The following is a 72,089-nucleotide window of genomic DNA, read 5'->3' as shown; positions in this document are numbered from 1 at the left end:
TCAGTGCTTTAAAATACTGACCGATTTCTATATGTTTAAGCAGCAATGCTACGAAAACAGTCTTATATTGGAGAGGCAATCGGAAAACAAATACGAAGAGAGAAATATTAGTCGTTCAAAGGTGAGTTGTGTTGAACGTATGATTTTATTGTATAATAATCTGAGCAATGTTCGTTATAACAAAATATGCATTGGGGAAAGTAAGTTATATTGATAATGGTGTTTTTCACCATTATATCATAGAATTCATTATGTATGCTTTTTAAAATATTATTAGTTCTAGATACATCTTTTTCCGATGTATTAGTTTTTAATAGATTTACTTGTAAACAGAAATATTTCATTTATGTAAACATTGACTCAATGGTTTTTCATTTAACCTAGAAAACAATATGCCAAGTAAATGACTAGCATATTTTCTTCTAAGGTTAGAGTTGTAGGGTCATATGTTCAAAACATGTAATTTTGAATGATTCTTGATTAAAGAAGAATTTGCATTTAGCCATTGTTGAATGTCTTAGATTTATATTTTCACTTTATGTACGTCTAATGATAACGTAATATAATCAATTTTTATTACTGAATATCTTTAAATAATTCTCCTTCATAAATATTAAAATTGGATAGCAGGTGATGTATTTTTTGGATTTAACAATTATGTATCTTATTAATTGGTTTTGCTGTGATACTACCTTGATCAAAAAGTTCCCGGAATAACCACCGTGTGGCGCTCCCATCGTTCCGATTTGAGTTCTGTTTTTTTTTGTTAAATTGGTACATCTGTTGTTGATATTCCCTTTAAATCTTAGTGTCATAACTTGACATTTGCAAAAGTTACGTAGCCAAGAGTACATCTATCTCTGTGTGTGTTGGCGATTTTTTACAATTGCAGAAATGGATTTATATTTGCAACAACGAACTTGTATTAAATTTTGCGTAAAAAACGGATTTAGTGGCGCACGGACGTTGGAAATGTTGGAACAGTGTTTCGGCAACGATTCTCTAAAAAAACAGTCGTTTACCAGTGGCACGAGCGGTTCAGAAGTGGTCGTGAGTAAATCGAAGATGATGAACGCAGTGGCAGACCATCGACATCGAAAGTCGGTGAAAAAATTGATAAAGTAAAAGAAATGTTGGTCAATAACCGCAAATTAACCATCAGAGAAATAGCGGAGTACTTGAACATTGCCTATGGATCCGCCCAAGACATTGTGGTTAATGATTTTGGTTTCCGTCGTGTAGCAGCAAAGTAAGACCTCAATTTCATGCAAAAAAGAGACCGTGTTGACGTCGCAAAAGACATGATTTGCGAGGCTGAATCCGATCCCACATTCATCAAAAGGATCATTACTGGAGACGAGACGTGGGTTTATGAGTACGACACGCAATCCAGACATCAGGCAAGTGAATGGCGTTCACCAAATGAGCCGAGACCAAAAAAACCATGTCGTTTTCAGTCAAAAAAGAAGGCAATGCTGACGGTTTTCATGGATTACAACGTTGTAGTGCATCATGAATTTTGCCAGAAGGCCAGACAATAAACAAAGAGTATTATTTGGGCGTTATGAGAAGTTTGCGTGAAGCAATTCGCCGAAAGAGACCAGAAATGTGGGCAGAAAACTCGTGGATTTTCCACCATGATAACACACTGTCGCACAGTGCTATCATTATTCGTAATTTTTTGACGAAAAATGCAACAAATACCATCCAACAGCCACCAAATTCACCTGATTTGGCTCCCTGTGACTTCTTTCTGTTCAATCGAGTTAAAAAACCATTACGGGGAATGCGTTTTAGCAGCCGAGAGGAAGTAATGGAAAAATCGCAGGAAGCACTGATGGACATACCGAAAACCGAATATAAAAAATGTTTCGAGGATTGGATCAAGCGCTGGCATAAGTGTGTTGCAGTCGATGGGGATCACTTTGAAGGGAACAATATAGATTTAGATGAATAAACTTGTATTTTTAATTTTCTGAATAAATTCCGAGAACTTTTTGATCAAGGTAGTATCTACTTCTGTTAGCTTTATGTATGTATGTGTCTGTGCACATGTTTAAATCTGTTATGCCATAATTATCATGTATTAGCATGAAAACCCTGCTAATAAAAATTGTTTATCGTGCACTCAATTTTAATTTTGATATTGCTAGTCTATTTTTTTAATATTTTTCAACCTTTTAAACGTTAATTTACAGATCACAGTGAAAAGGAAGAAGTTGGATGTTGAAGAGCCGGAGATTATTGAAATTCCAGCTAGCAAGGAGGAAGTGGACCACAATATTCAAATTAAGGAAGGGACTTCTCTTGAGGTAGGGGAAAAATTGAAGCAATTGTGCCATATTGACTAAGGCTTATTTTTTCAAGTCATGACTACCAGGAGAAGAACAGATGTTTATTGATTATGCCATAAATGTAACGGTGTTTATCCAAGTTAATGGTATAGGTCTCTAGGAGCAAGACATATTTTTAGCCTTATAGCATTTTTGCGATGGTCCATATATTTAATTCCTTTCCAATGAAAAAGGCAAAAACATGGAAGTACTGCTCATGATATGAGTCATTTATTCAAATAAGTGAATAAAGTGATTCATTTCTAAGGATGAGATAAGGTGTGCCCAGGATTATGAAGCAAAGTAAACTTTTAGGATAGGTAATGGCTATTGTGTAGCATGGAAAGTACAAGGTTTGTGAAAAAATTTTTTGGATTAATTAAGTAAAATTAAATTTTTGTATTGCATGAGAAAATGGCTTGAAATAGATTTAATTCTATTTGGGGTGGAAAAAACTTCTAAGCAGATGTTCTACTATTCGAAGGTGCCCTGGTTTTTGGATTTGGGGAGGTCATTGGGAATTTGAATAAATAATTCTTTGATAAAACTTAAAGACCCCTATAAAGGTGTACCTTTAAGCAGGATTCAATTTTAAGAACAGGAAATACATAGCTTTTGCAAAGTAAGGTCTTAAATGATCATGGAGATAGGCTCATATTCAAATAGGGAAGAGTGTATTCAAAAAGGTTAATGTAGTGATTTGTCAGTTTTTAAATAGCAAATACATGGTTTGTGCCATGTTAAGACTCTAGGGATGAATCAGAATTGTAGAGATGCTGTTTAGGTTTTCTGTTATTCTGCAGCTGATAGGCCTGGATGCAATGTTCGGATACAATTTCAAATTCTTAAGTGTTTGCTGGAATGACTTAATTTATCCTTCTCCTTATTTTTTTGGCACCTCTATGTAGAAATCATATTATTTGTTCCTTCTCTTACACACAAATTTTTTATTTGTAGTCTGCTATTTGCATATTATATTTGCTATATCTATTCAGTTGGCTTGGTCATGCTTGAATGACTTTCATAACAAGAGCACTTACATATGTGCCATTTCTCAGTTCTTACCTGTCTTGTACTTCCAGGTTTTGAGAGGTTTCCAATCACCTTTAGAGATAAGTTGTCATTAAAAGATTGGTTTTGCGATTCTAGGTGATTAACCATAAGATAGATAAGGTTGATAAGAGTTTTAATAGAATAGTATTGGTTATGATGAAAGGGGAAAGGGTGGTGTTTCATTGACTTATGTACGAGGGTCATCCGGAAAGTAGTACCCGTTCGTGCCGCATGAAGTGCTGACAACGCGAGTAGCCGCTGGACGAGGTCAGATAGCTTCAGTGGCTTGTCTGCCTTCTCTGAGCCAAGTTGCGTGACACTAGCATTGCCTGTGTTGTTTCTGTGATTGTTTACAATGTTTAAAAAAATTGAGAACGCCGCCAGTTGTGAAGTGAGGGCAGTGATTAAATTCCTCAATGCAAGAAACGTTCGCCCATGTGATATTCATCGCCAATTAAAGGAAGTGTATGGAGACAATGTAATGGACGAGTCGTCTGTTTGGCGGTGGTGTCGCAACTTCAACATGGGGAGGGGGAACACACACGACGATGAGCGTTCGGGGAAACCGTCTGTCATTACAGACCAACTGGTGAGCTCAGTTGACGAATTCGTGAGGAACGATCGGCGCGTCACAATTGATGACATCTGTGAACATTTTCCCAATGTTTCTCGAACAATTGTACAGGAAAAAGATTTGACAGCGATGAAGAACTTAAAGAAGGACTGACCCTGTATCTCAATGAGCTGGCGGCGAAGGACTATGCAGCAGGAATACAGAAACTTGTCACACGTTATGACAAATGCCTTAATTTGCTTAGAGATTATGTTGAGAAGTAGTTTAAAGTATCCTCTTTCAAATAAAATTTTTTATGTTTGTTAATATTTACTTTTGTGTCTTTATTTCACGATCGGGTACTACTTTCCGGATGACCCTCGTACTAGGCTAGACGGAAGTTACAGTAACAGTACAGAGTCAAATTTAATGTATTTTGCAGTGCAGGTGGTGTTGGTTTGCAATTTGGAAGTAAGCAAGTTAAAGAGTCAAAAATATTCAGCATGTGCAGTTGCATACTCTGGCAGTGCCTTAAAAGCAACGGGACTGACGGGCATTTAAAATAGAGACAATGTAGCAATGAAAGTTTTGTGCACTGAAACTTATAAGTAATTGAGAAAAGTTCACAGATTATTTCATTTAATTGCTTTTTGATGTGAGATCAGATTAGAATTTTTCAGGTGGTTTGGTTAAGGGACAGGAATTTTTTGGGTTTAAGGTGTGAGAATTTTATTATTCATCAGTTTTTCAGGGTACCCACTTTTTCTGAGACAATCAAGTAGCTGGTGCCATTATTTTTACTGGAGGGTAGTGTTCTCGTAGGAACAGAAGCCGAAGACTGAATGAGAAAGAGATGAAAGATTTTGTTTGTAATAGATCACCCCAGTTGAAATAAATTTATTGTTAATTGTTTATGGTTGTGGCTACATCTCCATGTTAACATAACATGGAGATGTAGCCACACTATTCATTAAGGCCTTTTCTATCTCATAAAGAATAATTTCCTGGTTATTGTAGGCAAACTGGTCAAAAAAGGCCACCGATGTCTCTACACCTCTCAGCTTACACTTTCGATAAAGGTCAATACCCCCTTTGTCCACTTTTCCTGCCTCCATAGAATTACTCCCAACAAACCCCTCTCTTCGCCCACCATACCAAGTACTTCCTTGTTTGTTTTCTTCTCTGTCTATTTCACCTTGTCCATTCTTGTCCACACCCACATTTCAAAAGCCTCCAGTCTACGTTTATCCTCCTGCTTCAATGACCAAGTTTGTGTGCCGTATATAGCTATGCTCCATATCAAAGTTTTTTGGAGTCTTAACAACCTTACTCAATGCCCTCTTCATCAACTCCCATCTCCTTGTAAAAGCCTCTTTTCCTAGCACAGTTTTTCTCATTACGTCCCTACCACTTTGACCCTGTTGGTCAAATACACTACCAAGATTTGTAAACTGTTCTACCTGCTCTAGTTTTTGCTCTCCTATTTTAATGTTAAGCTTAGCCTCTTTCTTTCTAGAAATTTACATAACCTTTATTTTATTAATATTGATTCTCATCCCATCCCTGACGCACTGAATTTCCAATTCACTCAGCAATACTTGCAACCCCTTGGCTGACAGACAAACCAAAGCTTGGTCATCAGCAAACCGAACTGATTTCACGAATTACCCCCCCACCTTCATTATTACCTCGTTCTTCCCATGCCTTTTTAATCATTTGCTCTGCATACAGATTGAACAGCAATGGTGATAATGGGCAAACCTGCCTTACACCTCTTCCTAACACCGCCCAACTGGATTCCCTGTTCCTTACTTGCACCTGAGCAGTCTGAGACATGTATACATTGTGGATTAGCCTCCTTTCCCTACAATCTATTCTTATTTTCTGCAATATACTCATTAGTTTTTCCCAATTCACTCTATCAAATGCTTTTTGAAATCTAAAAAACAGGCAAATATCTTCTGGTTGTGTTCTATAATCATCTTGATTAATAATCTCATTACTGCAATAATATCATGCGTACCTCTCCCCTTCCTAACCCTAAACTGATAATCCCCTTAGTATTAATGGTTCCTACTCTCTATCCTTTTGTTTATGATGCTAAGAATAACTCTAGCTGTGTGGGATATCAAACTTATTGCCCTGTAGTCCTCACATGATGTAGCCTAAAACTAAAACTGTATGTTACTGATGTAACTAAAACTGATCTCAAAAGTCTTCCAGCCAGATTCCTTCCTCTTAAATACTACAGCTCATATAGCCTCTTCCTCTCACATTTTCCTAAGCATTTTAAAAGTTCCACAGGAATGTTATCCATCCACGTGGCTTTATTTAGTTTAATCTCCCCTAATGCCCTTTCTATCTCCTTGTCTAGTGAGCTTGAACCTAGGCTATCTTCCTCTACATCGTGTTCCTTTCCTATGTCTAACTTTGTTGGTTTAAGCTCTTTACTATACAGTTCTTCTATATATATTCCTTCCATCTCTCTTGGATCCTTCCTGCATCGACTATTACCTTGCCTGCCTCATATCTAACTGCTGTCGTTTATCTCCCTTTCTATCTGCCGGATAAAGATTTAACTTTGCTGTACAGCCCACTGATTTCACCCTTCTTCTGCAGACTTTCAATATCCGTGCACATCTTCCATCATGCTTCCTTTGCTTTGTTTGTTGCCTGCCTCAAAATATTGTTTATTTCTTTGTGCTTCATTTTGCCCAATACTGTATTTACATTCTTTCATATTTTCCGCTCATGCATCTCTGCAATCATCTCATCCGTGATCCATGATATCCTAGTCCTTTTGGCATTAACCATTCCAATAGTGTCTTTTGTGGCTTTCGACAGCCCTTTCTTGAAACTCTCCCACTTTTCTTCGATAGAACTTAGCTCCTTATCATCCTCCATGATTTCCCCCACTGCATGATTGTATTCATTCCTTTTCAAACCATTTAATGCTTCTACATTCCATTTTATAACTCGCCATCCCTGTCTTATCTTTTTGAAATGTATGCTACATTTCATAACAACTAAATTGTGTTCTGAGTCCACGTCCACTCCTGGGAAGCTGTGGGAATTTATCACACTCTTCCTAAACCTGCGTTTAACCAGGATATATAATCTAGCTGATACCTTTCTGAGTCACCTGGCATTTTACATGTATACCTATGTCTTTTGTGGTGTCTAAACCAAGTGTTGGTGATGACTATCCCCTGTCTCCTGCAGAACTCAACTGCTTTCTCTCCGCGCTCATTCCTCATGCCTAAACCGTAGTCCCCGACTTTGTCATCATGTCTTCTTTTGCCTAACATCACATTTCAATCTCCCATCACTATCAAATGTTTTCCTGCAAGAACACATGCGATTATGTCCTCTTACTGGTCATATATATCCTCTTCTTCTTTATGGCTACTTGGTGGCATGTATACCAGAATAATAACTAAGTTTATTATTTCTGCTTTTATATCTACTAGTAGTATTCTATCCATTAAAAAGTTAATACATAGAAAAGTAAGTTGACTGTGAAAAAGATAGCTTAGGTCCAGGCAAACTTGATGATGACATAGACAGGGCTGTAAAGCAGATAAAGTCTATAAGGTGGTAAGGCTAGACTAAATGTTTTCAGAATTACCAAAAGGTTTTGTGAAATTTTGGTAGAAAAGTATATGGACTGATTTGTAGGAGCGTAGGGAAAAGAATCTGGCCAGAAAACTTTATATGATAAGTTTTAATTCCTTTCCAAATAAGGTAAAGGTTATATCAGGACTACGGAACTATAAATTTGAAATACTACTCATCTAAAGTGGTTCTTTGGATTTGTCCATAAAAGGATAGTGAAGCAAAAAATATATAGAGGATTTTTTGTCTTGTTTAGAAGCAATAATTGAGAACATTAATTGAAAGGAATTTAGATTACAATCAGTATGTACTTATCTGTTTTGTTGATTTCAAAAAAGGATCAAGATGGTGTGGGGGCTAACATACTGGCCTCCCACCCAGAGGGCCTGGTTTCAAATCCTGGTAATTGTGAATATTTTTCAGATGTATCTCAATCCATACTTGAGGTGCTTTGTGTAGGGTACTTTGAGTGGGTACGCTATCCGTCAGATGGGATAGTAAGCTGCATACCCCTTGGAGCCTTTTGTAAAGAGTATGCTCATGCTGACGCCAGGTTTTTTCTCCACCCTTCAACCTTTCCTATCCATCCTCATTGGTGCAAATGACCTCAGCTGTCGTTCCTCTCCCCTGAGTACTACTACTTGATTTCAAAAGTGCATTTGATAAAGTGAATTGCAATGAACTAATGAGTTAAATGCAGGAAATAAGAATAGATAGGATAAACTGAAGGCCAAACATTTATCTGTACATATCTTAGACTGTGAAGGTGGGATTGAAGAACAGATGGTCTTGTTGGGCAGTGCTAAGAAGGGATATAAGTCAGGGTTGTCCATTATTTAATAGATATTGAAACAAAGATTGTAGAATTTTGAAGAAAATGCTAGATTAAAAAGCATTGCAAAAGGAAGGCAAAAACTATGTGGCTTACGTATCTAGGAAGGGTTCTGTCACAATGCTGTCAATGCAGCATTGAGATAAGGAGATAACCTGCACTAGGAAATATGGCATTAAAATTGAGGAAATTGATGACAGGGACATGGAGTGTAGATGTAAAGAAAAGATTTGTTCAAATTTGATATGGGACATTTACAGAAGAATATTGTAGGCTTTTGAAATGTTTGCATCTGTAAGGATGAAGAAAAGGCAATTGACCTAAAAGAAAACAAATCAGGAATTGCTTGGCATTATGGGCTTGTCCAAGAAATCCTATGATGGCAGGAAAAATTGGAAGAAAGCTATATTGACTAGCAGTGAGAGGCTAAAAACTAATAGAAGGAAGAATATTAGTCAAACAAGGAAAGGGCAGGAACAAGATAACAATTTTGGATTAGGTGAAGGGAAGAAGTACTCAGAGATGAAGGAGTACTTAATGTGAAGCTTGTCCCTGGATTTTGTGTTGTAAGCAGTCCCAAAATGTTTTATTTGGTACTTATGTCCATCCATAATTTACCTTAACTGGTAATTACCTAAATCAAATTATAATGCATATGAAGTTAACACTAGTTGGCAAAGTGTACAGCCTTAGTTCATGGGTTCAAAATATCTGTTCAATAAGGCTAAGGCCAAATCTCAAGAGGCGTTTCTGTTCATCACTTCATATTTTTTTAACCCTCTTGGTGCAGTGAGGATTTCAGGGGTACTAGTGAGAAGTGTGAAGGGTAATTTAAGAAAATGTGTCACCTTAGGAAAAAAAACATTATGAAGTTATTTGTTTAGAAATCCATATGCAGTTTTTTTATTTTAAAATATAATATTGTAGTTAATAATGATGTAATACATTTACGTCATCAGAAAAATAAATGTAATTATTACTGTATCATAAATTTGAAGAATATTATTTGAGCAATAATATTTCGATTTTTAGACACAAAACAAATATTTTTTTAAAAACATTTTTCAATTAAACTATGATATTTAAGTATAATAAAGAATCAAGAAGACTTGTAGATAATATTATGAATAAATAAAGAAAAACCAGTGAATTGCAAATGTTTTTGTCAGCCTCTGCATAGTTCGATTCTGTTGAAAAGGCTGATCTCACTGAGTCAAATTGGGACTTTTCCCCTTTCCTCCAGACTGTGGCAATGAGCTTACAATCTAAAGGCAGGAAAAAAGGAAGTTCTAACTCACAGAGAACTGCTGACAATGTAATCTATTACACAGGGCGCAATTGATTAGATAGGATGGATGGCAAGAGAAACCAAAATGATTACAAAGCAGTGCTCTCATTTCCATCGTCTCAACAAAGTCTGAATAAGCAGCTATATATCAACACCACCACACCACAACACATTCAAGAGATTACAGATGAAAACAGATTAGTAGCCTTTCAGTGGCTTTTCATAGTGGAAAGACCACTCAGAAAAAAAACGAGCAAACAATTAGGCAGAGCTTCCAGACATGTACAAAACTGAACGAAAAATTAAAGTAAGAATTATACTTTTTGAAAAGCATTTAAAATTGCTAATAAAAAATTAAAAAAATATTAACATAATTCTATTAAATTCAACTTATCGATAGCACAAAAACCATTAATTATTAAAGAAAAAACCATAAGTTACAATGATTTAAACAATGGCCTACGCAAGAGCCAATATATTGGCCCGCCGCACTTTTTGCCAGGGATACGAAAGCCGATATATATCGGCCCGCCATACTAAGACGGTTAAAGGAAAGGTTTAAAGTGTTTTTCACTGTGTAGAGTCATATGCAGTTACTTCTCTTGTATTTCTCAACAAAACAGGCTGACATTTTCAAATAATATGTTTTTAAAACATATTTCGCATGGATATCCTGAAAATCTGTAATGTTTTTTCTTTGATCTTGCAGGATCATTTGGAAGATGCAGAAATAAATATGCCCTCTGAGGAGGAAGTAAACATTAAGGAAGAATGTGATACTGAAATTCCTCAGATAGAAGTAAGACTGGAAGGGGAGGTTTTGCAGGAACAAGGTAAGGAGAGCTAAGGACTGTGCTGTCACTTCACTTTTGCTACTTTCTGGTGCAATACAACTATTGTTGATTAACCCTTGCAGTACTTTTAATGTATTTTGGAAAAACTGGGTTAACTTCATAGAATTTTTAAAAAAATAACTGAGAGGCCATTTTAAATATTATGATAAATTGCAAAAAGATGATAATTTCATCATCTTATTTGCAATTATTTATTTACCTGCTCAGAATAGATCTTCTATTCATCTTGCTATGTTTTCAAGTCTCTTCTTTTGTTTTACTTGGTTATGCTAAATTTGGACTTTATCAGTCAAGAAAAATAAATGAAATAATCCAAAACAACCCTTTTCCCTTTCAATATCCTATGTTTGACCCTAAGTAGGATCTAAACATTATGTTTAAGGTGTCAATGACATTCATTTTTTCTTTTTACATGTCCTCGATTTACAGTTAGACTATATTCTTTGATTTTTCATGTCTATTATTTCTTAGTAATGTGTGTGCTGCTTTTGTTTGAAGCAACAAGATAGGATTTATTAGTTTTTTTCTAATTGTCTCATAATTTCATTCCTAATAGTAGTTTCCTGCTGTACTAATTCATTCAGTTTCCATGGAAATAAACCTCCAATTTCTTACCAAAGCATTTTTTAAAAGTATATAGCTTTTTGAAAAATTAGCCTGCCAAATATTATGCTCTAATTGTGATGTCTGCACAATGGATTTCATGATCCATTAAGATCAAAGTTAGGCTATCCATTCTCAGGTTGTCCTCATATAGATTGTTTTTCTGACAACAGTTTTGCCTATGTGTCAACAAGCATCTTCAGGTCAAAGTTACCTGATCTGGTTCAAACTGAAGTTGCTCGTTGAAACATGGGCAAAACTGGTGACAGAAAAATAACATACATGGTGAATTCCTGAAAATGGGGAGTCTTTCATCTGAATGCCACACAAACCTACAAATCCAAGATGAGAGTTAGTTCAGTGCTTTCTAATTTTACATTTACCCTAAGGGCCCCATGAGATATTGATATGCAAGATAGACTATTGGCTTGGTCAACTTTCTTAAATTTTTGCAAAAATTGATATTTTTTATTTTCAGTTGATTGAGATGTAAAAAAGTCATTTAATAAAACCGAATCAAAAGTAAGAAAAATTCTGAAAAATGCTTATAGAGTTACTTATATTACATTAAAAGAAGTTGCAAAATTAATTTGCTACAAAATAATTCAGTAATTCTTATAATTTAGCCAATCAAGATATACAATTTATGGTACCAACACAAATATTAGATTAATAAAATCATCTGGAAACCCTAAAAAATATACCATAATTAAAATTAATTAATTGCACAACTTAATGTTAACTGCTATATACTCTGATTTTCCTAGTCCCAATCTTACTTTTTTCTTATTTATGTCATATCCATTGTTATTGATTTATTTTCTGCATTATGTTAAAAGCAGCAGTAGGAAATTTCCCCGATGTTTAAAAATCTTTTCATTGGAAAAAATATATTAATCCTTAAAAATATATTTCCTTTTCTTAATGCTAATTTTATTGTAAATGCTAAAGAAATGTTCTTTTTGTTCCTTCTAGAAGTCATTGTATAAAGAATAATTGTTCTTTCTGGGTAACATTAAGTAAACCCATGTGCAGGAGTAACGTGAGAGAATTATACATCCTTTTGTTAGATAATTTCTTTTTTTCTTTGTAAGAAAAAACAGTTCATTTTACTTCAAGTCTATATTATATTCTTTTTCTTTGCTCAACAATAGCAGTTTTAATCTAAATAATAAAATACTTCCAAGCAAAATAATAAAAATTGGCTCATGTCACTGGTTTAAGCCCCCTGTAACTGCTTTAGGTTTCCCAATCTCAAGAGAGACTTGAAAGGAAAGGATTTTGACACTGATGAAGGTAAAACAAAAAGTGCTAGAAGGCTTAATTCAGAACAGCATTAGGTGATGACAGATGCTTTGTTCTTGGGATTTCAGCATAGCTGATGTTGCATACATACATGCATAGACAGATGAGTTTGTATAGGCAAGACTAGCCATGATTCTATACATTTATGTACACATATGATTGAATGAACACACATGAGTGAACATATATACCTATAAGTATTAATTTACATTAATTAGTTTATCCAAACTAGTGAAAACAATTTTTTAATCACAGGTATTAACTTATTAATGAATATCTACTTTACTTTATACTTCAAATTTTTCAGATAAACATAAAAAACAAGGTGATGCTGGGGAAGAAACTTCAGCCACTCAACTGCATCTGTGTGAAATTTGCTACAAGGTATTTGAACAAAGGGACCTTCTCAAAGAGCATGTAATGAATGTGCACCTTAACAAGGTGATTCAATTCAAATGTGATGTTTGTTGGGAGGTTTTTAAGAGAAAAAATGACCTTGCAAGTCATATTAAATTGGTGCATGCTCTTAAGAAGCACCAATGTGAATTCTGCTCCAAAAACTTTCTACATTTAAATGAACTAAAAATTCACATGCTGACATACTTTGGAGAAAAAGGATTATGTTCCAAAGGATTTTCTCGAAAGATGAATTTAAAGAGGCACATCTTGACACACTCTGGGGAAAGGAGACAGAAGTGTGATATATGTTTTAAAGTATTTGCTGATCGTGATTATATCAAGACCCATATGTTGACACACACTGGGGAAAAGTCATACAAGTGCATGATATGTCCAAAAGCATTCATTAAGAGTACTATGCTGAAGATGCACATGCGGACACACACTGATGAAAAGACCCACAAGTGCCACATCTGTTCAAAAGCATTCGCCCAAAGTGCTTATCTTAGGGAACACATAAAGACACACACTGGTGAAAAGCCGTACAAGTGCATGATATGTCCTAAATCATTCATTAAGAGTACTTTGCTAAAGAGGCACATGAAGACACACACTGGCGAAAGGCCACACAAGTGCAACATCTGTTCAAAAGCTTTCAGTCAGAGCAGTAAACTAAAGGTACACATAATGACACACACTGTTAAAAAACCATATGAGTGCATGATATGTCAGAAAACTTTTAACTACAAGGATGTTCTAAAGAGGCACATGAAGACACACACTGGCGAAAGGCCACACAAGTGCATCATCTGTTCAAAAGCTTTCAGTCAGAGCAATAAACTAAAGGTACACATAATGACACACACTGGTAAAAAGCCATATGAGTGCATGATATGTCAGAAAACTTTTAACTACAAGGATGTTCTAAAGAGGCACATGAAGACACACACTGGTGAAAAGCCACACAAGTGCTATGTCTGTTCAAAGGCATTCATTCAGCGTACTCACCTTATCAAACACATGAGGACCCACCCTGTAAAATAATCTTAAAAATGTAAGATATATCATTTATTACCTGGAGCATCATGAACAGAAGAGGGCCAAGGCAACATAAAATTAAAGTGCATTACACTACTGAGGATTAAATGTTATTCTTAAACCCTTCTCAAATATTTGCTTACACTCTGAGAAAAACCTTTGTAAAACATTAATTACAACTTTGTATCAAAATGTCATTATTTTCCCATTTTCTGTAATTTGTTTGAATAAAAATAATAGAGAAAGTTGAAAATCTCTGCATCGTTATGTATATTATGATAAAACTAGTCTAAACAGAAACAATTTAATCCTGTAAGAATTAAAATTACATAATTTTTTTACATGATAATCTTATAATTCATCATTAATTCAAACAATGATACTTTTCAATTTTGGGATCTCCTATACATGAATCAATTATACGGCTTCCATGGCAATGTGTAAATTATATCACCCATTTGTCCATCAATCGTGCTAGGATTGTTATTAATAAGTTCATCTCAATATTATCTACTATGTTTACTGTGTACAAGGAAAAACACTTGTGTCTCATGCCTTTTTGCCTGGAAATTTACCTCCTTTCAATTTCCTTGAGGAATAAGATGAAGAGATCCATTAAATGCAAAGTTTGTTATACAAGAGAAAAACTTTTGTTCACAGGAGATTTGAATATATATGTTTTCCCTTGTCAGTACCTGTGGAAAGCCTAAGTTGGGCAGGGTTTATATGTCAAGAATATTACTGAAGAAAATATATGCAAAAGTTTGGCAGTTCCTTGATGAATGTTAATTGATGGAGAATGAATTAATGCATGATGCCTCGGAAAGCAAGATGAAAAAGTCTTTAAGAACACAGCATTTGGTTTGGAAGAAGTAAAGTATGTTTACATAGGTGCCCATATGTGAATACTGGAATGCTGTGAAAGTGTTCCCTAGTTCTTGGTGAATAATTTTAGGGATTGCATTGCTGACATAATCTTTGGGAAAGTGGACCTGGATGTAAAAAGTTTAGAGTATGTCATTATGCACAAAAATAGCATTGAGAACGCTGTTACATTCTGCTGAACTCTTATTCAGAATAATCAGGCATTGAGATATTTTAGTCTGGAACATCCTCTGGTTATGGATCAGCTGAAAATAGGGGGGTCTATGATAAAATATCAACTTTTCTAGATGTTTTGAGCTTAATTACCTCATATTTCTCCTGCAACATCTGCTGCTTAGTGAAGAAGAGTAATTGAGTGGAGAATATAATGGAAGTTGTTCATAATAAGCATTTTAATAAGTGAGTTTGGATATGAAGTCCCTTTGGAAAACAAGAAACATTTGACTTCGGTTTTTTTGATGCTGAACCACAGGCTTCTAAAACCTGCTTTATCTGTTCTTTTGATGCATTTTGTGATGGACCAATATCTCATTCATGGTGTTAAATTTAAGGTCCCTTCATCTTGGGAATGGGTTGAAATATTATTGTAAAAATGTTTTTCATTTAGCTGGCATCCATCTTTAATCATAACTTGGTCTTCTCCAAGTTAAGGAATGCCATTTATAATGGCTCATATGCATGGCTCAATTAATATGCAGCATAAATTTTATCTTAATATATCATTGATGCCTTTGGAATAATCATTAAGATACCATAACACCACAGATTTATAACAGATGATGTTGAATGGTTTCACTCATAAGAAGAGAATTATTGGAAAATAGAAAATCAATTTAAATTGAGCAGTAAATGCAAGATATATATATATATATATATATATATATTTTTAATATTTTAAATGCATGATACAGAATTGTAAGATTTTGATATTCAGAATGGTCAAATGTTGAGGTACTTTTATAGCTATTTTCCATATTTATATACCTAAAAGGTGCTGTTTATCTTTGATCTAAGACAATCATTTGGAAAATGGAGAATTGCAGTTGTTATGATGATGAAGTTGATAATTAGGAAGAGTATGACTTTGACATTCCACAAAAAGATGATGCCTTTGGAGAGGAAGCATTTTAGGTACAAGGTAGAAATGGCAAAGCACAAAAAATTTGGAACTTGTATGAGCTTGGTTTGTGCATCTATCTTGTTTGTGGTTCATTTTGAGGTATATTTCATGTGTGTGTATATAAGATATAATTCTTTGGTCATATTTTTTGTTAATCCTGCTGTAAGTCCTCAAGTGATTGTAATATTTGATGGCCAATAATTTGCATCCCTAAAGATTGAAATGCACCCAAGAAAAAACATTTTTCCAGTCTTTACTTAAGTATGACTTAAACAACTGATGTGGAATTAATTTCAAAATATATTGTACAAAAATGCTAAATACATGGCAATATAATTCACATAATTTTCATTCTCAGTAATTTAGTGAGGTACTGTTTGTTTAAATGGAATTCTGTAATTATATATTTGAAAACTGTTGTAACATTTACCATTGCAATTAAAAAGCAATTAACTAGGATATTTAATGTTAATCAATGTTCATAAGATAAAAAAATTAGTTGTATTGAAAGAAAATATCAATTTCCAAGCATTTACTAATCTATTTACATCTTAATTTAAAAACAAGATTTGCAAAATAAAACTAGTCTGAAAGCAAGCTTTTCTAATTGTATTATATTTTTTACAGATCTGCTCCTTCTACAGTTACTTCATCTCATAAAATACATTAAAAAAGAAAAAAAAATAATTTCTTTACCTCAATTATTCTATTAAGTAGTACTTGTTATTTTTACTGCATATATACATAAAGTATATCACATTATATACACATGCATAAATATATGGCAGGACAGATAGTTTGTTTGAATCCAGAATATTTGTCACCTATTCCACAATTAAATGAATAAAGTGAATTTATTACCTCTTCAGGCACATTAACAAGTTCACTCTCCGAAGTTAACTCTTCCTCTTTTTCTAACACTGGCATTGAATACTGTATAGTATCCGCCATCACTTTGTGAAAACGATTCTTTATGAATAAGAAATACTTAGTTTTTCCACACAAACTTTATTTTTACGACCTGGTTTCGACGAGGATCGTCATCATCATCATCAGGTTGATGATGACGATCCTCATCGAAACCCGGTCGTAAAAATAAAGTTTGTGTGGAAAAACTAAGTATTTCTTATTCATTACTGGCATTGAAATATTGCCCAACAGTTTTTCAAACCTATTTGTTACACAAGTGACACCCTGCCAACCTTCCAGGATCCCCTGGCTTATTTCTTCACAAGACATTCTTTTAATTCTTCTCGATTCTGTGTAGTCTTTCATGTAATACATCATTCACTTTTCCCAACTAGATTGTAACTTTCTTTTAATATATTTTTTATTTATCATCCTGAGAATAACTTAAGGTGCGTGGGATATAAAACTTATTGTCTTGTAGTCCTCACATGATGTAGCCTTTACCTTTGTTGGAATAGGAACTAAAACTGATCTCACAAAGTTTTTTGGCCAGATTCTTTCCTCATAAATACTACGGATCAGCCAATATAGCCTCTTCCTCCCACATTTTCCTAAGCCTTTTAGAAGTTCCAACAGAATGTTATCCACCCCCATGGCCTTATTTAGTTTTATTGCCCTTAATGCCCTGTCTATCTCATTGTCAAGTATGCCTGGACATACCTTTCCTACCTTATCTCTAAATGATAGCATAGATCTCCCTTAGGTACTTCCATGATGGGGGGGTTGCAAGCCAGCGTGCCCACAGACTCTGCTCATCATACTCTGCGTCCACAGACTGAGTCGCTTGATGCCGAAGAGGCATCTGCTGCAGCTAGTGCCCATCTGGCCAAGCTGAAGGCCTGGAGTGGTACCAGGGTGCCGGTTCCCCCAAGGTACCTGCCCAGGAGGGAGGGCCCCAGCCAAGGAAGGTGGCTGACAGGGGTCAAGTGGGAGAGGTCAGGATGGGGATGGAGGCTGCTCTTGTCTCTCTGGGGAAAATCCACCTTCCCCGTGGTCCAAGCCTTTGAAGAACAGGAGCCATTCTCCCTTCTGTGAGTTTAGTGAGAACTTCTTCGACCAATCCCCCTTCCAGAGCCAGTTCGAGGTGAATCAAATGAACCTCAACCTGATGGAGGACAGCAGCTCTAGCATGAAGATGTTGCTAGAGATACTAAAGAAGACCCCAGGGTCACTACCCCCAACCAGCCAGGGCCTGTGCACTTGTGGGCCAGGGGATGGAATGGCCGCACCACTACCAGCGGAGGCACATGCATTCCTTGCCATGTGCCCAGACGCACCTCTCAATCAAGGAGTCAGCTTGAGAGGCAATCATCTCCAAAGAGATCTCTGACGACCTGCACAGCAAGTCGGAGAAGAAGTATGAAACGGAAATTGGGAAGTTGCTGGAGGACAGCGAGGACAGCATGGAGGTGGTGAGAATCATCTCGACAATTCCATACCAGATGCCGGCAGGATCCCCAGCAGTCAAACAGCATCATCTGCTGAGGTGGCGGTCAGCTCAGAGGTCATTTGTGTTGACGAGCCAAGGTGCAAGGGAATAATGAGATGGCACCCCTGGACGAACCGACCACCAGCACCAACTCGCTCAAGTTGGGACAGGAGCAGTTCCTGTCTTTGTCTACATCAGACTCCAGCCACACGGACTCCCCCATGAGGGAGTTCAGCTGGTCTGAGGAGCTTGAACTCATAACATCAGAGGTGCGATGGAGACAGGGTGAACTGTTCCCTGCCCTTTGCTGGTGGAATGGATTCTTTAAATGATAAGGCTGAAATCAAAGAAAAGAAGAAATGAAATATGATCCATTCAAAGAAGTTGTATTTCAAAACAGTTTGTGGGGGAGAAGGGGGGGAGAGAGATCGAGGGGGTGATTTTCCTCCTTAAATTATATCCCAGCATCTTCCCACACCTCTGCCTATACCTTCTTCAAATCCAGGCTTTCCAGTAAATAATCCTATTTTCTAGGTCAATATTTGCTACTTTTTCTTCCCTTGAATCAAATGCTTAAGGTGAATAAATATTCCATATAAATGACATGTCATTTTACTTCTAATCATTCATTTCAAAACCTGTGTGGCTGTCTTAGATGAACCCTGGCATTACAAATTAATGTGCCCTGAAATTCTGATATTGATGATATTATATTTAAGGATAGACAAAATAGTGAATTAAATGTCCATTAAAGAATAGTTATCATAGATCTATCAACTGAAAGATTCTTATGGGTAGAAAGCTCATGGGATCAATACCCTTGATCATCATTCTGGTCTACATATGAAGGAAATACAAGCAGAAAGAAATTGATAGGATTTGCCACCTTTAGAGGACATAATATATCATGAGGTCTTGCAGGAAGAAAGGGCAGCAGTTAACGGTAACATACAATAGTGATTTAAGGTAAGAAAAAGATGAAAGGCAAGAAAAGATGGAGATTAGGTCAGAGAGGACAGTTAATGCACAAGAAATCACTGCATGAAGAAAGGAATTGTGTTCTGCAGGTTAAAGATATAGATCAGCCAATACATTCTCCTTGTGTTGACACCAAAAGACATATGTATGCAAGCAAAATGCCAGGTGACTCAGATAGACATTAGTTAGATAATTATTACTGAGATTTAAGTAGAGCTAAGCATTAAGAATTAAATAATAAATTAACAAAAATGAAACTAGTATAAATTGAATTGTAGAAAAGCTGTCAGAGGGTATTGTAAGTCTACAGAGTAAGGGTGAAATTGGTATACCATTGGGTAATGCAGATTAATTGTCATTTTTATATTGTCATTGGCCTTCTGCTCCTATTATATTTCAGGGAGAGAGTACTCGGAAGGGAGAGGGGGTGAAGAATTGAATCAATTTCTACAAGTGCATTAAACAATAAATTTATTTTCCACAAAAATTTGCATTATTTTATGCTGGAATATGTATGATTAGTCACCATATTACCTGCCTCTTCATTGTCTGACCAATGACTGTTACCTTCCTGTGTTGATGCAACAATTGATGAATGAATATCACCTGCTGGAGAAATAGTGGATCTAAACGGCCTCCTCTTTGAAAATGATGATGTCATCTGGGATGCCACAGCCCTCTTGTCAATAGCGTCACTGTCAATTCGATACAACTGACCTCTTCTCGATTGGTTATTACGTATTTCCTTGAAGGATAGCTTCCCTTCTATATTATTATAGAAAACAAACAAATCACTTGGCACATTGACGTTATAGCAGCCGGAATTCCGTTAGCTTCTCCACCCAAGGAGAACACACCAACCAGGGATAATTGGCATCCTCCACAACCTAATAGAATATGCCATAACCATGTATTAACAAAAGAATGCGCGTAACTCCTCTCGCCTAACCTTCAATTCACATTTAGACAACAGTGTTCGGAGTATATTAACCTAATACCAATTAATTTAGATATCTCCTGAAAATCTGTGATGTTTTTTCTTTGATCTTGCAGGATCCTTTGGAAAATGCAGAAATAAATATACCTCCTGAAGAAGAAGTTGATATTAAGGATGATTGTGATGCTGACATTCCTCAGATGGAAGTAAGACTGGGAGGGGAGGTGTTGCAGGAACAAGGTAAGGAGAGCTAAGGACTGTGCTGACACTTCACTTTTTCTACTGTCTGGTGTAATATAACCATTGGAGATTAACTCTTGCAGTACTACTAAGGTTTTTTGGAAAACCTGGGTTAATTTTTTAAAATTGTTTTTAAAATAACAGAAAGGCCATTTAAAATAGTTTGATAATTTGCAAAAAAGATATTCATTGCTTTTAGAATGATTTATAAATGTATATTATATTATTTATTAAGCAACTCAGACAAGATCTTTTATTAATCTTGCTCTGTTTTTAAGCTTTTTTCTTTTGTTTTGATAAAAGATTATTATTTTAGATTTTATCAGTAAAGAATGATATCTTAAGAAACCCAAAACAACCATTTCCCCATTTCAATATCTGGTTTTCACCTTTCACCAAAGCATTTGTGAGAAATATTAAGCTTATTAAAAAATTGACATGCAAAATTTTTTGATGTATTTGTAATGTCTGCACAATTCTTTTAATGAAAAATTAAGATGGGATTAAGACTCCATCTTGGGATTTCCTCCTATAGGTTTTTTTTGACAACAGTTTTGCCTGTGTTTCAATGAGCATTTTCATGGCAAAGTTACCTGATCTGGTTTACTTAAACCTGAAGTTGCTCATTGAAACACAGGCTATACTGTTGTCGGAGAAATAACCTGCATGGTGATATCCTGAGAATGGGAAGTCTTTCATCTGAATGCCACAAAAATCTATCATCCTAAGATGTGAGTTAGTTTAGTACCTTCTAGTTCTACCCTAAGGTCCTCATGGGATATTTTGGTATGGCAAAATAGACAATTTGCTTGGGTAACTTGATTAAATTTTGCCGAAAGTTGATATTTTTTATTTTAGCCATTAAAAGTATATACAATTCATTCAATGAAATCAAATCAAAAGTAAGGAAAATCAATTTTTTGAATTAATTAAATTTAAGAAGGTCAGTACACAGCACTGCCTCGCCATTGATCTTGTCAATAAGTTATCAAGATAGGCTAAGACATATACAGGATACCTTTAGTGCTGCAAAAATTTAGTGTGAAAATTTGATTAATTAGTTTTTTCATGAATCTAAAAATAATTTTAATGAAATATCTTCTGAAAAATGCATATAGAGTTAATTATAATTCATCATAATAAGTTGCAAAAATAATTTGCCACTAAGTAATTCATTATATTTTAGCCAAGAAAGATACAATTTATGTTCCCAACGCAATCATTAAATAGTTCAAATCATCTGGAAACCCTAAGATATGTACGATAATTAAAACTAATTAATTGCACTATTTAATGTTACCTGCTGCATACTCACATTTTCCTAGTCCTAATCTTAATTTTTTCATAATTATTTCATATCCATTGTTATTGATTTATTTTCTTCATTATATTAAATGCAACAATATGAAATTTCCCTGATTTTAAAAATTCTTTTCACAGAGAAAAATATATCATACTTTAAATGATATATTTCCTTTCCTGTATGCTATTAAATACTTCGGAAATATTCTTCTTGATCTTTTTTGAAGGTCTCATATAAAAAATAATGGTTTTGGTATCAGGGTAACACTAAGTAAACCCATGTGGAACAGTGATGTGAGACAATTATGACCCCTTTTATTAGCTATTTTCCTTTACTGGTTGTTTATTTGCAATAAAAAACCTGCGTACATTTTACTTCAAGGCCATGCTATATTCCTTTTTTTGCTCAGCAATATCAGTTTAAATCTAATCAATAAAATATTACCAAGCAAAATAACCTAGTTTGTATCTCTCATTTATTGGGAAGATATTGAAGATATTGTAAGTGACTTTTAGTACATACTTTATATACTTACAAAGGATAAGGTGCTTATTGATTAAGCATGATGGATGAAATAAGCAATTGACATAACAACAGAAAAGGTAAAATTTTGCAGATACACAAACGAGGACCCTAAGGTATCAGAAAATTGGATGCAGTAGTCAATAAGAGCTGTTTCAGTGGAACAATTTTTTTTTCATTTTGCAAGAAAACAAGGTGGACTATTCAGAGTAAAATACTGCAGTATAATTTTATTTCCTGTTGGATGAATTACCAGTGCAACCATTAGTAATGCTCAAGACTTGTTATGCCAATCTCTTCTAAGGAAACCCAGAGTCTATGAGTGATTTATACTTTTGAGAACCAATTCAATTCAAAAGACCAATCACAGTCAGGCTACCCTTCAACATCAGCAACTGATCAAAATATTGACAAAATCAATGCACTCATTGGTGAAGATCATCACAGAACCATTAATCAACTCTGTAAGATTCTGGAATTTCCTTGCATTTCTTTTTGGTTGATTTTTTCTGAAGATTTGCATTTGAAAAGAAAGATTTTCATACCTTATTGCAGCCAAATTGGGCTCATACCCTTCTCTTTGTGATGCAATTTTTGAAAAAAAATAGCATGACATCATTTCTCCACTCCCCCTACCCTGAGAAAAACATATTGACTCTGACGAAGGTAAAAAAAATGTGCTAGAAAGCATAATTCAGAATGATCTGAGGCTTTCCTGGCAAATACTGTGGATGAAGGCTTCTCCGGTTTTGCACCAGGTCATGTAGAGTAGCACCAACGTTTCGACAGCTAACTTTGCCATCGTCTTCAGTGTGAATTGGCATTGCCAGGAATGTGCCCGGGATTTATGTTTGCTCTTGAGTCTGCCGACTCGTGATTACTAATCTGGAATCCATTGTCTCAATTTACCTGGTTCTTGTTCAATCTTATGTGGACTCCTTCATTGACAATCCGGTCCCAGTATCCATTGGCTGGACAAAGGACCTTTGTCTTAGAGAATTCTATTCTATGTTCCTTTTCGATGCAATTTTCTGCCACCGCCAATTTCTTGGTGTAGCAGAGTTGGATACATCTCTTGTTTTCAATGAGTTGCTTTTCCACTGTTCTCCCCGTTTCCCCAATGTATGATCTCCCACACTCGCAGGGTATTTCGTAAACCCCAGCTCTTTTTAGATTCTGGTCGTCCTTCAAGGTGGATAAGAAGGATTTCAACTTGCTCTGAGGTTTATGTGTTGTCTCCACCTTATGTTTCTTAAGAATCCTGCCAATCTTTTTCAATATGGTGGACAAAAACAGGATGTAGGCTCTGGCAATCAGAAAACAGCGGACTCCAAGCCAAACATATAAATACTGGGCACAATCCCGGCAATGTCACTTCACCCTGAAGACAATGGTGGAATTATCTGTCGAAATGTTGGTGCTACCCAACCTGACCTGGTGTGAAACCAGAGAAGCCCTTATCCCCAGGCATAATTCAGGTCAGCTTTAGTTAATGACAGATGCTTTCTTCCTGGGATTTCAGCACAGCTGAACTTGCTAACATACATACATACATTGACAAATGACTTTTTACAGGAAAAGATGTGTACATGCATACCTATAATAATTTATTTAAAATAATACGTTTATCCAAACTCGTTTAAACAATTTTTTTCATTGCAGGAATATATATTTAAATGAATATCAACCTTACCTTATCCTTCAAATGTTTCAGATGAATACCAAAAACAAGATAATGCAGGAGAAAATGCTTCAGCCACTCAACTGAATGTGAATAAAATTTGCAACAAGGTATTTGAACAAAGGGACCTTCTCAAAGATGATGTAATTCATGTGCATCTTAACAAGGTGATGCTATTCAAATGTGATGTTTGTTTGGAGGTATTTAAGAGAAAAAAACACCTTGAAAGTCATATCAAATGGGTGAATGCTCTTAACAAGGAGCACCAATGTGAATTCTGCTCCAAAAACTTTCTAAATTTAAGTAAACTCAAAAGGCACATGTCAACACATACTGCGGAAAGGCCATTTCAATGTGCATTATGTTTAAAAGGTTTCGCTAAAAATATAAATTTACAGATGCATATGTTAACACACACTGGAGAAAGGCCACACAGGTGTGAAATATGTAGCAAAGGATTTGCTCTTAGTAGTAGCTTAAAGAGGCACGTCTTGACACATACTGATGGAAAGAGGTACAAATGTGATGTGTGTTTAAAAGCATTTCCTTATAAATGTTTTCTAAAGGATCACATGTTGACACATACTGGTCAAAGGCCACACAAGTGCAACATCTGTTCAAAAGCATTCGCTCAGAGAAGTCATCTGAAGTCACACATGATTACACACACTGGTGAAACACCACACAAGTGTCATATTTGTTCTAAACCATTTGCAACAAAAGCTTCTTTAATAGGCCACATTATGACACACACTGGTGAAAAACCGCACAAGTGTGACATTTGTGCAAAAGCATTTGCTATGAGAAGTCATTTAAAGACACACATAATGACACACACTGGCGAAAGGCCACACAAGTGCAACATCTGCCCAAAAGCTTTTATCCAGAGCTGTGAACTAAAGGCACATATGCTGACACACACTGGTGAAAAGCCACACAAGTGTGTCGTTTGTTTGAAAGCTTTTGCTGTGGGTAATCTTCTAAAGAGACACATGAAGACACACACTGGTGAAAGGCCATAAAAGTGCAATGTCTGTTCAAAAGCATTCATTCAGCGTTGTCATCTAATCTCACACATGCTGACACACTCTGGTGAAAGGCCTCACAAGTGCAATGTCTGTTCAAAAGAATTCATTCTGCGTACTCACCTTATCACACACATGAAGACACACCCTGCAAAATGATCATAAAAATGTAAGATCCTAGAGCTTATTTCACTCTATAGAAACGATTGTAAAACTTTCATTAAAACTTTGTAACAAAGTGACATTATTATCCTGTTTTATGTAATTTCTTCAAATAAAAAAGAATTGATAAAATGACAAATCTCAGCATTATTATGTATATCATGATAACAATAATTAATCCTCTTAGTGCGGCGGGGATCTCAGGGGTACTAGTAAAAAGTGCGAAGGGTAATTTAAGAAAATGTATCACCTTAGAAAAAAAATATGAAGTTATTTGTTTAGATATCCATGTTCAGTTTTTTTAATTTAAAATATAATATTATAGTTAATAATGATGTAATATATTTACATCATCTGAAATATTAATGTAATTACTAAAGTATCATAAATTTGAAAAATATTATTTTAGTAATTATATTTCGATTTTTAGACACAAAACTAATGTTTTTTAAAAAACATTTTTCAATTAAACAACAGTATTTAAAAATAATAAAGAATCAAGAAAACATGCAGAAAATACTGTAAATAAATAAAGAAAAACCATTGAATTTCAAATTTTTTTGTCAGCCTCTGCATAGTTTGATTTTGATGAAAAGGCTGATCTCACTGTTTCAAATTGGGACTTTTCCCCTTCCATGAGGCTGTGGCAATGTGCTTACAATAAAAGGCAGAAAAATCCAATTTCTAACTCACAGAGAACTGCTGACAATGTAATCCATTACACAGGGTGCAATTGATTAGATAGGATGGACGGCAAGAGAAACAAAAATGATTACAAAGCAGTGTTCTCATTTTTATCGTCTCAACAAAGTCTGTACAACTCTGGGGATTGTATTGCTGACTTCATCTTAAAGAAAGTGGGTTTGGATGTTTGGAGTTTGAAGTATCAGGCTCTGCAGAAAAATAGGTTTGGATTGCTGTTACCTCTTGTGGAAGCAGCCTTCTGGATAAATTAGCATTGAAGTAATTTATTCATGAGGACCATCTCTTGATGGAAGAAAGGGAAATAGGGGAGACTACCCAGAAGGTTCACTTATCTAGACATTTACAACTTCGGGTTCCGGATGGGTTTGCATATCAAGGCACTTTGCCAAATTAGATGGTTCTACTTGGGTATCTTTGGCACTAAGATTCTGGCTTTCAAGGAAGGCTTTGATGGATATTTTGTTTCTTGCTGGTAGTGTTAGGAGCCATGTCTCATTAATTCTGATAATTCATAGCAAAAAATGGATCAGTTTCCTCTTTAATTATTTGAAAAATTGCTAAAAATTTGTTTAAACACTTGCTGGTAAATGGCTTTTAGCAAATGCAGGATTCACCTTGCCCAGATATTTCCTATCCCTAATTCCTTGTAAAAGTAATTTTGCTCCTTATTCGTATAATAAACTTGTGGCCAATCTATGTTTAATGTGTTGCTTAAATTTATGGCCATTCTTCAGGTGGATCATTTCCAAGGGATATAAGATCATGTTTTAATTAACCTTCCTAGTTTTTAATGGTTGATATTGAAGAACTAGAGTCACTGTATATTCAGTTAACTTTGGATTAATTTCCTCAGAGAATAATGCATCCATAATGAAGAATTCTGAGGCTGCAAGAAATTCAAGTTAATTTATTTCAACAGAAGCAATATAAGGAGCCACCTGCATGGGCTCCAGCCCTGCAGACACAATTTGATTCCTTGTCCTAAGAGATGCAGACCATTAAGCAATCGCAAATCTAGCCTGGTCAGTCAGCAAGACCAGTAACACCGCTACCACCAGCACCAAGGATGGCACTGGAGAAGATGTTTGTGGCACTACGCTCCGCAAGCCCGGCGACGTGGATCACCCCACCAGAGGACAACAATGAGGTCTTCACCATGTGCCATCAAGTTAAGGATGGCAGGAATTCATCTAAGCTGGCCCGGCATGACCTCCACGAGTTTCATGTAATGGTAGCCACTTTGGCCAATTGAATGATGCTCCTGGGCCTGGTAAAACATGTAGTATACAAAAGAATCTGGGTACTTGCTATCCTCCAGGCACATGGCTGGGAAACAGCCACGCGATTGCAAGAAACAATGGGTAACACCCTGCAGGGGCTGCCTTGGAATACAATCCAGCTGCAGCTCACTGTTATAGTACAAGCTCCAGCACAACAACTATACCAGCCAGCAAGATAGCCCAGCAGACAAGCAGGAGCCAAGAATGCCTATACTCAGCCATCCTGGCAGCCTTTTCAGGGCAGAGGACGGTGTAGGGACATGCATTCCTGTGCCAAATGCCTATGCCCATGCCATCACACCCTGTGGCACCAAGCGATCTGAACAAGATGGCTAATGAACCTGGGGTCCTTGTTGAGTTTCTCAAATTCCAGAGCCCCAAGACACCAAGGAGTGGAGGACAGACTCCTTGTCTTCAAGAGAATCAATGGTAAATGACAGTGAGAAACAGGAATTAGTGACAAGTGAATCAAAACAGTGGGAGATAGTGGACTTGATATGGACCCATACCAAGAGATGAGTGTATAGCAATTGCCACTGCGACTCCCTATGCATGAAATGCATGACAATGACGAAGGCTTTGTTTCTCAGAGCCAGACAAGGAACAGGAGCCAAGGGAGCAGCCACTGTCACCAGGACTAGAAGAAGAAGGAGGCTCTTCTTCCTTAGCACAAGCAGATATCCATATAGATTTGCATCCCCCAGTTAGACCATTGGTTGGGGTGCCAACAAACTAAGACCAGAAAGGAGCACCCTATATCTTCCTGCCCACGTGGTCGACACCGGTGATCAATGCATATGTGATGATGCTGGTAAACAGTGGGATCCTGACAATGAAAAAGACGATGTGCACCTTTCCCTTTGTAGCAATCTTGAAAGTGGGAGGTGGCAAGAGGATCATTTAAGACTTGTAACCATCTATCAAGTATATCTGAACTCCAAAGTTCAACCTCCACTCAGCCACACAGGTGCCGGAGGTAAATCCCATCAATACCCAATTGATTAAATTGGATATAAAAGATGCCTTTTGACTTAGGAAAAATACTATCATTGCTTTCTACAAAATAAACTTTATTGGTCGTTTAGTTTTGTTACACTGTAACATCCTCAGGACTAGTGGTACAATATAGATTTATCTCAGTTATATACTTGGTTAGGTAGAGGTAAGGGATGGGAGATGGGGGAGTGTAATTAAGGAAAGGAGAGGTATAATAGGGGAAGGGGTAAGGGTTGGGAAGGGAGCATGGGTTTGTGTCATGGGGATTTTTTGGGGTGTAGAATAGGAATGTCCAGGAAGGATGAGTAGAAAAGGAAGAGGTGGTCATTAGTTATCTCTTCCTTCTTCTTAACCATATTTAGAAATTCTAACTGCTCCCAGATATCCAGCTGCATCCCTTTCCTCACTCCGTGCAGTAGTTCAGGGGTGAAATCTGCTCGGAGGCCTTCCTTCGTAAGATGAGGTGTAAATTGGGACATCCCAGTATGCTTTATAAAATCCGTCCGGTGTTCTTCCGCTCAAACCGTTAAACTCCTGCCTGTCTGATCAATGTACTTAGCATCATAGTCGCAACATTTCAATCCCCACTCTAGAGGGTTGGTTTCATGGGGTGTTTGACTGCCGGTAGCAAACTCCTTAGGTTTTTGTTATTGTAGAAGGCAGGTTTTATGTTCATCATCACTGAGTACAGGGCCTATTTTAAAGGAGGGTTTTCCTACATATTTAATGCATCGCCATGACTCAAGGTCTCTAGGTGGGGGACAGTAAATTTCTCTGAATAAAAGTTTTTTCCTTTTGTTATCTCAAGTCGTCAATCAATTTTTCTGTGTGCCTATTGGCCAAAGCCATTTTTTTTCCAAAGCGAAATTTGTTATTTCCAATGTGAAGGCTGAGGGATCTAAAGGGATAGCTAATGCCCTGTGTATCATGCTTTGAAAGGCTGCAAGTTTTTGGGTGAAATGCATGTTTTGATGATGCATGGATGCCCTGGTCTGTACAAGTGGGCTTGTGAAAAATAGAAAATTTGTGTTTTTCCTCTTTAATGGAAATAGCTAGATCCAGGAAATTCAAATTAAAACCCTCTTGGACGTCCTTGGTGAATTAAATCCTTGAGGTTAAAGAATTGATGAGCTTTAAAAAATTTACCAATTGTCTCTTTGTATCTGTCCACAAACATAATACATCATCTACGTAACGGAACCAGTAGTGCACATTTTTGAGGAGAGGATTTTCACTTTTGAAAAGTTCCATTTCTAGGTTATTCAGAAATATTTCAGCCAGTAGAGGCGATAGGGGGGAGCCCATAGCTAGACCTTCCAATGGTTGATATAGGTTTCCATTAAACAAGAAATAATTCTAGGGTTTTGAAGTGCAAATTTGTAGAACATTCCCAATTTCATGGAAAATATAGCATAAAGAGCTCCATAGAACTGACAAACTCCTTAACACATATAACTCCACCAACGAATTCCATATTAGTGTCATTTGATGTTGTAAACTTATTCACAAGTGTCCCAAGAGAAGAAGCAGTGCTCCTAGCAAAGGAAGTACTACTCAATGCTAAAACACCAGAAATTATTTGCAATGAAGTCATATCTTTATTGAAATTTTACATAAATTGCATGCTGTCTGCAAATATTATGTTGACTTAGTTTTCTGGTGAGATTGAAAAAACATTGGTGACAATGCCAGTGATGCTGAAGAGAGTAAGGCTGTGAATGTCCATGATGATGTGATCCTTGTCAAAGAGAAGGTTCACACTTCTAGTGGTTGCTCTGTTGCTCCAGAAAAGGATGAAGAATTGCCAATCAAATCAATGCAAGGTGACAGGTCCAGCGATGATAAAGCAGAGAATTTGGTGAGTGTTCATATTCATGTTGTTTGCATACTTCGCACTCTGTGCTTTGAAATTGGTATTGTTCACAGTTGAACTTTGCAATTTGAATTTTTATTATCTTCCCTCTTAAAATGTATTTGCACTTTCTATTTTGTTATTGAATCATCTCACTTGAGTTATTGTGATGGCAGTTTATATACCTGTTTGCATTAATGGTTAGAAGAATATAAACAATTCTCTCAGTCAATATAATTATCGAATCATGAAACCATCAATGTAGCTGTAATGCTTTTCTTTGATCTTGCAAGATCATTCAAATAATGGAGAATTCCGTTTGTCTTTAAATTAAGAATTGGAAATTAAGGATGAGTGTGTAATTAAGATTCCTTGGGAGGAAGGGTGCCTGGGAAAAGAATTAGTTGCTGGAACAAGATAAGATGGTCTCACCACTGTTGTAGGTACACTTTTTCATCAGGAACAGCCTTTTCACTGCCCTCAGTGTCTCCTTTTTAGTTCATATGAACCATCAGTTGAGATGTACCAAGTATATGTAAAATCAAAATGCAAATAAATTGTTTCATTTAGGAATTTATAAATGCCATTTCAATATCTTTGTCTAATATTTTATTCAATTTTTTGAGTGTTAATTTTGGTATAAAGGCAGTTTCTTTGTATTTGTTTAGTCTGCAAACCATGCCATTTTATAGGTGCTTTTGGCTGAAACCATCAGATAGACCAAAACTCTGACGTCATCATTTCTTCCTCCTTAAGGTGTTTGGCAGCAGTTTCATCTAAATCTACCAGTACGAATTACTCATTTGTTTTCCTTTCTGTCCACTTTACCTTCCCAAAACCCACATTCCAAAGATTATGTTTCTGATCGACATAAAATCAAAGCTGAATGATCCAGTCACTAAAATTATTAAAGGCTTGTTATATGATGAGGTACACTGTCTGAAGTGCCAATAATTCCTTGCCTTCTAAATTGTACAACTTACCACAACCCTTAATATTAGAATCAATTATTACCTCAATACTCACTCTAAAATTCTTCCAATTGGGATACTTCCGATCCTAAAAAAGCCCCAGTTCCTTTCATAAATACTACAATATCTCCATTTTAATATCTCTCTCATCCTTATGCCATCAATTCAAACATATAATGACTAATTGATTTTTCAAATACCCAGGTGTTAATATCAGTTATTAATTAACTCAATCTTAACTTCTGTTCAACTTCTATCTGGGGAACGAATTAATGCAACTTTGGAAGGCAAATGTAATTGTAAATAGATATTAAGTGAGTATCTATTCATGAGCATATGGCCAACATTAAACATTCAATTCCTTCTGGGACAAACAATGCCTTGGGAGAAGACTTATGGAAGACATTAGAATGCAGATGGTTATGGATTGAAATAAATGATCTTAGTCCGATCCCAAATATTTGGGGCTATTTCAATGTAATCTAGTAATTAGGTAAATGAAAAAAACAACCCTTTTATACATGTTTATTAGGCGATGAAGTATGACAGGCATTCTTTGATATGAAGTGTAAAACAAAAAAATTAATTACTTCGTAAATGTTCCGTTCATTCATTCGAAAGATCTAGGAAATTTCGCAAACACACAATTAAAAGAGCTAGCGAAATAGACTTCTGAACTTACTTTATAATCTACTAAATCCTCTTTTTTCTTTTCAAGCATGAATTGTAAATTAGTCTTCTCGCCAAAACATCGATGAAAACGTCAACTACAACACAACCTGCAGACTTAAAGTACCGCTATATCGGAGAGTCTGATCGTTTTCAAGTCTACAGAAGAGTTGAACTAAAAACCAACTATAGAAGTTAACAGCAATTTTTCACACATTACTTCACAGAGCATTTAAAGTTTTAAATATAGCAATAACACACAAAATACGTAACTCGTCTGCTGGTCAATTGCATTTAATTCCTTATTTATTTTGAATGGAAAAGGAATGGGTTGGTGTGAAAGAGAGGATCTTATTCCAGATCACACATATTTAAACCTTCCTCTCGATTACTTAGATTTAATTCAAGGCTGAGTCATGGATAATCGGAATCCGCCTTTCTTGCAGACCTGCAGACTTAAAGTACCGCTATATCGGAGAGTCTGATCGTTTTCAAGTCTACAGAAGAGTTGAACTAAAAACCAACTATAGAAGTTAACAGCAATTTTTCACACATTACTTCACAGAGCATTTAAAGTTTTAAATATAGCAATAACACACAAAATACGTAACTCGTCTGCTGGTCAATTGCATTTAATTCCTTATTTATTTTGAATGGAAAAGGAATGGGTTGGTGTGAAAGAGAGGATCTTATTCCAGATCACACATATTTAAACCTTCCTCTCGATTACTTAGATTTAATTCAAGGCTGAGTCATGTATAATCGGAATCCGCCTTTCTTTAGATATTTATGGGCTTTTGTAGTAAAATGAAATCATTTGAATACACATAAAAATAAATGAAAGAAATCATTGCTGTTCCGTTGTTTCATTTCAAAGATCCGTGTCAAATGATTAACAATAAGCATTGTTTACGAAGAAAACATTCATGGATTAACCAATAATACAGGCATCTATTAGCCGTCGTATTCCTAGGGTAATGCAAATATATTATAAATTCTACTGTGCCGTTTTTTCATTCGGTTTCTTTCTGAGTGCACGTCAAATTAATTATTCGATAGTTGACGTCCCCGTTTCTGAAATTCGATAAATGTTGACCTATATTCCAACATAGATTAATGACTTCATGCTAATATTATTCATTTCATTAACCTGAGGTAAATTTATTTAAATATATTCGGTTATGATCATACATATTTATGTAATATACGTGCGTTCGTAGGCGAATATTTGTCATATTCATGAAATCAGTCTCACTTGATGAACTGCTGTAATAGTTATAAAATAGTAATGGGCATAGGAAAATCTGGGAGGTAGAATATCTTAAGATTATTACGTAGAGCCATTATACTATTATTATCTTGATCTAATGGAAAAATCTAATCGAACTGCCATAATAACGAACACCTACCTTTGTTTATACGAAGGTGGGTGGGAATAGTATCTAAGGAATATATCACAGATTGGAAATCAATAAAATTTCATAAACAGATATCCACCAAAGAACGCACTAAATCCTCTGGCCTTAATTTCACCATTCTTTTATACAACAGTGTACGGGACATACAAACGACCTTCTACTTCACATAAGATTTTTACACACATAATAATCTAAGCACTGAACCGAGACAACTTAACTTACTTTGAAATCTATAAATATTTTATAGTCTTTTCCAGCATGATTTGTAATTCACTATTCTCGCCGAAAATTTTGATTTATAGTCCACGACTGTTTAAACACAATCTGCACACTTCAAATTCGGCTTTATCAAATATTATGAAAGTTTTAGACTACTCTGAATGATTTACTGGACAATCTTACCAAAAATATTTCGGCAATATGTCACAGTTTACTTGAAATAGAACTAAAATTTATGAAAACAGGCGAAACCTCAAGGTAAACAACTCAACAGCTGGACACTTGCATTCCGTTCTTCATCTGTCACACTCATTTGAGAAGTTCACTTGAATTACAATGGTTTCAATTCATATGGAGGTGAAGAATTTTAATCCGATTACAAATAAGTCGGGGTATCTCCATGAAATCTAGTCATTAAGGGGAGGAAAAATAATTCCGTTTTATATAATTTCATTAGTTAATGAGGGATGACGGGCATTCTTTGATATCATATACAATTCGAAAAAACCAAAAAGTTCTAATATGTTCCGATGAATCATTTTGAAGATCCGGATCAAAAGATTCATATAGGTTTTGCATGCGATTATTGATGTAAGAATAACCATCCATACAAGCGAAAGTTATTGTGCGCAATAGACATAGAGTGTAATCAAAATATTACAAGTTCCATGTACCCGATTTCTCATTCAGTTGCTTCATGAATAAACATCCAAATAATTCATCGCCCCTTTGGAACGGGACTTTGACCAACTTAATCTTATTCTAACGATGTGAATTGTTGTCAAGTTAATAGAAAACGTTGTTTGTTATGGTTAGTCGGATAATTAAGATCTTAAAATAAGCTTATGCAATTTTCACTCTCATTGTTACGTGTTACGTCTAATAATTCTCAAAATATGCTCCTATGTTCTGACCCAGATTCGAATCAACTCTTCCCGTATTAATCCATTGATTTACAAGATGCAACGTAAATAAAATAGACAGATTGAGAACAAAACGCAAGTTCCATGTTGGGAAGTTATGTTGTTATGTTGTTTGTTAGAGTTGTTTTAGTATTTTTTTAGGCTAATTCAAGTAAATTGTGAACGTTGTTGTCGTATAATTAGCATTAGGTTCTTCCGTAAATCATTGGTAGAACTTGCAAACGATAAAGATGGGCGATAAAGCCGAAATTAAACTCTGCAGATTACAATTAAAAATTCGCGGTCGGTTGATGAATATAAGAAAGTAAAGTACTGAATTAACTAAGAGTTTAAATAATTTTAAGATGCGGAAATTAATTTTGAATTTGGTGATCACTTGGAGCCAAAATATAACCAGATCGACTCTCCGCCTCGCGCTTAGTTATCGATTCAGAACGAACGACCCATCGATATATAGTCGGCCATTTTGGAATCTATTGCTAACGAGTTTTTATTATTGATAGTCTTAAGTGCTACGAAGATGGCTCGACAAGAAAGTTTAAAGTGTAGATTATGTCTTGGCAGTGGTGGTCGGTTGACAAATATTTTTAGTGAAAACGACGATGCTGAGCAGTTGGTGCGGGAAGCAATAGAAGAGTTATTGGAATTGAAAGTAAGCCAATCAATGGCATGTTTACGTTTTCACCATGACGCTTTTATCGCAATTTTACCGCAAAGTTTTTGGTTGTTCCCGGTTTTATGTCAAAAAATGCCTTTGCATTACTATGTTAATAATTAGAGTCCTTTGGAGAGAAGATGTGTGGGGTTTAAAAGCTTGATAATCTTGTTTTCGTAGGTAGTGAGGGATGGAAGCCACCCGTGGTTTATTTGCTATCAGTGCTTTAAAATACTGACCGATTTCTATATGTTTAAGCAGCAATGCTATGAAAACAGTCTTATGTTGGAGAGGCAAGCGGAAAAAAAACACGAAGAGAGAAATATTAGTTCTTCCAAGGTGAGTTTTGTTCAACGTATGTTTTTATTGTATAATAATCTGATCAATGTTCGTTATAACAATATTCATTAGGGAAAGTAAGGTATATTCATTAATAAACGTGTTTCTATTAAATGAATTTCCGCTCTAAAGACAAATGCCTAAATGTCTAATGACAAAATGACAAATACGGGCATTGACTAAAAAATTGCGTATATTGTATGCATTAGATATGCAGAACGGTAAAAAATTGTATACTTACACTTATACTTTATTATAAGAGCATGGGTAAGATTACTTTGTCTGATTTTCCATTACGCGCTTAATTCTGATTACAATTTTCGTGGTTTTCATCATCATATCTTAACATTCATTTTGTATACTTTTTAAAAATAATTAATTTTCGATACAGTTTTTTACAATGCATTGCCAAAGTTATTCCTATGTTTTTGGTATGTTTACCACTCTGTCAGATTCATTAATGTATTAGTTTTTAACAGATGTACTTGTATACAGAAATATTTCATTTATGTAAACATATACTCAATGTTAGTTTTTTATTTAACCTTGGAAACAATTTGCCTAGAAAATGACTAGCATTCAATTTTTAAAACGTATAAGTTATAGGGTCATATGGTCAAAACATACAATTTTGAATATTCCTGATTAAAGAAGAATTTGCATTTAGTCATTGTGGAATGTCTTAGATTTTAAGTTTCTCTTCATGTATGTCCAATTATAACATTATATAATTCATTTTTATTCATCCACATCTTAAAATAATTCTACTCCCTATATATTAAAATTGGCAAACAGGTAATCTGTTTTTGGATTTTACAATTATTTATCTTATTAATTTGTTTTTGCTGTGATATCTAGCTCTTCTAGCTATGTGTATGTATGTGTCTGCCCACATGTTTAATTGGAAATCTGTTATGTCATAATCATAATGTATTAGCATGAAAGCCTTGCTGTTTAATTTAAAATTGCATGCATCGCAATCATTATCATTTAATAGAAATTGTTGATCATGCACTCAATTTCAATTTTTACACTGCTAGTCTAATTTTTTTGATATTTTTCAACCTTTTTAACAATTATGTACAGATCACAGTGAAAAGGGAAAAGATGGATGTTGAAGAACCAGAGATTATTGTAATTCCAGCGAGCAAGGAGGAAGTGGACCACAATGTTCATATTCAGGAAGGGACTTTACTTGAGGTGGAGTAAATTGAAGCATTTATGCCATATTGACTAAAGCTTAATTTTTCAAATCATGACTACCTTGAGAAGAACAGATGTTTATTGATCATGCCATAAATGTAACGGTATTTATCCAAGTTAATGGTATAGGTCTTTATGAGCAAGACATATTTTTAGCCTTATAGCATTTTTGCGATGGTCCATATATGTAACTCCTTTAAAATAAAATGGCAAAAGCATGAAAATGCCACTTATGATATGAATCATGTATTCAATTAGCTGAATGTAGAGATTTATTTCTTAGGATGAGATGAGATGAGCCCAGGATTATGAAGCAAAGTAAACTGTTAGGATAGGTAATGACTATTGTGTAGCATGTCAGGTACAAGGTTTGTGAAAAAATTCTTGGGATTAATTTTAAAAATTAAATTTTTAAAATTAAATTTTTGTAATACATGATAAAATGCCTTGAAATAGATTTAATTCTATTTGGGGTGAAAAAAACTTCTAAGCAGATGTTCTACGGTTCGAAGGTGCCCTGGTAGGTGGATTTGGGGAGGTCATTAGGAATTTGAATGAACAATTCTTTGATAAAACTTAAAGATCCCTCTAATGGTGTCCTTTTAAGCAGGATTTAATTCCAACAACAGGAAATACATAGCTTTTGCAAAGTAAGGACTTTAATGAGATGTCAGGATCATGGAGGTGATTCAAATAAGGTGGGGTGTATTCAAACAGATTAATCTAGTGATTAGTCAATTTTTAAGTAGGAAATACAGTTTGTGCCATGTAAAGACTATAAGGGTGAATCAGATTTGTAGAGATGCTGTTTAGGTGTTCTGTTATTCTGCAGCTAATAGGGCTGGATGCAATGTTCTGATACAATTAATATGGGATGGAAAAACATCTAAGTAGATATTCTACTATTCAAAGGGGCCCTGGTTGGTGGATTTGGGAAGGTCATTGTAACCAATCATAACCAATAGTATTGGATATGATGAAAAGGGAAAGGGTTATGTTTCATTGACTGATGTAATAGGCTAGACAGAAGTTACTGTAGATTCAAATATAATGTTTTTTGTGCTGCAGGTGGTGTTGGGTTGCAATTTGATAGGATGCAAGTTAAAGGGTCTGAAAAAATGCAGTACGTGCAGTTGCATTTGCTGACTGTGCTTAGAAGTGATGGGGCTACTTGCAGGTGGACTTGAAGATGCAAATGTCCCACCAGTTTTATGGGCATTTAAAATAGAGGGACAATGTAGCAATAAAACTTTAGTGCACTGAATCTTATGAGTAATTGAGAAAAGTTCATAGGTTATTTAATTTTATGGTTTTTGGATAAAGAACTGTTTATCAGGTTGGGACTTTTCAGGCAGTTTGGATGAAGGAGAGGAGTTTATTAGGTTAAGGTTTGAGAATTTAATTATTCAGCAGTTTTTCAGGGTACCCATTTTTTCTGAGACAATCAAGTAGCTGGTCCCATTATTTTTATTGGAGGGTAGTGTTCTTGTAGGAACAGAAGCCACAGACTGAATGAGAAAGGGATGAAGAATTTTGTTTGTGATAGGTGGCCCCAGTTGAAATAAATTTACTGGTGATTGTTGGTCTGTTTCATTCAGACTGAAGGCTTAAAATTCTATTGTAAGGGTCTATTGTACCACATTTTACAAGGGAAATTTTGAAGGTAAGATATTATATTTTTTTATAATGAATATCATATTTATTCTCAAATTTCTGTATGTCATAGGAAAGCCTAAGCATTTAGAGTTACCTTGACAATCACTCATATTTTTCATCTATGTAAGTCACTTTTAAATACTTGAGTCATACCTTTCTCATTCCGCAACATTAAGTTAACTGACATCTGCTTCTTGCACTTCCTCGTCTACCTTGAACTTCTGTCCTCAAAGGCATGTTTGGAAAACAGAAAACAAGAGGTTATCACTGGGGGCAATGTCCAGGCTTTAAAGAGGTTATTTGATGATATTCCTGCCAAATTCATTCATGAAACCTTCATTCATCTATCTTCACATCAAATGACCAGTTGAAGTAGGCTGGTCATTTGATGTGAAGCCATGTTCACATGTATTGTCATGATGTAAACACACTCCTTTGATGAGACAAGTTGATGCAACCAAGAACCTTTGACACAATATTCTGCACAGAAAAGTTTTCATTAAGTATTCATTAAGGCCTTTTCAATCGCATAAAGAATAATTTCCAGGCTATTGTTGGCAAACTTGTCAGTTAAGGCCACCGTTGATTCTGGCAACTTCAGCCACCCTGATGGCTTCTAATCTAGGAAATTTTCCTAGCATCTAACAACAACCTGCACTTTTTAGCATGTTTTTGATGTCTTTACAACTCTCAACATACTCTTTCACTAAATGGCAATGAATTTATATTGGGGAAGCGGTCAGCAGTTGGCTTCCTGATGCAGCAGGAGAAAGGTATGATTCTGGTATTAAGAGCTGCCCAAAAGGATGCAAAAAGTGATTGATTATCAAGACGACAATGTAGAAAAATAGCTAAATGCTCAACCTTTCCAAAGATGTTTGCAACATTGAGAATAAATTTCATTTTTCATGAAAAAAATAAGGGACCCTACTTTTCGAATCTCCCTTGTTTTGCAGACATAATTTGTCCTTAAATTTGAAAGAATTTTGGATGAAGACTGGTTGGGTCAGTTGGAAGAGGAAATAAATGGATGAGGTTTGTTGTGGTTTGTAGGCTTAAAGTTCATGGCTTCTAAGCTTTCATTCTTTAGGGAATGCAATGTATACTGTGGCTTTGAGAATTGTCATGCTCTAAGGAATTCGGATTGAGTGTCAATGTTCCAGAAAGTTGTACAAATTTTGCATCAAAGAAGGGTTTGAATTGGCTATGGGTTGAAGGTGGTGGCCTATTAATTCCTGGTAATTTTTGGTAGCATATAGAATGAGGGTTCTCAGGATTATACAAGGATATGATATATATAATTCTGGACAAAATTAGGGTATTATTCAGCAAGGTTTAAATCGCTACCAGATAGTAAGAAGGAAAGATGTATGCTAGCAATTAGAGATGAGTTGACTAAGATTATAGCTGACATAGAAAATATCTAAGAGAATTGAAAGGAATATTGTGTAAAACTGTTTAAAAAAAGTTTATACATAGAAAGGTAAGATGACTATGAAGAAGATAGCCTAGGTCTAGCCATACTCAATGAGGACATAGAAGGGTTATAAAGCAGATTAAGTTAAATAAGGCAGTAGGGGTAGACAATATGTTTGCAGAATTACTAAAAGGTTTTGGGAAATTTTGGAGTTTTAAGTTTTAATTCCTTTCCAAACAAGGTAAAGGTCATCAGGACTACGGAACAATAAATTTGAAATACTGCACATCTAAAGTGGTTCTTTGGATTTGTCGATAAAAGGATAGTCAAGGAAAAAATATGTAGAGGATTTTTAGTCTAGTTTAGTAACACTAATGCGAACATTAATTGAGAAGAATTTATATTAAAATCAGTATGTACTTATCTGTTTTGTTGATTTCAAAAGAGGATCGAGATGGTTTGGGGACTAATGTACTGGCTTCCTACCCAGAGGGCCCGCGTTCAAATCCTGGCAGTGTAGAATATTTTTAGAGGTATCTCAATCCCAGCTTGAGGAGATTTGTGGAGGGCAATTGAGTGAGTATGCATCCGTCAGATGGGACGTTAAGCTGCATACCCCTTGGCACCTTTCATAATGAGTTGGCTAATGCCAATGCTGGGTTTCTCTCCACCCTTCAACCTTTCCCATCCATCCCCTATGGTGCAAATAACCTTGGCTGTTGGTTGCTTTCCCTGAATACTACTACTTGATTTCAAAAGCTCGTTTGTTAGGTTAAATTGGGATGAACTAGAGTAAAATGCAGAAAATAGGAATGGATAGGATAAACAGAAGGCTAATCATTTACCAAGTAGAGGTAAAAGTACTCAGAGATGAAGGGGGGCTTAATGTAAAGTATGTCACTGGATTTTGTTTTGTTAGCAGTCCCAAAATATTTATTTGGTATTTATGTCCATCCATAATCCATCTTAACTGGTAATTACCTAAACAATATTACAATGCATATGAAGTTATTACATGTTTACAAAGTGTACAGCCTTGTTTGATGGATTCTTATTATCTGTTCCATTAAACAGAGGCCTTAGAATAATTAAGTCTCAAGGGGCATTTCTGTTTATCAATTTTTTTAAAACAAGGGGTATTAAGAGTTTTTCACCCTGTAGAGTCATATGTAGTTATTTGTCTTGTGTTTCTCAACAGAACTGGGTGACAACTTTACAGCAAGTCTCTGATTATCTCTGCATACATTAATCCTATCATCCTAACCAATGCAAGTAAATTATTTGATGAAAAAATTTTTTCAAGATCTATCAGCTAAAATATTATTTGTTTTAACAATTTAATGTATGTGAGTTAACATTTTTTTCATCTTAATTTTAGAAAAAACATGTTTTTCAAACATTTTTCATGGATATCCTGAAAATCTGTAATTTTTTTTCTTTGATCTTGCAGGATAATTTGGAAGATGCAGAAATAAGTATGCTCTCTGAGGAGGAAGTAAACATTAAGGAAGATTGTGATACTGAAATTCCTCAGATGGAAGTAAGACTGGAAGGGGAGGTGTTGCATGAACAAGGTAAGGAAAGCTAAGGACTCTGCTGTCACTTCACTTTTGCTACTTTCTGGTGTAATACAACTATTGTTGATTAACCCTTGCAGTACCATTAATGCATTTTGGAAAGACTGAGTTAACTTTATAGAATTTTATTTAAAATAACTTAAAGGCCATTTAAAACAGTATGATAAATTGCAAAAAGATGATAATATTGTCATCTCTTATTTGCAATTATTTACGAACATATTTAATATTATTTATTAAGCTACTCAGACTAGATCTTTTAATAATCTTGCTGTGTTTTCAAGCCATTTCTTTGTTTGCTTGATTATTCTGATTTTAAATATAATCAGTTAGGAATTATAAATGAAATAACCCAAAACAACCATTTTCACTTTCAATATGTTATGTTTTTCCCCAAGTAAGATCTAAACATAGCGTGAAAGGCTGAGTTTAGCTCCCTGTAACTTCTTTGGGTTTCTCTGGCTCAAAAGAGCCTTGAAAGGAAAGCACTTGACAATGAGGAAGGTAAAACCAAAATTGCTAGAAAGCCCAATTCAGGTCAGCATTATTTGATTACATGCTTTGTTCCTGGGATTTAAGCACAGCTGATGTTGCTAAAATGCATACATAGAGTGATGAATTTCTACAGGAAAAGACTAGACATTCGATTGTATGCAAATTCATGTACACATATATGATTGAATGTGAACATGCATATCTATAATTATAATTTTGCATTAATTAGTGTATTCAAACTGGTGAAAACAATTTTTTCATCAGAAGTATTTATTTTTTAATGAGTATATACTTTACCTTATCTTCAAATCTTTCAGATGAACACCGAAAACAAGTTAATGTAGGGGAAGATGCCTCAGCCTCTCAAAGATATATTTGTGAAATTTGCTACAAGGTATTTGAACATAAGGGCCTTCTCAAAGATCATGTAATGCATAAGCACCTTAAGAAAATGATGCAATTCAGATGTGATGTTTGTTTGGAGGTATTTAAGAGAAAAATTGACCTTGCAAGTCATATCAAATTGGTGCATGCTCTTAAGAAGAAGCACCAATGTGAATTCTGCTCCAAAAACTTTCTATATTTAAGTAAACTCAAAATTCACATGTTGACACATACTCGGAAAAAACATTTCCAATGTGCATTGTGTTTTAAAGGTTTTGCTGGAAAGATACATTTACAGATGCACGTGTTGACACATACTGAAGGAAGGGCACACATGTGAGATCTGTTCTAAAGTATTTACTTGTATTGGTACTTTAAAGAGGCACATGTTGACACACACTAGTGATAGGCCATACAAGTGTAGGATATGTCAGAAAACATTTACCATAAATTCTAGTTTAAAGACTCACATGTTGACACACACTGGTGACAAGCCTTACAAGTGCAGGATATGTCACAATTCCTTTACCAAGAATTCTACTCTAAAGACTCACATGTTGACACACACTGGTGACAAGCCACACAAGTGTCAGTTGTGTCTAAAAGCATTTGCTGTCAAGAGCAATCTAAAGTCACACATCTTGACACACACTGGCGAAAAGCCTTACAAGTGCAGGATATGTCAAAAAACTTTTACCCAGAGTAGTAGTCTAAAGACTCACATGTTAATACACACTGGTGAAAGGCCACACAAGTGCAGGATATGTCCAAAAACTTTTACCCAGAAGTGTAATTTAAAGACTCACATGTTGACACATACTGGTGAAAAGCCAGATATGCGTCACATATGTGATACAGAATTCACTTTCAACAGTCAGATTAAGTCTCACAAGTTGATACACCAGTGAAAAGCCATTCAATTGCATTATATGTTCCAAAAGGTTTATTAAGAGTAGTTATTTAAGGTCACACATGAAGACACACTTCAAAATAATAACATACATATAACATATAATAATGTAATATGTATACAAAATCATTCCTCTATACATTCTGTTGACAGGCAATATATATATGTGAAATATATTTTTAAGAATGATAATGTTAAAGCTTCATAATCAACAATTGTTATGTTATATAAATTTCTTTTAAAAAAGAGATAATTATTCAATCTACACTTATTTAGTTCCTTCTTTACCAACATTAATATTCACATAAATGAGATGCTTACATTATATATATATATATATATATATATATATATATATATATATATATATATATATATATATATATATATATATATATATATATATACATATATATATATATACATACATATATGCATACACATATATATGTATACACACACATACATATATACACACGTATATGTTATTTAAGGTCTAACTATGTTAAAAAACACACTTCAAAATGATAACATATAATAATGTAACATGTATTCAAAATCATTCCATATGGGAAGGCACTTGGCCCATATGAACTTCTCCATAATGGAGCTTAGCTGATCTGAGGAGCTTGAACTAATGCCTTCAGAGTCAGAGGTGTGAAAGAGACAGGCAGAAGTATGTCCTACCCTTTGCAGGTAAGTTGGATTCTTAAAACAATAGGGGTGATATCAAAGAGAAGAAAAAATGACATACCATCCATTCAAAGAAGTTTCAAAATTGTGTTTAGAGGACAAGGGGGAGAGAGAGATGGAGGGGATGATTTTCCTCCCCAAGGTATATCCCATCATCTTCGCACACCCCTTCCTCTACCTTCCTCAAACCAAGGCTTCCCAGTAAATAATCCTTTTTTCTTGGTGAATTTTTGCTACTTTTTCTTCCTTTGAATCACATGCATAAGGTGAATAAATATTCCATCTAAATAACATGTCATTAAACTTCTAATCATTTATTTCAAAACCTGTGTGGCTTTGTCTTGGATGGACCCTGGCATTACAAATTAACGCGCCCTGTAACTCTGATATTCATGATATTATATTCATGATATTATATTAAGGATGGACAAAATAATAAATGAAAATGGTGATAAAAGTGAAGTTATTTTAGACCTATCAACTGATAAATTATTATTGGTATAAGTGCATATGGAATCGACACCCTTGATCATCATTCTGGTCTACTTACCATGCAATTATAATGAGAAAAAAATTGATAGGATTTTCCACCTTTATAGGACAATAAATCATGAGTACATTCGGGAAAATAGGGCAGCATTTCTAACATATGATAGTGATTTAAAATTGTAATAAGATAAATGGCAAAGAAGAGATGGTGTTTAGTTCGGAGACGAGAGTTTATTCACAAGAAATGAACTGACTGCATGAAGAAAGGAATTTAGTTCTGCAGGTTAAAGATGAAGATTAGCCATTAGTTTCTCTTTATTATGACACTAAAAGACAGGTATGCATGAACAATGCCAGGTGACTCAGATACGTATAAGTTAGATAATAAATACTGAGATTTAAGTAGAATTAAGCATTAAATAATAAGTATACACAACTAGTGTAAAAAGAATTGTAAAAATGCTGTCTGATGCTATGGAAAGTCTAAAAATTAAGGAAGGAATTGGTGCACTATACAGTAATGCAGACTGATTGTCATTTGTCCAATGTCAATGGCTTGCTGCTCCTATCATACTTTCAGGGGAAGAGAACTAGGAAGGGAGTGGAGGTGAAGAATTGAATGAATTTGTAGGCGAAGAATTGAATGAAGTAATTTAAATTATAAATTTATTTTCCCCAAGAATGCACATTATTTTAATACTGGAATATGTATGATCAGTTGCAATGTTACCATGTCTGACCCATGACTTCTATCCTCATGCATAGATGCAAAAATTGATGAATGATTATCCCCTACTGGAGAAGTAGATCAGCTAATGGCAATGTCAACCTCCTCTTTGACAATGATCATGTCATCTGGGATGCCACAGCCCTCTTGTCAATAGCATCACTGCCAATCAAGCTGTCAGAATACTCCTTCTCAGTTTCACCAGGAATGCATTACAAAGCATTAAAATGCCATTATTCATTTATTCAAATATCAATTTTATTAATCTTGCCAAAGAAATACAACAGCCGAATATGTAATTAGTTAAATAATAAACAGAGGAATTCACTTTTAGAAAAGGGAACCTTTGACAAGATACGGTGTGAGGATATGAAAAGTCTAAAGAGTTGGGATGACATTGGTGCACTATACAGGAAGGCACAATGTTTTTTATTTGTCCAAAGTCATCGGCTTGATACTATTATGGAACTAAATAAATAAATGATGCAAACTGCTTCAAAGACTAAGAAGGGCTGACTATTTTTCACCCAAAAAGCCAATTTTTTGCTCAATGTGCAAGTGTTTTTTTGTCATTCAAGTTCCAAAGTCAATGAAACTGAATTTTCAACACTTTTGAAAAAATCAACACCATCTTTCTAGATAAATTGTACATAAAATCAAATTCGAATTTCAATGTTTACATTACTCTATCCTGAAAAAGTGGTATTTTCGATAAAATTCAAATGACTGCTATAAATAGCAGACACGGTAAAATGATATATTTACATTTTAATCGAGGAACATGACAGGAAATATTATTTTTTAGCCAAATTTGTCCTCCTTATTAATATTGTTCATATTATTAGATACAACTGACCTCTTCTCGATTGGTTATTACATAACTCCTAGAAAGATAGCTTCCCCTCTTGGATGTGATTAGAGAATTCCGTTTAGCTTCTCCATGAAGGCAGAACATACCAACCAGGGATAATTTTCATCCTCCACAACCTAAATGAATATGCCATAACCATGTATTAACAATAGAATGCACGTAACTCCTCTCGCCTAAACTTCAACATACATTTAGACAACAATGTACAGAATATATTAACCAAATACCAATTCATTTAAGATATCTCACAAACACAATTTTTTAAACACCTAAAGCCGACAACTGAACTTACTTAGGCATCTATTATATCCTCTATAGTGTTTTCCAGCATGATTTGTAATTTACTATTCTCGCCGAAAACATTGATCAACAGACCGCGAGTGTTAAAACATAATCTGCAGACTTCAAATGCGTGTTTATCGCACATTATGAAGGTTTTAGAGTACGCAGAATGATTTACTGGACAATCTAACGTTAGAAAAATAATGTAATATGTCAACATTTATTGAACTTGAATTAAAATTTATTAAAACCGCTGAAAAAACTAAGTATACAACTTTATAGCAGGGCATTTGCATTTCGTATTTCATCTGTTACACCCATTTGAGAAGGAAAATTAAGGATTGAAATAAATAATCTTAATCCAATCCCAAACATTTGGGGCTATTTAATTGTAATCTATTAATTAGGTAAATGGAAATAATCAACCCTTTTATACATGTTTATTAGGCGATGAAGAATGACAGGCATTCTTTGATTTAAAGTGGGAAACAAAAAAATTAATTACTTCGTAAATGTTAGGATCAATCAATCGACAGATTACATTCAATCGACAGATCTGGGAAATTTCTTAAACATATAATTAAAATAGTGAGCGAAATACACTTCTGAACTCACTGTAAAATTTATTAAATCCTTTATTTTTTTTCCAGTATGAATTGTACATTGTTTAAACAATTGTTGTTTAAACAATTAAATTAAAATTAAGTTAAAATTCAGCTTAATCGGAAATTCTGATCGTTTTCAAGTATACAGAAGAATTGAACTAAAAACTAACTATAGAAGTACAAAGCCGTTTTTCACACATTACTTCACGAAGAATTTAAAGTTTTCAGTATAGGAATAACACACAAAATACGTGACTCTTAAGCTGGCCACTTGCATTTTGTTCTTCAGTTGGTACGAAGTTGTTTTGAATGGAAAAGGAATGGATTGGTTTGGAAGGAGAGGATCTTATTCCACATCACACATGAAAACCTTTCTCGCGATTACTCAGATTTAATTCAAGGCTGAGTCATGGAAAATCGGAATTGGCCTTTCTTAAGATATTTATGAGCTTTTGTAGTATCCATGAAATAAATGATAAATGAATGAAAACAATTCTGTTCCGTTCTTTCATTTCAAAGATTTTTACGATGCAAACATTCAAGATTAACCAATAATACAGGCATCTATCAGCCGACGTAATCCTAGAGTAATGCAAGTATATTATAAGTCCTACTGTGCCGTTTTTCCATTCGGTTTCTTTAAAAATACACGCCAAAATAATTATTCGATAGTTGACGTCCCCTTTTCTGAAATACGAAAAATGTTATGAACTATATTTCAATATATATAATTGACTTCATGCTAATATTATTTATTTCATTATCCCTTGGTAAATTTATTTAAATTAATTCCGATATGACCATACTTACTTACGTAAAGTATGTACGTTCTAAGGTGAATATTACACTGTCATATTTATGAAATCAGCCTCACTTGATGAACTGCTGTCATAGTTATAAACTAGTAATGGGTATAGGAGTATCTGGGCGGTAGGGTATCTTAAGATTATATCATAGAGCCATGATACCATTATTATCTTGAGATTATGAAAAAATCTGATCGTTTGAGCTGCCATAACAACGAACACCTAGCTTTAATTATACGAATGTGAGTGAGAATATTATCTAAGGATTATATCACAGATGGTAAACGAAGCTATTCAACATATAGTCCATGTCTGAGGCTGCTATCAGGTGCAAGAGAAGAGTCAATATGAGCAGTTTGAGAAGTATGACTATGAAATGCTGTCCATTGTATTGTCACCTGTCCTGCTAATTGGAGCCTTATCTAATATGAGTATGGAGAAAAATTCAGGTTAAGCAGACAGGATTGAAAACGGACAGAAATTCGCAAATAAGGGAGGGGTTTAAGAATTGTTTGGGAGAAATCCACAGGATGCATAATTAATGCGCTTTTTATGATGCATGAAATCGTTAATTCAATGAAAATACATGCATAAAAACTTATTATTCATTATTATACTAACACAGAACTGCCATTAAAACTTGGATTTATAGCAAGTTTTTACTGAAGTAAATAGGTTAAGAAAAATCTAAATATTAATTTTTAGCTGTTACTAATAAGGAATGACAATAAATTTACACATGACTTTGGATTTGCCTCTTTATAGTTAACGAAAACCCGGATTTAATTAATTCACATTACAAACGCCATATATTTTGCATACTACTGGGCAAAAGGATAATACCAAATACTTTGTTTTGAGGAAAAGAACTATCAAATTAAATGGTCTGATTAAAATCATAAAAAACACAGCAATTCAAACTACGCTTTTTATAATTATTTCAAATCATTTGACCTTTGGCTAACAGTCGTTGTATTTTTAAGAATCCATGCCATGGATTTGTTTCAACTTTATTTATTAAAATTCATTGACTGCAATTAAATATGCCGTATTAAGTAATTTGTGCTTCAGGCATCAACACATTAAAAGGTACTATTTGCCATAAATGAATTCATGAATAATTTTCTCTCTCTGAATAATGCCACTTTTAAGGAAATGTTTCATCCTGGAAACCCAGCTGTCTTATTACAACATCACTTTAAAAGGATTAAACTTGTTGGTCAACGTAGAAATAATAAATAAAGTATACTCTTATGCCTCGAACAATGTAATATTATGTTTAATGTGTCATTTTTAGAGAAGAAAGTACTATTTTAAAATCTTGCTATTCCGACTGTTTTATTTGTTCAAAAGAATGATTACACTCAATTAAGTGAGGGTTTAAATAATTTAAAAAAGTGGAAAATTATTTGAATTTGTTGATCACCTAGGGCCAAAACAAAAGCAGAACGATTAGCAAACTCCCACTTTGGGATCGATTCAGAACGAACGACTCATCGATACATAGTCGGCCATTTTGGAATCCATTGGTTACGTGTTTTTAATGTTGACGGTTGTTATTGCTACGAAGATGTCTCGGCAAGAAAGTTTAAAGTGTAGATTATGTCTTGGCCGTGGTGGTCGGTTGACATATATTTTTAGTGAAAACGACGATGCCGAGCAGTTGGTCCGGGAAGCAATAGAAGAGTTATTGGAATTGAAAGTAAGCTATCATTTACGTGTTTACTTATCCATCAAGACGCTGTTATCGTAATTTTGCCACAAAGTTTTTGTTTGTTCCCTGTTTTATGTCAAAACAAAGCTCTTGCATTACTATGTCAATAATTAGAGTCCTACTGAGAGAAGATGTGTGGGATTTAATACCTTGGTAATCTTGTTTTCGTAGGTAGTGATGGATAGAATCAACCCGTGGTTTATTTGCTATCAGTGCTTTAAAATACTGACCGATTTCTATATGTTCAAGCAGCAATGCTACGAAAACAATCTTATGTTGGAGAGGCAAACGGAATACAAACAGGACGAGGGAAATATTAGCCCCGAAAAGGTGAGTTGTCTTCAAGTTATGTTTTTATGTCATAATGTCCGTGGTTACAATATTCGTTACGAATTTAGGCATATTGTTTAATTAACGTGTTTATATTAAATAGATTTCCTCCCAAGGGTAAAAATGCCTAAATGGGTAATAACCAAATGGCAAATACGGGTATTTACTTAAACCTTGTGAATATTGTTTGCATTAACAATGTTCGTGAGAAAAAAATTGAATACTTGAATGCTTATGAGAAGAGCATGCATGAGAGTACTTAGACTGCCTTCTTTTAAAAAATTAGTGAAATTAGTTCATAAAAAAAGGTAATTACGCTTCATAAATTGTAAAAAAGTGGGAAAGATTATGAATTTACGTATGTACCTATGTGAAATATAATCTCGTGGGAAAATACTATATTGTAGTAATGACTTCTTGTTCAAAGCCATTTTCTTGAAGAAATTTCCTCCTCATGAAGAAACTCCAAGAATTATTAAGTAAAATTTGCAAGTGTGTAGTTTGTAATCTGTGCTATTAACAGAATTTGTAATTTGAATTTGGGTTACATCTATAGTTCTTTTAACCAATCTTGCAGCCTAAGAGTATCTAGTCATAGTTGCGCAAGGATTAAAAATTAATGCAGGTTCCAAATAGGTGTAAAGTGGATGTTGGAAAAATGATAAATCCTTTTTTTGTTTTATTTATTCATATTGATTAGTAATTTTCCATCTTCTCTAATAATTATTGGCAAAGTCGGAAAGCAGTTGTTTTTAATTTTTTAAACGGTTTTTGTTACAACAAAATATAAGCTTCTAATTACATTGGATAATAATTTTCCAAAGATATGAATGTTATCTACCCATGCTAATTTATAGGCTAGACATATTTTTGTAATTTTTTTTATAATATTATATATTACATAACAGGCAATATATGACGATTCTGCTCATAATTTATTCATCAAATGTGGTATTGGTGTATTGAGGAGAGCTTATATTTTCCCAAATTATCTTATTTTGTGATGAAAAAATCACTTCAGTGGGCACTTTTGATGAGTTTCTTTGCAAAGAGGAATGTTAAGCTCTTATTTTTAACACATGTTTCATGTTCTTTAATTCTTTCCTTAAATTTTCCATCCTGTTCACGCAATACACTTTGTTGATCACTTTAACTCTCATATTTCTCTCCTCTCATTTTTGGGGACTTTGTCTTTAGTATAAGTGATCAGGATCTTAAGGCATTAACCACTGGAAAATGACATTTGATTTTTCCTTTTTGGTTCTATTTCAATTATATTTTGAGGCATGGTCCCTAGATATAATCCTGGTCCCATTTGGCAATGAGATATTTTAAATTATTAGGGCTTAATGTAATGGGACTTGGCAATTTCTGTAAGTTTCTTCTGTTATAATTTAGTAATTAAATCTTCTGAATAGCCTTTGTTTACTGCTAATGTTTTAATTACATTAAGTTCCTTCTTTGCATTGAATTTTGGCATAGGGATAGGTATTAAATAATAGATCAATGCATGAAAGCTTCAAACCATTTCATCCCACCACCATTTATCTCTGACCAAACCCCTGCCATTGATCAGAATGAATAAATACCGAGTTTGATTCTATTAGGACCATCTGATGATGACATTCACTTTAGAAATCTGGATTGTGTCTTTAAATAAAGTGTTAAAAATTAAGGTGAATAATTACTTTTAATTTCATTATATAATGCAAATTCCATAAAGTTACTCCAATGAAAACAAATTTTAGTTATATTTTATTATTGTAATTCCAGTCCTTTGCTTTACAAACTCACAGCCCACTTTCATTCCTACCTCGAGTTCTTCCCATGCCTCTTTGATTATTTCCTCTGCATACAGGTTGGTAACCCTGCCTTACTCCCCTTCCTAACACTGCCTATCCCGTTTCCCACCAACTCCCCGTTTCCGACCCGCACCTGAGCAGTCTGAGACATGTAGAGGTTGCGGATTAGCCTCCTTTCCCTCCAATCTATTCCTTTTTTCTGCAATATACTCATTAGTTTTCCCCAATTCACTCTATCAAATGCTATTTCAAAATCTACAAAACAGGCAATAATCTCCTGGTTTTGTTCTATATTCCTCTCGATTAATAATCTCATTACCGCAATGGCATCACGAGTACCTCTTCCCTTCCTAAACCCAAACTGATCATCCCCTAAGTAATCATTTGCCCTACTCTTTATTCTTTTGTTTATGTTCCTGAGAATAACTTTAGCTGCGTGAGATTTTACCTTTTTTAGAATAGGAACTAAAACTGATCTCACTAAGTCTTCTGGCCAGATTCCCTGCTCATAAATACTACGAATCACCCCTTTTGCCTCTTCCTCCCACATTTTCCTAAGCATTTTAAAAGTTCCACGGGAATGTTATCTACCCCCACGGCCTTATTTAGTTTCATCTCCCTTAATGCCCTTTCTATCTCATTGTCTAGTATGTTTGGACCTAAGCTGTCTGCCTCTATGTCATTTTCTTTTTCAATGTCTAACTTTGTTGGTCTGAGGTCTTTACCATACAGTTCTCTTGGATCTTTCCTGAGTCAACTATTACCTTACCCGCCTTATCTCTAACTGTTAGCATAGCTCTTCCTGTCTTACTTCCCGATAACAATTTAACTTTGCTGTATAGCGCATTGATTTCACCCTTCCTCTTCAGACTTTCCATATCCTTGCAATGCATCTTCCACCATGCTTCTTTTGCTTTATTTTTTGCCCGCCTCAATTTATTGTTCAATTCTTTGTACTTCATTTTGCCTAATTCTGTATGTATATTCTTCCATTTTCGCCGCTCATCCATCTTTGTAATCATCTCATCCGTGATCCATGGTTTCCTAGTCCTTTAAGTGTTAACGGTTCCAATAGTGTCTTTTGAGGCTTTAGACAACCCTTTCTTGAAACTTTCCCATTTTTCTTCGATAGTACTTAGCTCTTTACCATCCTCCATGATTTTCTCTACCGCCTGTTTGTATTCCTTCCTTTTCAACCCATTTAATGCTTATGCATTCCATTTTCTAACTAGCCGCCCCTGCCTTATGTTTTTGAAACGTACGCTATATTTCATAACAACTAAATTGTGGTTTGAGTCCGCATCCGCCCCCAGGAAGCTGTGGGAATTTACCACACTGTTCCTAAACCTGTGTCTAACCAGGATATAATCTAGCTGATATATTTCTGAGTCACCTGGCATATTCCATGTATACCTGCATCTTTTGTGGTGTCTAAACAAAGTGTTGGTGATGACTAACCCCTGTCTCCTGCAGAACTCAACTGCTTTCTCCCCGAGGTCATTCCTCGTGCCTAAACCATAGCCCCCACCTCATCACCATCTCTTCCTTTGCCTACCGTCACATTCCATCCCCCATCACTTTCAAATGTTTCCCTGCAGGAACACACGCGATCATGTCCTCTAACTGATTGTATATCCTATCAACCTCTCCTTCCTTATGGTTGCTCAATGGCATGTATACCTGAATAATAACTAAGTTCATTGGTTCTGCTTTTATCTCCACTAGTAGTATTCTATCCGTTACCTGCTCTATGTTGACTACGCTTCTTCCTACCTCTTCATTTAATACTATGGCAACCCCTCGTTGGCTCTCGTCCCCACTGCTGTATATTATTCTATACTTATCACTCCAGTAATCCCCGCTATCTTTTCATCTCACCTCGCATAGACCTAAAATATTTATATTTCCCCTTTCCATCTCTGGCTTATCATTCTCCAATTTCCCTGTCCTCATCATTGTCCTAACATTCCACCTTCCTATTTCAACTAATTTGGTCTTCTTCTCCTGCATCTTCTGTCCTCCTGCTGGTGGTTTTCCCTTGCAAGGGTTTCGTGGGATGATGACCGCGGAAGCCTTGCCTCCCTCTGCCGGGCATAACACATTGCCAATTGGGCCGAGCCCCGTGGTTGCCAGGACAAAATATCTCTATTGTCTATCATATTTTTCTTGGGAATGATAATTGAGGTGGTTTCCAGTTGCCTTCCTCAATAGTGTTTTTAACGTGACACCATCACTTACTGGCCGCCCTACTGGGGTCAGATGCCATTGCAGCTGCCTCACTGAGGAACAGACGCTGCGTGGACTACCTGTCATCTGGCTCCTAACCTTCAACCTATCTGGCATGGGTGACCCTACCAGGAGCAATAATTATTACTCCCGCCAGCACAGCTCTAGGGGTCATCGGAACACACAAGCCCTTCCACCACATCAAGGTTGTAGTCCGGGGAGGGAGCTCAAGTATATGTAGATATAAATGATCTTCCCACAGATTTAAATGGAAACATGTTATTCCATAAGCATAAGATATTTGAACAAAAGCCCTGCTGTTTAATTTCGAATTGCAATTATCACAACCGTTTTCATTCAATAGAAATTGTTGATTTAGCACTCAACTTTTATTTTGATGTTGGTTGATTTTGATGCTTTATTTATTATTATTGTTCAACATTTTTAACAAACATATGCAGGTCAGAGTGAAAAGAGAGAAGATGGATGTTGGAGAACCGGTGGATATTGAAATTCCAGCAAGCCAGGATGAAGTGAACCATAATATTCAAATTCAGGAAGAGGTAAGGGAAAAATAAGAGCAATTGTTGCATAATGACATGCTTAATTTTTCAAATCATGACTACCATGACAAGAACAGATTTTTATGTTTCATGCCTTAAACATAATGCTATTTACTCAAGTTAAGGGCATAGGTCTTTATGAGCAAGACTTATATTTTTGGCTATATAGTTTTTTTGCGATGATCCATATATGTAATACCTTTCCAATGAAAAAGGCAAAAGCTTTGCATTCTTGCTTATGATATGAGTCTTGTATTGAAATAGGTGAATGTAGTGCTATGTTTTTCTTTTCTAGTCATATTTTTTATTATTATTGAACGTTTTTAACAAACATATGCAGGTCATAGTGAAAAGAGAGATGATGGATGGTATGGAAGTTGAGACTAGCAAGAATCAATGCCATATAGTACATCCGATCTAGAGGATGGGTGATATTTTTTCATTTGTAATAATTTTCAATTTTATTTCACTCTGTGTGAATAGTGAGCCCCTGACCCAGAGGGAAACCTCTTGTAAGCCCTGCTATAGTGTGCCTACATGTTACAGGCAAGGATCAAAGCTGCTTAAGTAATCGAAGCTGGAGATTTTATAATTATTTTGTTTTTATTTTTATATTGTGGGTGCCTCACGGGCCACTGGTGCAGAGGCCCGTAAGCCCTGATTGTAAGCCCTGATTGAATGTGAGTGCTTAAGACTGACAAGGATCCTCCTATATAGTACCTCTGAGCTAGAGGGTGCATGATTATTTTTCATTTGTTATAATTTTTAATTTTAATTCATTATGTATGATTAGTGAGCTCCTGGCACAGAGGGAAACCTCTTGTAAGCCCTGATAGCAATTGACTGCATGCGAGAAGCAAGGATCAATTCTGCATGGTATAACCAAGTTAAAGAGTGCGTGAACCTTTTTCATTTATTATTATACTAAATTTAGTTGTATTACTTATGTTTGAGTGCCTGAGACTAGCAAAGGTCAATGCTTTATTGTCAAAGCTAGATAGTAAATGATTTATTTGCAGTCTTCCATTTCATCGTTCTAACCATTTGTGGTATTTAATTAATTTTAGTTTTTTTATTATCTTTATGATTGGTTTTATTTTCAGGTATTTATTTATTTTTATAATTTTTATTGATATATTTGCTTATATCTTCCCCAATTTCCCTCACCCATCCTTTGCCCATTAATAAGAGTATGGCTGGGGTTGACTCTTTCCATTATATTTGGATGTTATTGGTTCTCTAAATTTTTGTTAGCATATAAAATGACGGTTCTCAGGATTAAGGATATGGTAAGTCTGTAGAAGAAGGGCAAAATTAGAGTATGATTTAGCAAGGTTAAATCATTATCAGAAAGTAAGTAGAAAAGATCTATTGTAACAATTATAGATATGTTGAGTAAGTTTATAGCTGACATAGGACAGATCCAAGACAATTGAAAGAAATAATGTGAAAAACTGTCTGTTAAAGCACTTAGGCCAACATGGTAACACAGTGTTAGAACTTGACTCAGATAAAGAAAGATCAGACAAAGAAAATATCCAAGAAACATGGATAGAATATCAAAAAACTGAACAGTTAAGAACTTAGGTAAACAAGTTTAAACATAAAAAAGTAAGACTAGAGTGAGGAATTAAGATTAGGTCCAGGTATATCCGATGATGACATAGAAAGGGCTTTAAAGCAGATTAAGTTAAATAAGGCAGTAGGGGTAAAGAATATGTTCGCAGTATTACCAAAAGGTTTGGAAAATATGGGAGGAAAAGTATATGGACTAATTCATAGAAGCTTTGCGGAAGGAATCTGGCAGGAAAACGTTATGTGATAAGTTTTATTTCCTTTCCAAATAAGGTAAAGGTCACATTATGTCAAAACTACAGAACAATAAGTTTGAAATACTGCACATCTGAAGTGGTTCTTTGTATTGTCGATAAAAAGATAGTGTCGAGCAAATAATTACTTAGGGTATTTTTAGTCTGGGTTCAGGAATGGGAGAGACATGCCTAATGCTTCTGAAGTAATCAGAACATTAATCGAGAGGAATTTAGATTACAATCACTATGTACCTATCAGTTTTGATGATTTCAAAAGCTCATTTGATAGAGTGAATTGGGTTGAACTAGTGAGTTAAATGTGAAATATAAGAATAGATAGGATGGACAGGAGGCTAGTCATTAACCTGTACATATCTCAGACTAGGAAGGTGTAAGTTAAGGACAGATGGTCTGGTGGGCAGTGCTCAGATGAGATGTAAGGCTGGGTTGTCCATTATGTGATAAATATGGAATAAGAATCAATAATAATGAAATATATTGTGCAATTTTCAAGAAAAGTAAATGCAAGGCATTGGAAAAGGAGGGCAAAAACTATAGCATTTTCACATCAAGTTGTTCAGCAACAATACTGTCAATGCAGCAGTGAGGTAAGAAGAAAACCTGCACTAAGAAATAAGGCATTAAAAAGGTAGGATTTGATGACAGGGACATGGAGTAAAGATATAGAGAAAAGACTTGTTTAAAATTGATATGGGACATTAACAGAAAAGTATTGGTGGCTTTTGAAATGAGGGTATATAAAAGAATAGAGAAAAGGCAGTTGACCAGAAAGAAAACAAATCAGGAAGTGCTAGGCATTTTGGGCAAGGGTATGGGTTTGTACGAGAAATCCTATGAAGGCAGGAAAAATTGGAGGAAAGTCATATTGTCTGGCAGTGGGAGGCTAAACGAATAGAGGAGAGAATGTTAGTTAAATTAGGATAGGGCATGAACAAGAAAAGAATTTTGGATTGGGTAAATGAGAAGAAGTACTCAGAGATGAACGGGGACTTAATGTGAAGTGTGCCGGTGGTTTTTTTTTTCTTAGCAGTCACAAAAGATTTTTTTGGTAGTTATGTCCATCCATAACCTACCTTAACTGGTAATTACCTAAACATAATTATAATGCATATGAAGTTAGCACTAGTTCGCAAAGTGTACAGCCTTAGTTGATGGGTTCTTAATATCTCTTCAATATGGCTGAGGCCAAGTCTCAAGAGGCATTTCTGTTCAACACATTTTATTTTTTTAAAGCTAGAGGTTTGTAGTGTTTTTCACTGTGTAGTCATATGCAGTGTGTTTCTCAACTGAACAGGCTGACAACTTCACAACAAGTATTTCATACTCTCTGCATACATCAATCCTTTTATCCTAACCAATGCAAGTAAATTGTTTGAAGAAAAAAATTTTTTTTTTTCAAGAGCTATCAGCTAAAATATTATTTATTATATTGATATAATGCGTACAAGTTAACAATTTTTTTATCTTTATTTAAAAATAACATGTTTTAAAAACATTTTTCATGGGTATCCTAAAAATCTGTTGTTTTTTTTTTGATCTTGCAGGATAATTTGGAAGATGCAGAAATAAATATGCCCTGTCAGGAAGAAGTTGACATTAAGGAAGAGTGTGATGCTGATATTCCTCAGATGCAAGTAAGACTGGAAGAGGAGATGTTGCAGGAACAAGGTAAGGACAGCTAATGGCTGTGCTGACACTTCACTTTTGCTACTTTCTGGTGTAATACAACTATTGGTGATTAACCCTTGCAGTACTTCTAATTTTTTGTTGAAAAACTAAGTTAACTTTTTAAAATTGTTTTAAAAATAACTGAATGGCCATTTAAAATAGTATGATTTATTGCCAAAAAATATGATAATATTATCATCCTTTTTTGCAATTATTTATTAATATATTTAATATTATTTATTTAGCTACTCAGACTAGATCTTATATTAATCATGCTGTGTTTTCAAGTCTCTTCTTTTGTTTTACTCGATTATGCTGATTTTTTATGCTGATTTTAGGCTATATCAGTGACGAACTATAAATGAAATTACTAAAAACAACCATGTTCCCTTTCAATATCTTTTTTTATCCAAAGTAGGATCTAAACATCATGTGAAAAGTATCAATGCCATTCATTTATTTTTTTACATGTCCATTATTTACAGTTAGACTATTTTCTTTCATTTTCCATGTTTATTATTTTTTATTTATGTATTAACTGCTTTTGTTTGAAGCAACAGGAAAGGATTTATTTGTTTTTTTCTAATTTCCCCATACTTTCGTTCCTAATATTAGTTTCCTGCTGTACTAATTCATTCAGTTTCCGTGGGAATAAACCTCGAATTGCTTATCAAAGCACTTGTTAGATGTATGTACCTTTTTGACAAATTAACAGGCCAAATATTATGTACTAATTTTGATATCTACACAATGGATTTAATGAAACATTAAGATGAGAGTTACATCCTTCATTCTGGGGATGCCATATGTAGGTGGTTTTCTGAGAACAGTTTTGCCTGTGTTTCAACAAGCATCTACATGGTAAGTGCCCTGAACTGGTTAACTTCGACCTGAAGACCCTTGTTGACACGGATTAAACTGTTGTCAGAAAAATAACATACATGATGACATCCTGAGAATGAAAGTTTGCCATCTGAATGCCACCAAAACCTAGTCCCAAGATGAGAGTTAGGTCAGTGCCTTCTAATTTTACATTTACCCTAAGGTTCTCCTGGGATATGTTGGTATGGCAAAATACCTAATTGGCTTGGTAAACTTGATAAAATTTTGCAAAAAGTTGATATTTTTTTTATTTTCAGTCGTTAAAAGTGTAAAAAAGTCATTTAATGTAACCAAATCAAAAGTAAAGAAAATGGATTTTTTGGAATAATTGAATTTAACAAGGTCATTTCAAAGCACTGCCTCACAATTGATCTTGTCAATAAGTTATCAAGATAAGTTAAGTCATATTCAGCACCTTTTTATGCTGCAAAAATTTGGTGTTAAAATTTGATTATTTTCTTCAATGAAACTAAAAAGAATTTTCATTTATAAAATTCTTTAAAAAATGCATAAAGAGTAAATTATAATACATTAAAATGAGCTGCAAAAATAATTTGCTATAAAATAATTCAGTTATTCATATAATTTAGCCAAGAAAAATGTACAATTTGTTATCAACACAATTATTGAAATAATAAAATCATCTGGAAACCCAAAAAAATGTCTAAAAATTATAACAAATTAATTGCACAACTTAATGTTTATTGCTGTATACTCTCACTTTCCTAGTCCCAATCCTACGCATTATGTTAAAAGCAGCAGTATAAAATTTCCCTGATGATTAACAATCTTTTCGTGGAAAAAATATATCATTCCTTAAATGATATATATCCCTCCCTGAATGCTAATTTTATTTTAAATGCTTAAGAAATGTTCTTGTTCCTTCTTGAAGTCATTATTTAAAAATACTTGTATTGCTAGGGTAACACTAAATAAACCCATGTGGAACAGTCATGTAAGACAATTATAAACCCTTTTTTTAGATAATTTCCTTTATCGTTTGTTTATTTGCAATAAAAAACTGAGTTCATTTTACTGCAAGTCTATGTTATATTCCTTTTTGTTTGCACAACAAAAGCAGTTTTAATCCAAACAATAGAATAAAACCTAGCAAAATAAAATAGTTTGTATCCCTCGTTTATTGGGCATATATTGAAGATGCTGTGAGTGACTTTTGGTACATACTTAATGTACTTACAAAAGATAAGGTGCTCATTGATTAAGCATGCTGGTTGAAATAACCAATTGACATAATAACAAAAGAGGTAAAATTTTGCAGATACACAAAGGAGGACACGAAAGTAACAGAAATTGGGCTGCAGTAGTTAATAAAAGCTGTTTCAATGGATCATTTTTTTTTCATTTTGGCAACAAAACATGATGGTGGATTCTCCAGAGCAACACACTGCAGTAAAATTTTATTTCCTCTTAGTTGAATTTGCAGCGGAAAAATTTGTAATGCTCAAGACCTGTTATGCAAAATCTGTTTTAACGAAAACCAGAGTCTATGAGTGGTTTATACTTTTGAAAACCAATTCAATTAAAGACCAACCCCATTCAGGCCACCCTTCAACATCAACAGCTGTTGACAAAATTAATGCACTCATTGGTGAAGATCATCACAGAAACAAGTAACTCTGTGAGATGTCTGGAGTGTCCTTGCATTTCTTTTCAGAGGATTTTTTCTGAGGATTTGCATATGAAAAGAAAGATTTGCATACCTTATTGCAGCCAAATTAGGCTCCTACCCTTCTCCTTGTGATGCAGTTTTTTTGAAAAATAACAGCATGACATCAATTGTCCACCCCCCTGCACTCACTGGATTTAGCCCCCTGTAACTTCTTTAGATTTCTAAGACTCAAAAAGACTTGAGAGAAAAGCACTTATACATTGATAAAGGTTAAACAAAAACTGCAAGAAGGCTGAATTCAGGTCAGCATTAGGTGATGACATATACTTTGTTCCTTGTGATTGTATACATTCATGTACACACATTATTGAATGTGAACATGCATACTAATAATTATTTATTTACATCAATGAGTTAATCCAAACTGGTGAAAATAATTCTTTCATTAGAGGTATTAACTTTTTCATAAATATCTACTTTACCTTATTCTTCAAATCTTTCAGATAATCACCAAACACAAGATAGTGTAAAGGAAGAAGCTTCAGCCTCTCAACAGTATGTGTGTGAAATATGCTACAAGGTATTTGAACAAAGGGACCTTCTCAAAGATCATGTAATGCATGTCCACCTTAACAAGGTGATGCTATTCAGATGTGATGTTTGTTTGGAGGTGTTTAAGAGAAAAAATGACGTTGCAAGCCATATCAAATTGGTGCATGATCTTAAGATGAAGCACAAATGTGAATTCTGCTCCAAAACCTTTCTACATTTAAGTAAACTCAAAATTCATATGTCAACACATACTGCAGAAAGGCCATTTCAATGTGCATTATGTTTGAAGGCATTTGCTTATAAAAATGCTCTAAAGGATCATTTGTTGACACACACTAGTGAAAGGTTGCACAAGTGTGACATCTGTTCAAAAGCATTCACTCAAAGTAGTAATCTAAAGTCTCACATGATTGCCCACACTGATGAAATACCACACAAGTGCCGGGTTTGTTCGAAAGCATTCAAACGCCATAGTCATCTAAGGTCACACCTGAGGACACATACTGGTGAAAGGCCGCATAAGTGCAACAACTGTTCAAAAGCATTCACTCTTAGGTGTAATCTAAAGGCACATCTGATGACACACACTGATCAAAGGCCGCATAAGTGCAACATCTGTTCTAAAGCATTCACTCTTAGTTGTAATCTAAAGGCACATTTGATGACACACTCTGATGAAAAGCCATACAAGTGCAACATCTGTTCAAAAGCATTTTCTCAAAGTAATAATCTAAAGTCTCACATGATTGCCCACACTGATGAAACACCACACAAGTGCCGGGTATGTTCAAAAGCATTCAAACGGCACAGTCATCTAATGTCACACCTGGTGACACACACTGACGAAAGGCCTCACAAGTGCAACATCTGTTCAAAAGCATTCAGCCTGAGTTGTTATCTGAAGGCACATTTGATGACACACTCTGGTGAAAAGCGGCACAAGTGCAACATCTGTTCAAAAGCATTCTATCAAAGTAGTAATCTAAAGTCACACATAATGACACACACAGGTGAAAAGCCACACAAGTGTGACCTTTGTTTGAAAGCATTTGCTACGAGAGGTCAATTAAAGAAGCACATAACAAGACACTCTGCAACATGATGATAAAAATGTAAGATATATCATTTATTACCTGGAGCATTATTAACAGAGGAGTGCAAAGGCAACAAAAATTGAATTGAAGTGCATTAGAATGATGAAGATTATTTGTTATTCCTTAACTCTTCCCAAATATTCCCTTACACTCTTAAGAAACCATTGTAAAACATTAATTACAACTTTTTAACAAAGTGACATTATTTTCCTGTTTTATTTATTTTCTTTAAATAAAAAATAATTGATAGTGTAAAATCTCTGCATAATTATGTATATCATGATAACATTAATCTAAACAGAAACAATTTCATCCTGTAAGAATTAAAATTAAAAATTTTTTACATCATAATCTTCTATTTCAGCATTAACTTAAACAAAGATACCTTTTTTTAAGATTATTATTTATATATAATAATTATATATATTATTATATAATATTGTAATATATTATTATATATTTTGTTATTATTATAATTTTAGAAATTTTGGTTCTCCTAGAAATTAATCAATTATAAGGCTTCCATGGCCATGAGTAAACAATATCACCCATGTCCATCAATCATGCTAGGATTGTTATTAATAAGTTCATTTCTGTACTATCTACTAAGTTCAGTTTGTACAAGGCAAAACATTCATGTCTCATGCCTTTTGCCTGGAAATTTACCTGCTTTCAATTTCCTTTAGCAACAGACTGACACCAACATCAGTTGCATGTGGGCTGTTGTTGAGTGAGGACACCATTTTTAGTGAAGCAAGTTTTTTGTCCACGTCGAATAACAAAATGAATCTGAATTTAGAGCAACGTAATTCTGTGAAGTTTTGTGCAAAACTCAGTTGGACGGCAACTGAGGCCCTCGATATGATCAAGAATGTGGACAGAGTGAGGACATTGCTGAACACAGACCAATGCTTAACCAGTGAAGAAATTGCAGACCAGTTGGGTCTGTCTGCATCCAACATCCAATGCATTATTTCACTGGATTTGGCCATGTGCAAGGTGTGCGCCAAGATGGTGCCAAATATTCTGAGCACGCCATACCATGGTGTGCTTCACATCAGACAGCTCCTGGCCAAATACGGCATTGCCATGTTGCTGCACCCGCCCCATTCTCCTGATCTGGCACCACTGGACTTCTTCCTGATGAAAGACAGCTCAAGTGAAAACATTTTGACTCAATAAAGGCCGTTAAAGAGGCCTTGACGAGGGTCATCAATGGCATCCCGAAAGAAAATTTCCAGCAAGTGTACAGGGAATGCGAGCAACAATATACTGAGTGTGTAGCAGCTTAAGGAGCATATTTTGAAGATTATTCAGTCAATGTAAGTATATCATCAATTCTTGTAAAAATTCTTCTAAAATTCTTGTAAAAAAATCAGCCCTACCACTTTTGGGTATGACCCTGTATATGTTTTCTCTTTATCTGCTGTTTCAATGCATTTTGTGGTGGACCAATACCTCATTCATGATGTTAAATTATAGCACAAAATAGATTGGCTTCCTCTTGAATCAGTTGAAATATTGCTAAAAAAATGTTTTGCACTTAGCTGGAATCCATCTTTAATCACACTGCATTTAGTTTGGAAGAACTTAAGGTATATCCACATAAGTTATGTTGTATGTCAAGAATACAGGGTTTTTCCGGAAAATAAGTGTACCGATTTTTCACTGCCGCTCCAGGCATGCCCAGCACCACTCTGGCGGGCTGCGATTATAGGGGGTATGTTGGCAAGCGACGCTGAAAAAGGCAGTCGGCTCTGGGCTGTGGTGTAGTGAGGAGCTCTGTTAACACGTACGTCCACGCTCGACCCACGTCACGGAACGCAATGTCGAAGTTTTAGGAGCAGCATTATTCCATCAAATTTGCGGTAAAGCTTGGGAAATCGTCTACCAAAACTGTCAGTATGATTAACCAGGCTTACGGTGAGTCAGCCAAGTCCAGATACCTGATCTTTTGGAGGCACAAGATGTTCGTGGATGGCAGAGAAGAGGTCGACGACGAACCATGGCCTGGATGCCCATCAACGACACTCACCGACGAAAATGTGCAAAAAGTTCGCAATGTACTGAACTCTGATCATCGTCTTAGTGTCCGGATGATAGCAGAGCAGTGTAATGTGCCAAAAACAATAGTCCACAAGATTATTAGGGAGCAATTACAGATGCAAAAAATTTGTGCAAAGTTCGTGCCGAAATTGCTCAGTGATGATCAAAGACTCAATCGTTTGGAAATCGCAACACAACTTGCGGATCACTGCAAAAATGATCCACAATTTTTAGAGAATGTTGTTTCGGGTGACGAGACGTGGATCTTTGAGAGGAGTTTGAAAGGAACGAGATACGGGACTTTGGACGCCGTCAAAGAAGCCATGACGACTTGTCTTTGAGAGGTTCCCGATGATGCCTTCGCGGGAGCGTTCCAGGAATGGGAACGCCGCTGGAACAAGTGTATCAACTCACAAGTGTCCTATTTTGAGGAATATTAGCTTAAGATATGTAAAAGTGTAATATATTTTTTTTTCCTGAGCTCAGTACACTTATTTTCCGGACGAACCATTTAGAATACTGCAATTGCATTGCTCGGTTCTCTGTACAACTCTGGGGATTGTATTGCTGCCTTCATCTTAAAGAAAGTGGGTTTGGGATGTAAAGAGTTAAAAGGATCGGGCTCTGCACCAAAATAGGTATTGGAACGTTGTTTCCTTTGGTGGAAGCTGCCTTCAGGATAAAGTGGCATTGAAGAATTTCATGCAGGAGTACCATCTCCTGATGGAAGAAGGGGCAATGGGGGGGACTACCTAGAAGGTTCACTTATCTAGACATTTAAAACCTTGGTTTCTGGATGGGTTCGGATATAAAGACACTGCCAAACCAGATGTTTCTACTTGGGTATCTTTGGCACTAATACTGGCTTCCATGCAATGCTTTGATGGATGTTTCGTTTCTTGCTTGTAGTGTTAGGAGCCATGTCTCATATATTGTGATAATTCATAGCAAAAAATGGGTCAGTTTCCTTTTGAATTGGTAGAAACATTGCTGCAAATTTGTTCGGACATTTGCTGTTAAATGGCCTTCAGCAAATGCAGCACTCACCTTGTCCAGAGATTGCCCATCTTGAATTCCTTGTAGAAGTCATTTTGCACCTTTTCATATAATAAACTCATGGCCATTTGATGTGTAATGTGTACTTCACTTTATGGCCATCATTCAGGTGGATCATTTCCAAGGGATATAAAATAATGTTTTAATTATGCTTCTTAATGTTTAATAGTTGATATTGAAGAATTAGAGTCCCTGTGCATTTAGTTAACTTTGGATTAATTTCCTCAGAGAATAATGCATCCATATTGAGGAATTCTAGGGCTGCAATATATTAATGTTTATTCATTTCAACAAGAAAAATAAACCATGTACTTCAAGAATATGTGTAAACCAACTACTTGAGACATCAAGTTGAAACTTGTCTAAGGACATATATCCAGGCAGAAATCCTAAATTTTTCTTGTTTAGGAATATTAACTATTGGACAGGTATAGAACATTTCACCTTACCCACTAATATCATTCCATTTAATACTCTTAGGAAATTCTTTTTCATAATGAGGTTTTTCCTCATTAAAGCAGCTGTATTCCTACAACCTCATTGAAATAACAACTCATCCCTAATAAAGAAATCATATACATCACTTAAATTCCATAACAGCACCCTCTTTAACTTCTGTTGCTAAAGCATTTGAACAGGCTCACATACTTCCATTTCTTAAAATATACTGAATAAATTAAATGTCCACAAACCTGCAAATGGATGATGAGGAGGTATGTCACCTGGAGTGTTTTTGAAGATTAATTTTTTTGTTCTAGAAGTATATATGCCTTAGTTATCAGCCTACTCTTTTTTATCTAATTACACATACATCTCAACAGAATCAAATAGCTTCCTAGAGAAACTGATGAGCAGAAAAACTTTTTTAAATGTGACTCATTAAATAGATTTACAGTTGGCAAGTTATGATACAATAAATCTTTGCAGGAGTAATGGGTACTTAAAATATGTCATAACTATTTTTGGACTGTTCAAATTATTTACTTGAGGGCCAACTCATTCTAAATGCATTGCTGCCTCATAGATTAATAGAATAATTCAAATTGACAGTTGAAACCAGCTTTAAACAAAATTTCTTTTGATAACCATGCGACTGATAAAATTTATATGATAGGGGTCTCCCATTTCCATTATTATGCTCACTAAGATAAAGTCTTGAACAAACGTGGCAACCATGATTTAGGAGCCCTAAAGAGAGCATGCATACAATTTTAATGTTATATAAATAGGAAAATGAAGAATTTTGTGCACAATTTCACTCTCAAAAAAGGCAATTGTGATTTAATATGCTCAATTTACTTGAATTGTATTACCTTTTATGTTATGTCAACACCATTAGTCATTAAAATATGGACTTAAGTTTGTTTTGGCAAGTAATTGTTTCAGATCAGCTTTAATACCAGCCAGGCATGAATTTAGGATACTTATTCTCATTAACAGTGAAGTCTTGATTAAATGAGGTAAGTGTGGATAGGATCCTTAAAGAAAGCCTACATAAAATTTAAAATTGAAGTAATAGAAATTGACAAGTTTTGTGCAAAATTGCCGTCTTCAAAAATGGCAAGTGAAATTTTATATTCTGATATTACTTGAATTGTATTACTTATTATAATGTTTCAACATAATCGGTCATTAAATTATGGACTACATTTTATTTCAGAAATTTGATGGTTACAATATAGCTGCAATATAAGGAAATTTTTCAATGAAAATCAGCATTTTCTCTCAATTCTCTTAATTATCAAAGAGTTAGAAACATTTTCAACAGGTTCACATGCTTAAACATTTAAGGGTAGATGGAAAATACTAACACGTACATGCAATTAATATCAAAAATACAGTAACAGATGCGATTATATACATATATATGCACAACAGAACACTATCAAAACATAGACCTAAGCGCAGAAAAACATACAATAACAGTCTAACTAGCACAAACATACAATAACGCACACTCATGCAGACATAGAAACACATGCAAAAACTTACACCCATGAGATGGTACATATTTGGGTTGTCCAGTCATTTAAACTTCCAAGATTGAATCATGTCCATTTTTAGTCACCACATAAATATCCTCCAACCACCTTGCCAATTTCCTATTTGACAAACAGATCGTCTACCCTCGCCATGTCTCTACCCAAACTGTCTTCATGCTTCTCCCAATAGCTACTTTATGATAGTGACCATCAAATCTACTCACTAGTGTCTTTTCTTTGATCTTGAAATATCATGATCCATATTTTTATACATTTATGCATGGTCAAAGAGCATTGTGTTTCAAAGATAATTATATAAGTATGTATATATATGAAAATACACATTAATATATATGTATGTATATATATATATATATATATATATATATATATATATGTGTATGTATAAGTGGGTTGCTGTAGTCCAGTGGATAAAGCATTGGACTGCTGAACGGAGGGTCCTGGGTTTCAATCCCAGGCAAGGCACTCTGGGCACCTGCAGCTCGGATAAAGCTTAAGTCATTTTTGGGTAACAGGTCTTCCAGGGAAACCATAACTGGAACAGAGAAAGGAACTGGCCCCCATACCCTGATAATTCCCTGATAAGGCCTGAAATTGTGTCTGCAGGGCTAGAGCCCATGTGGGTGGCTCCTGCTCCCTAATGCTCAGTGGTTATGATGGGGGCTACTGAATCAGATTTGGGAACCAGGTGGATATATAGGTGAGACAAGACCTGAGTTGGTGGAAAAGGGTCAGAGAGGGAGAGTGCCTCCAGATCTCTCTATTGTATGTGGTGGTTACCCCATCATGTACATGCCAAACCAGTTGACCTCACCCATCTTCAGTCTGAGACACACCCAACAATAAGCAAAGCATCCAGAAGTTGGACACACATCCCATCCACAGCCAAGCATGTCTCCACCATCTCCTGAACCAAGGAACATGTCACCAATGCTGAGCATGGAGGAGCAGGATCACCTGCATGGGCTTTAGCCCTGCAGACACAATTTCAGGCCGTATCCCAAGAGATGCAGACCATTAGGCAATTGCAAATCTAGTACAGTCAGTCAGCAAGACTGATAACACTGCTACCACCAGCACCAAGGATGGAACTGGAGAAGATGTTTGTAGCACTACTAATTGTGTCTGATTTGGTCAGTTGTTCGAAAAGGTTCAGAGAGACAGAGTGCCTACAGATCTCTCCATTGTTAGTGGTGGGTACCCCATGGCGCACATGTCAAACCAATTGACCTCACCTGTCTTCAGGCTGAGACATCTGGCGACAAGCAAAGCATCCATAAGCTGGACACACATCCCATCCACAGCCAAGCATGTCTCCACCATCTCCTGAACCAAGGAACATGTCACCAATTGTGAGCATGGGGGAGCAGGATCACCTGCATGGGCTCCTTTTGGGGCAAAAGACGGTGCTGGGACACGTGTTCCTTCACTGCCAGGTTTGACAACTGAGTAAATGCCTGTGCCCACGCCGTCACTCCCTGTGGCACTAAGCCATCTGAACAAGATGGCTAATGAACCTGGGATCCTTGTTGATTTTCACAAAGGTTCCAGAGACCCCAAGGAGTGGAGGACAGACTCCTCATCTTCAGGAGAATCAATGGTAAGTGAAAGTTAGAAACAGGAAATAGTGACAAGTGCATCAGAAACAGGGGTAGATAGTGGACTTGATATGAACCATTACCAAGAAATGAGTGTGCAGCAATTGCCACTGCAACTCCCTACACACAAAACCCATGACAATAACAAAGACCAGATTTACAACTCAGAGCCAGATGAGGAACAGGAGCCAACGGAGCAGCCACTGTCACCAGGACCAGAAGAAGGAGGGCCTTCTTCCTTACCACAGGCAGATACCAATATAGTTGTGCATCTCCCAGGCAGACCATCTGTTGGGGGGCCAACGTACCAAGACCAGAAGGAGCACTTAATGGCAGGGACCCAGAGTGTTTTCCAAATATAAGTACATTTTAGATGTGTTCAGTGATGTCACCCCATCCAGGTGGCATTGATGATCCCAATGCTTTCAACTACGGAAATATGTGCCATAGAGCATGAGAGGCCAATTATGGAGACAGAGGCTTGTATTGGGGTCTGCAATCAGCATTGCAGACCCCAATACAAATGTAATAATTTATTGTAATAATCAAGCTGTAATTGCATCCCTGACTAGGGGAAAAGGTGTTATATTTATGTGCCTCGATATCTTGTATCTATTTATGAGCTTAATAAAAGAATGGTCACAGAATGTGACCTGTATGTACATTCCCTCGGTACAAATTCCAGGCGATCATCCTTCTTGGACTATCCTGCCTCCCTATGCTCACTTTGCCTCAGATTAGGGAGTCAGGTGGATATATAGATGGGACAAGGCCTGAGTTGGTCAGTTGGTCAATAAGGGTCAGAGAGGAAGAGTGCCTTCAGATCATATTTAGTCATGCATATCTCTGGTCATCCTCTGCCATTCACCTGCCCTGACTTATCATTAAAAGGTACCAGATGTCCCCCTTGAAAAGTATTTTGGGAACGGGAAGAAAATTAGACTCTCTTCCCTTTTGAATACCTTGCTAATAGGTGAATTTCATATAATTCAGGGTATTTCTTAATATTTGGTTAACTCTCAGTAACTACAAAATCAACCTTTCCTGTTGGTGATTTGTAAGGAGCAGAGTTATATCCTCAGCCAATGCAACAATGGTTTGGAAGGGCCAGGAGGGGACATGGTTAATTTTGCTTCATGCAAAATATGGATGTTGAGTTGTGCCATGGCATCTGTTAATCATATGCATCAAAAAACAGCATTTGAGATAAATGACAGTTATACAGTAGCCACATGAAGAAATTGCATGGTCACTGTTAATGACAACATAGTGAAGATTTAGTTGAAAGAATTCAAAAACAATGCATTGCAGTCTTAACAAATATTGTTTGCCAAAGTTAATTATTTAAGTCTCTGATATTAATTAGGTTTTCTACGGCTACTCAGTTTTCAATTAGCTCAAAAGATTTGTCAGGGTGATACTCTTTTTTTGAAATTTTTATCATCTGCCATTGTGAAATTGCATGTTGTCTGCTATTTTCAAGCTGACTTAGTTTTCTGGAGAGATTGAAAAAACATTGGTGATGATGCCAATGATGCTGAGAGTAAGGCTGTGAATGTTCGAGATGATGTGATCCTTGTCAATTAGGAAGTTGACACTTGTAGTGGTTACTCTGTTGCTCCAGAAAAGGATGTAGAATTGCCAATGTGCAAATCAATTGTAGGTGACAGGTCCAGCAATGCTAAAGCAGAGAATTTGGTGAGTTTTTATATTCATGTTGCTTCTATAGTTAGCAATCTGTGCTTTGAAATCAGTATTGTTCACAGTTGAACTTTCATTTTTGAATTTTTATTATCTTCCCTCTTCACATGAATTTGCACTTTCTATTTTGTTATTGAATCACCTCACTTGAGTTATTGTGACCATTAATGACTACAGTTTATACACCTCTTTTTGCAGTAGTGGTTATTAGAATGTAAACAATTCTATCAGTCATTATAACTACGGAAGTATAAAAACATCTTTGCAGATGTAATGCTTTTCTTTGATCTTGCAAGATAATTTAAATAATGGAGAATTCTGCTTGTCATTAAATTAAGAATTGGAAATGGAAGATGAGTGTGTAATTAAGATTCAGATGGGATGAAGGATGCCTGAAAAGGGATCAGTTGCTGGAACAAGATAAGAAGGTCTCACCACTGTTGTGGGTACACTTTTTTATCAGGAAAAGCCTTTTCACTGCCCTCAGGGTTTCCTTTTTGATTATTATGAACCATCACTTGGGGTGCAACAAGTATAAGTAAAATTAAACTGCAAATAAATTTTTTCAGTTAGGAATTTATAAATGCCATTTCAATATCTTTGGCTAACATTTTATTCACTTTTTTGAGTGTTCATTTTGGTATAAAGGCTTTCTTAGGGTTTAGTCTGCAAACCATGCCATTTTACAGGTTCTTTGGGCTGAAACCATCAGATTGACCTGCCTACCAGTACGAATTACTCATTTGTTTTCCTTTCTGTCCACTTTACCTTCTCAAAACCCACATTTCAAAAGTATTTCAATGATTGTTTCTGAGCGAAATGAAATGAAAGCTGAATGATCCAGTCACTAAAATTAATACTGGCTTGTTATATGATGGGGTTCTTTGTCTGAAGTGCCAACAGTGTAGCCTTCTATATTGTACAATATACCACAACCCTTAATATAAGGATCAATAATTACATCTTGACTCCCTCTAGAATTTTTCTCATTGGGATACTTCCAATCCCAAAAAAAGCTCCAGAACACTTCAATTCCTTTGATGAATGCTATAAAAAACCATAAACACAGTAATCAACCCTAAGGTTGGTTTAGTATGTGACGAGGTTTAGAGATCACACAGTACTAAGCCCTATACAGCATGTGAAGATTCACACATCAGGGTAGGGAGGCCAGTTGCTTCCCCTTTGCAAGTTATGGTTTCCTAGGAAGACCTGGGTACCTTAACAACCATTTTAGCTTGAGTGGAGCTGTGGGTGCCCAGAGTGCCTTGCCTGGAAATCGAACCTAGGACCCTCTGGTTAGCAGTCCAATGCTCTACCAACTGGACTTTCACGACCCACAATAAATACTATGATATCTCCATTTTAATATCCCTCTCATCCTTAGACCCTAAATTTAAACTTAAAATAACAGAGCTGACTCCTTGATTCTTCAAATACCCAGGTGTTAATGTTAGTTATTAATCATCTCAATCTTAACTGCTGTTCAACTTCTATTTGCAGAATGAATTAATGCAACTTTGGAAGGCACATGTAATTGTAAATAGATATTAAGTGAGTATCTATTCATGAGCATATGGCCACCATTGAACATTCAATTCTTTCTGGGACATATAGTGCCTTGGGAGAAGACTTATGGAAGATATTAGAATGCAGATGATTGACTGATACCTGGGCTCATGTCTGTTTGAATAACTTTACTATATCTACTGTTGAAATCATTAAATTGATATTAAAAATGTATTCCTTTTTTTTTATTTACCTGTCATTTTTAATGAAAAGTTCTCTATGATTTCGTGAAATAATGTCTTTACTGTGTAATTATTTTACCCAACAGCAAACAAATATATGGTTATTCATTGAATAAATATTTGATGGATAATAAGTCTATTATTATTAATATATCCTAGGAGAAGTCATGTTAAATTGATTTGTAAGGATAAGTGTATTAAACTACGGTTTCCTTCCATAGCAAGTAATTTCAACTTGCTTCCAAAGTTGTAGTTGATGGGTCATTAAGCTTGTTTTTAGAGAGGAGCACTTGGAACCTAAATGATCAGTAAGAAAAATGTGTCATTTGAGTTTGATTTCATTAGGGATTATTTTAAATATTCTCATTTTAATTT

The 72,089-nt window shown here is 35.3% G+C and overlaps 1 protein-coding gene and 1 long non-coding RNA gene across 2 annotated transcripts; both read left to right on the top strand.

Moving 5' to 3' along the window:
• The first annotated feature begins 18,392 nt into the window (after positions 1-18,392).
• On the top strand, positions 18,393-62,293 carry LOC139699919 (zinc finger protein 22-like). The gene is given in 6 exon segments (XM_071598333.1): positions 18,393-18,545; positions 31,756-31,818; positions 57,317-57,401; positions 60,417-60,468; positions 61,105-61,246; positions 62,246-62,293. Coding segments are annotated over 6 exon segments (543 nt in total).
• LOC139699923 (uncharacterized) lies at positions 35,119-40,983 on the top strand. The gene is made up of 3 exons (XR_011703631.1): positions 35,119-35,151; positions 36,238-36,351; positions 40,878-40,983. It is a non-coding gene; the product is annotated as an uncharacterized lncRNA (long non-coding RNA).
• Positions 62,294-72,089: the final 9,796 nt, after the last annotated feature.

Source organism: Hetaerina americana, unplaced genomic scaffold (genome assembly GCF_022747635.1).
Source record: "Hetaerina americana unplaced genomic scaffold, ioHetAmer1.1.p SCAF_98, whole genome shotgun sequence".
Classification (NCBI taxonomy): domain Eukaryota; kingdom Metazoa; phylum Arthropoda; class Insecta; order Odonata; family Calopterygidae; genus Hetaerina; species Hetaerina americana.
Note: the sequence above shows the minus strand (reverse complement) of the source record. Positions and strands in the feature narration are given on the sequence as shown.